This window comes from Notechis scutatus, chromosome 3, assembly GCF_049901735.1.
Source record: "Notechis scutatus isolate UNSWTSFEM ecotype Mainland chromosome 3, rNotScu1.2, whole genome shotgun sequence".
Taxonomy (NCBI): Eukaryota; Metazoa; Chordata; class Lepidosauria; order Squamata; family Elapidae; genus Notechis; species Notechis scutatus.
In genome coordinates, this window is record NC_142011.1 from 19,606,963 (window position 1) to 19,679,051 (window position 72,089).

The following is a 72,089-nucleotide window of genomic DNA, read 5'->3' on the forward strand; positions in this document are numbered from 1 at the left end:
CTATGTTGAAAATAAAACCATATTAAAATCACATCAAACAATTGTGAGAAGTGGCAGCGAATGTGTCCATTTTAATTTTTGATATGCTAATTATCGATGAATATAAACAAAAGCTCTTTGCGGTCCTCCATAATTTGTAAAAATGGGGAGGATCCCTAGAGCAAAATCTTCAAGAAACCCTGGAACAGAATATCTCAGGCTGACTAAAACTGTAAACATGAAAATTTCTTACTGTAATCATTAATTGCAAGTTCCCATGAGAAAGAATCATTTTGAGTGATCTTCTGCATTTATTGCACAATTTTAAAGTAAATAAATCATTCTGTATGGGGGATTAATTAATTACATTCAGATATTTTGTATTATTGTATTAAATGGGGCTTATTTGCATTTCAAATAAAAATATTTTTTGAAGGAGGGTATTAGTTGCTAAAACTTTGAAATACCAGCTGTTATGCTTGGAAATTCTCTGGAATTAACTGTTTATGTGCTATTATGTAATCACTATCTTTTTCATATTACCAGTTCTTTACTTTAAATTCTAGGCTCCAGCATTAGGCACTCTTCCATAATAAATAAAATAAGTTTTTGCATGAAGCCATCAGTTATCAAAATTTTCTTTTGTTGTCTCTCTTTCTAATGCAAAATGTTCTTCCATGACTATTTCTAGGTAAACATGAAGCTATTTCCTGCTTCATTAGAACACAATGGAGGAATAAAAAAAGAATAAAACATTGTTACCACACATTTTATTTTGTAAAATGAAACATGTGGGAAGTTTTTAATCACTCTAAGGATTGGTGGTTCACATATAAATTTCAAAATTATGGACTGAATCTAGACTTAGTCACACTTCAAGTAAATGATTTTAAATTAGTATGACTAGAGTTTGTGACTCATGTAAATCCCTATAATTTCAGTGGGTTTACTCTAAGGACTAATCTTGAATTCAAGTGTAATTCAGAATCATTTTTAAAAGACTTTCACTTGCCTCTTTCAACTATTTATAACAATGCATTATTGTCCTATCCAGAAGCTTTGCTTCAGTTCTGATGTAGATTCAGACCAGGTTTAAACATTTCTTAAACAATGGTTTCTTTAACTGATTTATTAAATAAAAGACAACTGATCGATACATTAAACCATAAAACATAGTTTACAGATCACAAAGTTTGGATTCATGCATTGTGTGGATTCAACAAGCAAATAATTCTCTTTTTGGCTTAATGTTAATTTATACATGCAATCAGTTATGTCAGCCTATCCTAATCACTGCCAGTACAAGGATATTGGCATATAATCTCTGGCCTGGCCTCTTGGGCATATAGTAGATAAATTGGAAGGGTGACTGTTCACCTTGATTGGCTATTATGAAATTAATAATTTTACTGTAGAAAATAGTGCATCTTCTAACAAAACCATTTTGCCCAATAGCAATTTTAAAAGATTCAATCTTTTAACTTTCCATGGACTTCCCCATAAATCAACTGGAGGACTGGTTTAAATCAGTGTTTGTCAACCTTAGTAACTTTAAATTGTATGGACTTTAACTCCCAGAATTCCACAGCCACCACTGTAGAGTGCTTAATTATGGGAAAATAAGTATTTTAAATGCTTGGAGGAATAATGGAGGTTACAACTATGAGGCGTGTACTCTTGTTTTTTTTTTTTTCCTTGATCAAAGACAGTGACAAAATACATATCATGGTACTTCCTTTTTAAAAATCTACTAAGCAAGTGTATTGTCATTTCAGCAAAATAAATACTTGGAACAACATTTTCATTAAATTCATAGCCTACACAGGCAACATTTTTGACAATGTATATAAAAAATATACTTCTTAAAGAAATGAACTTCTGAAATGAACTTCCCTGATGCTATTGTCTTTTAAAATAATATTGCAACTGAAAAATATACAAAAATACTTTTGCTGAGGCTGGCATAGTCAACAAAGTTTTGAACTTTGGGGGCAATGAAAGGGCAGGATATTTTCAAAAGCCTTCCTTTTTCAGTCGCTGCCTGGCAGGAAAATGTCTTTATCACCACCTTTGCATTTAGCCTTTTGTGATAAGCAAACAGCCTTTAGTCAGCTACAAAAAGGAATCATATCACGTGACAATAATTCAGTTTGGAGTAAAGCATTAGGCTGCAGGCATACAGAAACCATTTGCCCACATTAAAGCAGTCTACACATTTTGTAAAATATCGTAAACAATGAGCAGAAAAGTTAAACTAGTCCTCTTCCTGCCACAGGAGGCAAAGAAGAAGCTAAATGTGTTTGTTCATTATACAACTGTTAGATTCTCTAGGACTTTAAGGTAGCATAAATACTCCAAATTTCTTTCGGAACAACCCTGTTGGGTAGGTACAGCCTAAATAGACTGGCTGGTCATAAAGTCCAACTGAAATTTACCTGAAGCAGAGATACTTAGTTTGGAATATTCCAGAAGGGTTGAATCCCTTATTCATCCCAGCCAACATGACCAGTGATGTGGGATTATGAGAGTTTTAGTCTAAATATTTGGAAGTTACCAAACTGTCGACCCATGATTTTGCAGTGGGCAAATAGTCCAACAATCTGCATCTGAAATGCTAATGAAGACAGTCCTTTACTTCCTAGTGTCTTCTCATTTAAAAGGCTGTACAAGGGTAAGTAGACAGACAGACAGGATACAATTACATGAGAACGGAGAATAAGAGTGTTAACAAGGCTGATATTTTATAATAGTGTATTTTTAAATAAGCAAATTACAGCTACTTCCAAATCTGTACCTAAATATTTGAATTTAATTGGAACCAGTTTTATCTAGTGGTTAAAGCACCAGGCTGGAAATTGGGAGAGTATGAGTTCAAATCCTGCCTTAGCCATGAAAGCCAGCTGGGTAACTTTGGACTAGTCATTCTCTCTTAGCCCTACCCACAGGGTTGTTGTGGGGAAAATAGGAGGAGAAAGGAGTATTAGGTATGTTCGTCGTCTTGAGTTATTTATAAACAATATTTATTTGTATTCCATCTTTTATTATTATAAGCATCCCTTTTATCAGTGCATTTTCCTTTGTTTGCTGCCTGCAATTTCCTTCACAAGTCTAAAACCCAAGATCTGTGAAACTTTCTGAATAATGAGTTTAAAGCTGTTGTTTTTTTTTTAAAAAAAGTATATGTTTATCCATTTGTCTTTTACAAAATATTTGTTCAAATCGAAGTGGCAAACATATCTAAACTGCTAGCTCCTAGTTTTTCCCAGGCGTGGAGAGTGGATAGAGAAATAAAAAAAAATACAGTCAATTTTATAGAGAGTGAATGTTTATATACAGTTATATAAATGTACTAGTTACTGAACTGAAAAAGTAGAGGAGAAAGTAACATGCAATTATATACTTTGGTGGTTAAAGAAGATAGTTAAACGAGGACCCTAGAATTCACAACTTTCGCACTTGCAATTTTGCAAATATAATCATGTGAACCTATTACTCAAATCAACTACTCCATCCAGAATAGCAAACTGTCTGCCTAGCAAGCACTTCCTGTAAACACGTACTGAGTAAGTTCTTCAGGCTAAAGTCAGACAAATGAAAAAAAAAAAAACACAGAGAGAAAGAGAGAGAGAGGAAGGACTTGTTAAATTTCCTAATGCTATTTGTTGTCAAACCTACATAGAAGCTATCTTAAATAAAATAGCTCACTTTTTTTCTGTAAAGGAAGGGCCTTTTTGGGTAGAAGTAATTAAAACGTAAGGCAAGTCTCTATCTGAAGGAAGATCACCAGTTGTTCGTGTGTCATCTGCTGTTACCGATAGGCATGCAAGATTAACTGAATTCAAGGCATTGCAGATTCTGCTTCGGGAACTTACATAATTTTCTTCGTTCAAAAAATGGGTTCCAGTGAACATGCTTGATAGAGCTTGCAGAAGAAGAGATGGATTTTCTTAATTATGAACTAAATGTAGAGTTTATAGGCAGTTTATATACTATGGCTCTGAGAATTGTAGTTAGTTTAGCAGAAAAGTACACCGCACTGGGGGAGGGGACAGTTTACTGAGGACTCGCAATTTGCAACAGCACAAATTGCCTGTAGTTCTCCTAACCCTCTCTTCCCATGAATTAGCTAAATGTGATGCACGTTAGGAAGGCAATGATATCATTGATTTAGCTTAATAACATAGAAGTGGAGTAAGTGTTGCGTTACAGTGATGATGGATCTTCAAATCAAATCCAAAGGACAATTGGTATGTTCACCACTAGCCTTCCATTCCCCTCTGCTTTCTAAAATAGGTCTGGAAAATTCAGACATAATGCTCAGATTTATATTGCCAATTTATTTTACACACACACACACATGAAAAATAAACTTTGTGTGTGTATGTGTATGTCTGCCTGCCTGTCCTGAAGCCTGTATTTTGCAGGACGTACTTTCAAGGACTTACATATAGTTTCTTAGTATCAAATCCTGTCATTTTCAATAGGATATGCCATATTTTTTCTTGGAAGCAAGTCCCATTGCACTCAGGGGAATGCTTAACTTCATTTAATTATATATACATTTATTCTATTTTGGCATTCTCTGGTATTCTCCAACAACTAAAATACAGTGTTAGATTATACGTAAACAGATATTTAAGAATACATATATTGGTACCAGTATCTAAATGAACTTTGGGGACAGAAATTAATACACATAACGTGGGTACATCATAAAATGCTCTTTAAAAATTGTAAACAACTTTTTTCTCTTTTTTTCCTAGAAACAATAAATTTTAATTCAGTTTTACACACGCGCACGGGAGAGAGAGAGAGAGAGAGAGAGAGAGAGCGAGAGAGATGGTATTTTTAATTATCCACTGCTGGATAGAGAAGATTATAGGTAGTCTTTGAGTTAACAACCATTTGTTTAGCAACTTTTTGAAGATGCATTGGCATTCAAAAAATTAACTTCAGACTGGTCTTTGCAGCCTCTTGTAACCATCACAGAAGTCCCATGGTCACATGATCAAACTTTGCGCATTTTGCAACCAGCATGTATTTATGGGAACTGCAGCATCCAGGGGTCACGTCATCACCATTTGTGACTTTCCCAGCTGGTTTTGTCATTGGGGGAAGCTGAATTCATTTAATAAATGCAGTGATTCATTGAAAAGCGGTTGTAAAAAAGGTAAAATCAGACATGATTTACTTAACAACCACTTTGGTTTAGCAACAGAAAACTGTGATCTCAAATGTGTTCATAAATTGAGGACTACCTGTACCTTAGCCCTTCAATTGGAAGTGTCTTTATATAATACATAACAGAATTGGAAGGGACTTTGAAGGTCTTCTAGTCCAGCCTTCTGCTCAAGCAGAAAACCCTACACCATTCCAGACAAATGGCTGTCCAATCTCTTCTTAAAAACCTTCAGTGATAGAGTACCACACTTCTGGAGGCAAGCCATAGCCATTCCACTGATTAATTGTTCTGTCAGGAAATTTCTGCTTAGTTCTTTATTAAGCTTCCATCTCTTATTTCTTGTCATGTCCTTCCTTCTGGTGCTTTGGAATATACAGCTGTGTGAAAAAGCCCTGCACGCTTTACGTTTTACTGTTTATGACATTTTTTGGATAGGCCATTGATTTTATTATATTTTATGCTAACTGCTATGCAAATATTGCTATATTTAAATAAATACTGGTGGTTTTTAAGTGAAATATGATTAAAATATCATAAAATCAATAGCTTATCCAAAAAATGTCATAAACTGTAAACCATGCAGGACTTTTTCACACAGCTGTAGCTTGACCCCCCTCTCTATGACAGCTCCTCAGATATTGGAAAATTGCTATAATGTCACCTCTAGTCCTTCTCTTTGTTAGACTAGACTTACCGTGTTTCTCATATAATAAGGCCGGGTCTTATTTTTTTTTTGAGCCCTGAAAAAATGGCTAGGTCGTCTTTTCGGGGGTGACTTAATTCCCCCCCCTTGCATCTTCAGGCAGGCGGGCGGCAACAGCTTGGATGTTGACCTTGGCATTTGGTGGGGCACTTCGTATTGGGGTCAACGCAGGCAGCACCATATCCGGGTGTGCAACAAAAGTACTTCCTAATGGCAATCCCCCCCACCATTCCCCCCCATTTCGCATGTTTTAATATAGGCCTTAATTTGGGGGGAGGGGCTTAATTTCATTTCATGCCTATAAAACATGCTGGGACTTCCTATTGGGGGAGGCCGTATTGTTGGAGAAACAGGGTAGACATAGCCAGTTCGTGCAAATGTTCATCATATGACCCCTAATCATCTTTGTTTCTCTTCTCTGTACCATTTCTAGAGTCTCAACATCTTTTTTTTGTATTATAGTGACCAAAACTGGACACAGTTTTATGGTCTTACTAAGATAGTATAAAGCATACTTACATTTTACACGATGTTGATACTATCCTGTTGATGCAGCCTAGGACTACATAAGAAAAAAAAAATTCCTAAATTTGTTACCACTTTTTGAAAAAGTGAGTTAAATTGGGAATAGAGTCTAATCTGACAACAGATATGAACTTTTGTGTAGGGTTTAATTTCTATAAGGTACCTTGTGAAAGTCAGAGTTCTTTGGCCAAAGGGAAGGGATTCTAACAGATAGAACAAATTCTGTAGACGTAGAAACTGCAAATTTCTATCCTTGGTTAAGGATACTGTCACTGTCATCAATTTTTCACTTAGTGCTACACATCTAGAAATCTGTTGCAGAAATCCAATGGTTGTGCAGATTCTTGTAGCTCATTTAATAGCCCTAATTAGGTTAGATCATGCAATTCGCTGTGTCATGTTGCTATCATGTGACATATCACATTTTTTTCTTTCGCAGAACTGGGGCGAGTGTGGCCTGTGCATGATGTATCCGGCCCGCGGGCTGCCAGTTTGACATCCCTGGGTTAGATGGACTAATACTGGGCTAGAGTGACTCAATATAAGGCCCTTTCCAGTATTCTAATTCAGGGGTCGCCAACCTTTTGGACCTCAGGGATCACCAAACTCATAATTTTAAATCCCACAGACCACTAATATGAATTTTGACTGACGGTGGCTTGCTGACGTTGGTGGGAAAGTTGGTCCCACATTCCAGAGCTGCAGTAGTCACAGGACTCGCCCTTTTGTCATCCCGGAGCAGCTGCTCCTCCACTGGGTGCACCGGCCTGCCATGGACTGGACGAGCTGCTCCGGGATGACCAAAGGGCCAGTCTTGTGACTACTACAGCTCTGGGATATGGGGTCGACTTTCCTCCCAACGTCAGCAAGCCACCCCGGGACGGATTTCCCTCCCCCGCCATTGGTCTTACCTTCCAGTTCCAGCTCATATGGCTCTACTCAAGGTAAGGTTTGCGCTCGGCCGAAGGGTGGGTGCCAGCGGGTGGGTGGGCCATGTGGGTGGCACAGTCTTGTGTTCCTGCACAGCCTGGATTGCTTTTGGGGGGGTGCTTTTGGGGGGACGACATTTCTCTGTGGACCACCAAAATTTTCTTGTGGACCTCCAGTGGTCCCCGGCCCACCAGTTGTGGACCACTGTTCTAAATAACAAAAAAATATGTTGGTTTATCAGATCTAATCCTTTACAGGCTCTGTAAAGGCTCCATGCCAAGTCCTGCTAATAAAGAGACTTATTATAATCAATGACAGAATAATGTAGCACAGATTGCTGCAATCCTATTTCATCCTTAGTTCTTTTTCAATCCTATTTAAATCAAAGTAGTATAACTGAGTTCCAGCACAAGAAATTGCTTTATGCCAGTTGAAACCCTTTCTTTCATCAAAGTAGTTTACTTTGGCCTCAATAAAAGGATCTTCCTCATCACTTGCTCCCAAATCCTTTTATCTGGAGTCACTCTTGAGACAATTGGGATCTGTACATGAAAGCCCACCTTTGTGGATGTTTTGCTACAACTTTTGGGAGTAATGATTTTCAAATTATTTTCTAAGTATTGGAAAGTATTTATTAAGTTAGTTTCTATTTTGTACCCAAATAACTACCACCACCAAACCACAAAGCAATATGTTTTCTGCTCAGAACTTGAAAAACAAAATAGAAAGCCATGCAGGAAAAAAAAAAGATTTTATTCAGACTTAAAATATATTTCAATCAGGCATCCAGTTTTACACTTATCATTTATTTTTTGTTTAGTTTTTCTTTTCAAGCTAAGCTTTTGTTAAAGTGAAGGAACTCATGAACTCTTGAGGGAGGAAAAAGTTTCAAGTGGAGAATGTGTGAATAAAAAATATGTAATAGAACCTCATCAGTAGTATCAATAAGAACACACTAAATGTTAACTTAAATATTCTTTCTGGATGAAAGCCTTGTGCAGAATGTCTAATAGTTTTTTACTGTCTACAGTATATTTTTTATTACTGATGTATGGTGTTATTTAATCATTACTGTTATTATTGTGTTATTTAATCACCATTGTTATATAATTTTAAGATATTTTTGAAAACTTGTTTTGAATTAAAAAGTGTGTAACTAATTTTTTTTTTTTTTATAAAATGGTGAGGGTTGTTTGAAAGCTGTATTTCCCACTGATCCTTTTGCAAGTGCAGTTTCAGAACTAATTATGGTTTTCCAAGAACTGGTAAGTCAGGTTTAACCTGCAGCGAACAAAATACCGCACAGTACTAGCAAAAGCAACATTCATTTACACTAGGCTGCTCAAGTGGGCAAAATTATGCACATCTGTAAGTTTGAAATCTATATAGAAATAACAAGTATAAACAAGGTTTCCATGATGCAATTTGTAGAGAACCTAAGCCATAACACCTTGTAACAAAGAATCACCCTGTAACTTCTAAAGTTTGTCTTAAATCATGTTTGTTGTCAAACTTGAGTCGCTAAAGGAAACCAAGAAATGTTTTGTACTATTTAGCTGTAACTACGTATTGCTGATGCTTTAATAAAGTATTTTTTTGCAGGAAGAGGATAAGGATCCTATCAAAATACTGTAGAGGGATCAAAACAAGTGTTCCTGTGCTGATCTCAAAACTTGGGATATAAAATAATTCTCTTTGTATCAAGTCACAGATGCTACTCGTTTCGGCCTTTGTGGTACAATATTCAGAAGCAAATCAGCCCAAATATTGCTTGCTCTACATATCTATCATTATCAGTATCCACCATTCTCTTTTGAATGATAGGTAACCCTTGATTTACCACCATTTATTTAGCAACTATTTGAAGTTAACTATTTGAACTTACTACCAGTATTCATACTTATGACCATTGCAGCACCCCCAGTTAAAATTTGGGTGCTTGGCAACCAGAATGTACTGTATTTACAATGATTGTAGTATCCTGGAATTAAGTGATTGTCATTTGCGGCCTTCCCAGACAGTTTCCAATAAAATGAAGTCAATGGGGGAAGCCGGATTTGCTTAATGACTGTATGATTAACTTAAGCGCAGTGCTTCACTTAACAACCCATGGCCAAAAAGGTCACAAAACCAGGCACAGTTCACTCAACTGTTTAACAGTGGAGATTCTGGTCCTAATTTTAGCCTTAAAGTCGAAGACTACCGTACAAAATTCTGTTTCAATATTACAGAAAGGGCAATTCTATATCAAGATTTTAAACCAGGTGAAAAGCAGGGTTCCCTACTGGCTGAGTTTGAGATCTAAACAATTAACATCTAAGCAATTGTGGCCCCACTAAAATAATCAGAATGAAATTTTCCTCTCTGAATTTTCTTTCTGCAATGACAAAAAACCTGCAGCTTGCGGACAGTTTGAATCTTTGTTGGAGGAACTATTGTCTTGTTGTTTTTCCTTGTAGTTGACCTTCTAGGTCTTTTAAGAAAAATGCTGACTTGACTTAGGGTAAAAATTCTTCACAGTTCCATTTCTTCCTTTTCTTTGGTATAGGAGGAGTAAACATGTAAAGCAGAGGTCTCCAAACTTGGCAACTCTAAGACTGGTGAACTTCAACTCCCAGAATTCTGGGAATTGAAGTCCACAAGTCTTAAAGTTACCAAGTTTGTTTAGTCCTTTGTGTAGAGCAGGAGGATAAAGTGATTTTAATGATGCCAGTGAAACAGAAACTCTGGCGATGTGGAAGTGATGCTAAGAAATTTTTGCTTAGGATAATTTCCCCTTTCTTCTACTTCAGAGGGAGCAGAGGCTAACAGTATAAGTGCTATACAGCTTGAGCTTATAATAAACCAGGGTTGGGTAGGTTGAGAAAAAACACTTGGTTGCAAAATTGAGGCTCACAGCTTGACATGGAGATTGCAGGAAGAATGATGGGACAGTAACCAGGCAATTCCACTAATGATTAATGATCAGGATTTGAGTGGGCAAATCACCAAACAGACACGTTCTTAAAAGATGAATGTGGCATGGCAGTAAAATTTTTGTTCCTACTTTTTGCTTTGGAATGGAGGATAGGGGATGTTTTGCTTTGTTGTTCCTGGACCAACAATATCTTAGATTGGGCCCTGTTTATTTTTTTATTGTTCAACAGGAAAGAGAGCAGAGCATTTATTTATTTATTTGATTGATTTGTCAATTGCTTACAAGATAATAGGTATAAGTATAAACATAGTTATGAATACATAAAATGGATACGTATAAGAAAAATAAAAAGAAACAATAGGACAGGGACGGTAGGCACGATTGGTGCGCTTATACACGCATGCTTCATAATCTGAGCATCCCCAAACTGACAGGAAAGAAAACACACAGTACAGGTAATCCTTGACTTACAATAGTTTGTTTAGTGACCATTTGATGTTACAATGGAACTGAAAGTGACTTATGACCGTTTTTCACAATTATGACCATTGTAGCATCCCCATGGTCATGCTATTTATATTCAGAGGCTTGACAAGTGGCTCATACTTACGACGGTTGCAGAATTCCAGGGTCATGTGATCCTCATTTGTGACCTTCTGACAAGCTAAGTCAATGGGGAAACCAGGTTCACTTAATTGTGCTATTAATTTAAAAAATGATTCATTTAACAAACTTGGCAAGAAAAGTCATAAAATGGGCCAAAACTCACTTAACAAATTTCTCACTTAGCAACATAAATTGTGGGCTCAATTGTGGTCATAAGTCAAGGAACTATCTGTAATTATACTTCTAACCAGTTTGAATGAACTGCAAAGTGGAAATTATGTTTAGAATAGTTCTTCATCCCAAAGCCCATATATTCTCTCTTTCATTTAAGACAGTTTTTCTCAGCCTCAACAACTTTAAGATGTGTGAACTTCAAAACCCAGAATTCCATAGGCAGCATTGACAAAGATTTCTGTAAGTTGAAGTCCACACATCTTAAGAGTCATCAAGATTGAGAAATCCCAATTTAGAACACAGTATAGGGAAGATGCTGTTCAATCTTAGTTTCTTATTGTAACTTCTCACTTTTATATGCACGATAGTAAGATGCTTTTGGCATAAAACTTGATTTATAAGTGTATGTAGGAACTTCCGCTTCGCAACAATTGTGCTGTTTTTCACATAGTTTGCAAAGAAAAAAAAAAGTTAAACCTTTTAAAATTCTCCATTCCATTCCATTTTTATTCTCTATTCCTTCCATAGTATTGCCCAGTCATTATGAAATAAGTGTGTGTTGAATAGTAACTTCACAATTACATCAAGCACTCCCTTCTAGAAATGACAAATATATGTGTTCTGTTTTTGAAGGAAACAGAATATAATTTTTTCAAATACATACTAAAGATCTTTGGAAAACACAGATTATAGTATTTAGCTTGTGATTTGATTTAAAGCAAATTATTTTTTAATGTAATAGTTTTGGAAAACTGTCTACGATTAGAAGATTGTCCATCATTTTGAATTTTTTTTTAATCAGCTTAAAATAACCCAAACATAAATTGTTGCACTGATCACAATCATTTTTCTGAGCACACTGTTCTACCTTCACTGGGCACAATGGCAGTTGCTCTGCCAATGTATTAGTAAAAAGAATAAATTCTTCATTTGTCTATGAAAATATAAGGGTTTTTCTATCTTATCTAGCTGGTTTTCAATACGAACAAAAAAGGACATGTACCTAGAAGAAACCCTGCTGAGAAGCAAAATGCAGAACAAAAATAGGAAAATGAAAGAGCGAGGCTACAATTTAGTGCTTGTGGTATCCTGTGGGCCATATTAAATGAGTAAAGAAAACCTTTTCTTTGGTCCCACAGAAATTAATGGCTGAAATTATTTTTTTATGGGGAAATCATTAAGTGCTAAAGTTGAGCACAACTTTTCACTATTCAAGCAAAGGAACTAAAGAATGCATGAACCAAGAACAGTGAGGACACCCAATGACAGTAATGTATCTTTGAATGGAAGACACCTGTCATCTAAAGTCTTTGTGGATTTTTAAAAAATTTTTTGCAAGATCAGTATCCTTACCCTCATTTTTCAGAACAGAACATGTGCAATATTAAAATAGATTTCCTACAGCTACTGAAAAGGTAAAAAGTAAGAGAATCCAACTTACAGATAATGCATTTAGCCTGTCCTTGGTGAATCAGTTTTTCCATAGGAGTTTGATGACAATTTAATCTCTCCGTTTTGTCTCTCTGAAAATTCCTAGAAACCATATCAGTAAATGTTTCACTTACAATTGCATTTTGAGAAATTAAAATACATTGTTTTTGGAGATTTAATTTAGATACATTAATCTGCAGAATTCACCAAGTTGAGCTCCAAAGGTTGCTGAACAAATGTTTAAGACCTATTTAAGACAAACTCTTAAAGTTCCGCAGTTTCTATGGAGATTATAAACCATGAATTGATAGCTTCTCTTATTACAAATCCAAGGCTCAAATTATAGCTGATGATACCATAGAAATACCTGTATGTACAAAAGATGCACTGTTATCTCTTACCTGTGCATGATTTATAATTATTTTTTCTCTCAGTTGGCTTCTAATAAAAAGAAATGATTTTTAAAATGTACATAAGGCATTACTGAAGGAAAAGGGGACAGCTTAGAATAAATGCCCACCAGGTTATTATACTATCACCAGATAATTATACTATCACTTTATTGCATTACCCAACTACCTATACAAAACATCTCCCATCTCATGTAGTTTTAGTGCCCAGGCTACCCAGTTATCAAGAAAATTCTGGCTTAACCCCCCTCCCCCCCATAACATATGAGAAAGTGTTCATATGTTCTAAATACATATTATTATACTCTTACAAGCATGACAAAAATGAGAAATAATTATGTACTAGGTCTTCCATCATATAATTGTTTTCTTAGAAATCTTTTGCCTAGTTCTTACTAACTAAAATGACTATTCAAAACAGATCAGTTCCCTTTTTTCAGATTTAAAGGACCACATGGTGTTATTTTGTGCAATTATCTGCTTGAAATACGCCAAAATCAAATAGAAGAAACAGGATTCATTATTGCCACCTTTGTATTGAAAGAAAAGATTTAACCATACATGCATAAGAACATTTTAAAAGAGTTCTCCAAGAACATATTTGTGGTTCAAGTGTTGCTTATTGGCCCTATTTCAAGCAACATTTGGATAATAATTTGGATTCCCAGAGATATTGCCTCCCTTTTCATATACTAAGTACAGTGGCTAGGGCTAGCAGATCTGGGTTGCAAAAATGAGGATGGCTAATTGATGGTAGAATAATTTATCTGTTGCTATCTGAATCCTGGTTTATCATCATTACCTACCATAACTGTGTAATACATTGGAAATCTCCACCCTCACCTATAGTTTCTTTCTCTTTTGTTGTCCATTGCTATTATGGGGTACAAAATGATGGTTTTATTGACTAAGTTCTCCATTATTCCATTCCCCTTCCTCTCAATACTGTAGTATCTTTGTATTCAGCATAGGCTTTTGTGTTATATTCTGTTATAACCCAGCAAGAGATACTTCTGAGCCATGGTGGCGCAATGGTTAGAATACAGTACTGCAGGCTATCTCTGCTATTAGCTGCCTGCAATTTGGCAGTTTGAATCTCATTAGACTCAAGGTTGACTCAGCCTTCTGAGGTCGGTAAAATGAAGACCCAGTGTTCTGACCCACACCCTTTTCCGACAAATCAAACACAATCCAAAAGGAACAAAAACCTTGTAATACTTTTACAAAATAATTAGCTGTAATAAGCACAAGCCTTGCCAAACTGTGCGAGGCTTGCCAAAAGATAACAGACAAGAAATAATTTGCAAGACAAAAATGTTCAAATACAAACTCATACTGGATACTGGAATGTCCACAAGGCTGTGGTTTCAAAACGTCTTTGCCTTCTGCAAAGGTTAGTTTCACAGCTGACTTTTATCTTCTTGAAGGAGGAGCCATTACCTTGCAGCCTTACTCCCGAGTTGCCCATGTAACTGCTCTTTCCTATGAGCAATCCTGCACGCATGCAGACTTGGCACAGGCTCCTTGGGAACCTCGTCATCACTGTTGCCAGCCCCCACAATCTCTAAAGGCAGCAGTCCACTCCCTAATGGTCCTGGCCCCTAATCTGAGTCCTCGCTCTCCTCAGCCGTCCGCACCTGCTGCCTGCTAACCACAACACCCACAGCGTTGGGGGCAATATGCTGATTCTGTAAACTGCTTAAGAGAGGGTTGTAAAACACTATGAAGTAGTATAAGTCTAAGTGCTATTGCTATTCTAAGAGGAGCACCTCATTCTGCTCAAGTCTATCTGAGTGGAAACCCAAGTCTTCATTTTCTGTTTGCTATTTTTTTTCTTTATAACCAAACTCTGCTATCTATGTAAAAGAAGAGTACACTTTATTATTAGAGGGAGGGTATGAGTGGCTGAGTTTGTGTAATACATTTGATATCAAAGTAGAAATCACATTTTAGTCTTGTGTATGATGCAGGCCATTTATGCAATGTCTGATGCATAGTTGACTCAATCAAATTATGTAAACACAGACATTCTATATACAGAGGTGGTATTACTCATTCTCAAAATCTAACACACTCCCCATTTTAGTATTAATACAGGTTTCAATTTACAACCATTTACTTGTTAATTACAACTGGTCATCACATTTATAACTTTGTGGTCACATGATAAAAATTCAGGCACCTGACATCCGGCATGTATAGTCCTCGACGTATGACTACAATTGAACCCAAAATTTCTGTTATTGAGTTTGCTCCACAGTTAAGTGAATCACTGCAGTGGATAAGTAAATCTGGTTTCCCCATTGACTTTGCTTATTCAGGTTATAAAAGGTGATCGATCACATGACCTTGGGACACAGGAGCGGTCATAAGAATGAACCAGTTGCCAAGAATTTTGATCACATGATCATGAGGATGCTGCAAAGGTCGTGTGAAAAATGGTTGTAAGTCACTTTTTTCAGTGTCGTCGTAACTTTGAACTATCACTAAAAGAACTGTTGTAAGTCAAATGTATTTAAAATAGTTGCAGTGTCCTGAGGTCACATGATTGCCTTTTCCCAACCATCCCTGAGCTTTTATGACAATGCCAATGGGGAGAGACAAATTTACATGATTCACTTAGCAACCAGTGGCTTGCTTAAAACCTTAGCAAAAAAAGGGGGGGTCATTAAACCAGACGCAGCTCACTTAAACCGTGAGCAGTGGAAAGTCCCAGGTGTTGTTGTAAGTCAAGGACTAATTATAAGCATGGAGTTAGGCTGTTGAATTAGAACTGAAAACCCTGGTTTAAAATGCCACTGCTTCAATAAATATATATTCATGATTGGGCCAGTCAGTTTCTCTCAATCCACTTCACAGGGTTATTGTGGAAGGGAAACCAGGAGGAGGAAAGTGTATTGGATATGTTCATTGCCTTGTTTTACCTGTAAAACACTAAAAGTGGGATAGAAATAATTAACTAAATTGAAGAGGCCAGTTTAATCTAGTGATTACGGCACCAGGAAAGTGAGATCCAGTCCCACTTTAGGAATAAAAGCCAAATGGGTGATTTTGGGCCAGTCATTCTCTCAGCTCAACCTTCCTCACAGGGCTGTTGGAGAAAGAATATTGAACAGGTTCATTTTCTTATTTGTAAAAATAAGAATAAAGGCAGGATAAAAAATATATAAAATTGCTAATAGGACTCCAGTTACTCAGGGTTGACGATCTGATGCTATTTACATTTATGAACAAATTGCTCCTATTTGTAGATTAAGTATGAATGCTTTCAGTGTTACATAGTTATCCTTTATTGAAATTGTTTTTCTCATCCTTCTTTTTCTAAAATAAAGGCAAAATAAAAGTAAAATTACAGTAAAGTAAAAGAAAAGGAAGTTATGTGGTTAGGGGTAAAAACAGCTTGATGGTACATAATCAAAATAAAAGTATATTCATTAAAACAATTCTATATTTACATTAATCAAAAGCAGGGCCTACTGATTTTATCCTTGGAAAATGTGTAAAAGATTAATGCCTCAGAGATCTATAAAAGTCATGGTTTTTTTTGTATAAGCTATCTTAGTGTTCAGCATATGAAAAAAGACTAGAGAACAGCCTTTCATGTAAGGCTGATAGGAAAAGTCAAATCAATTACAGATTAATCTTGTCTACAGTTAATCTTACATAAAGTTTTGCCTTATTCTAATTGTTCACAGTTCAGTATCTCCATACAGAATTAGAGGTTAAGTGGATTTAAATTCCACCTCAGTCTTTTCAGATACCAGTTGCCAGTATAACTTTATTTATTCTGCAATTTCACAGGATTGTTGCAAGGCCGATCTGCATAATGCAACCTATTTGAACCAGTTTAGCACTGGCGTTCAGTCTTCTTAACACCTAAGAATGCCCAAAAGCCGTCTCTAGCAGATTTCCTATCCATTGTTAAGGATGCCCTTAGGTAAGTTTACCATCATTTCTTCCAGCCTCTACATAAAACAATCCCACGGACACCACGGGGAGCAATGCTGGCGACAAGGCAGATGTGTACGTGGGGAAAAGCCCCATCCATATGCATAACTAGACACCCCCACCCCCGTATCTCCCCAGCCTAAGTCTTTCCTCAAGCTGAAAGCCCGGGCTTTTTTATTTTTGTTTTGCTGAAACGCTCCCGCTTTCCTGTCCCTCCTTCTCCCTTTTCCACGTCTCCCTTCTCCACGTGGTGCAGCAAACAAGAGGGCGAAGCAACCCTGGCAGAGTCCTGACCCAGGAACGGTCCCCCCCCCCTTCTAAACTTCCTCCTCCCGCAAAATGCATCTCTTGAGTGCTGCAATCCCCACGGCAAACTTCGGCACTCTTGGCGCCAACCCCTTCCCACCCCACGGGACTGAGCCACTACCACGCGCGCCCAAGAAGGATGGGCCAATATCTTCAGCGCCGCGGGGCTCGTTCCGTTTCCCGCCTTCTGACCATGGCTGGGGCGCGGGGAGGAGCCCGGCTGGGCAGGGAGGACGCGAGGGTAGAGGAGGACAGACCGGCCAAGCTAAACCCGGTTTCTTCTTGATGGGAAGTCCGCGCCCAGGAGACTCCCAGAGAGCCTCCCTTCGCCCTAACGACAGGTTACCCTCTCCAATGGCACAGGGCTTCCTGGGTGCCCCTAAAGCAAGGGGGGGGGGAGTGGAAGACCCCCAACCTGAAAAGAGGGCTATGCTGAGATCGGGTGGGGGGGGGACCCTTTCCCCCCCCCCCATCCCCCGTTGCAGGGTGACTCTCTACGGAGGTTCAGCCCTTCCCCTTATAAAACAAAGGACGGGGACGCAGCAGCCTGAGCAATTCGTGGGGAGGGGGGGGGTCCAGGACGGGGCGCGCGGCGGGTGATAATCCCCCTACTCAGGAGTGGGTGAAACTGCCGAAGAGGAACGGCTCCACGAAAGATGCAAGCCCGCGTGGGGAATAAGTCCTGTGCATTGTAGCGGGGCTTCCTCCTGAAGAGTCCCTGAGGAGGAGGAATTTCCAAGGCGGCTTAAAAGGCCGTGAATACCATGCCAAGATAAACATGACATGTATATAATTCACTTATAAATATATACATTATTATGAGTAACTAATAGAACTTTACATATTATATGTGTGGTGTGCGTGTATAAAAAAATAGGTCCCCGCCCCAAGGCGTTTACAGAGTATGCGTTTTATATGTTCCTGTGTATTCGCAGATTACTTTTATAAACCACCTTGAGCAATTGCTTCACAGACCGTTTTATACCTACAGGATCTGTCCATTTATGTAAAACAAATGCAAGAAACACAGTCTCCCCCCCCCCCAATAAAGAGGGGGGGGGCAGGGATGGGTACAAACATAGCCAAATGTTGCTTTCTAATTTTGCCAAGGATGCTGCCCAGCTGGATTATAATCATGGTGTGATAGAGCAGCTCAGATTCTCTGCATTGTCTTCCTTTTTCCCTTTCCTGCTAAGCCCCTTTTCCTCGCCCCCCCATGGCATCTGGAGAATGAAACCAAAAGGATCAGGTGTGTATCCCGTTTGTGTGTGTGTGTGTGTGTGTGTGTGTGTCTTTGCTTGTCTCACGAACCAGCCTCAAAAACTCCCAATAGCCGCCTCCCTCTTTCCCTCCCTCCTTCTGAATCCCTCCTTCCTCTCTTCTTTCTCATTCAAACGTAGCAACTCCTGTTGTGTCAGTTTTATCTTCCACTACTACCAGCCACTACCACAGCCACTTGGCAGCGGAGAATCATAAAGGTAAAGGCATTTAATATTCTAAAATAACTACCCTTTAAAAAGCTCTCCTTATGACCCTGCATTTATTCTTCTTTTTTTCCACCTTCCTGCAAAGCAAGGCAGGGAAGGGAGGTAGAAAGATATATGAGGAAGACAAACATTTAGCTCCTCTGCTTCCTCTAAACTTCTTAGTGTTTCGTGATTTAAAACAAAACAAAACAAACGATTTTGCCTCGCTTACTCCTCTCAATTCTCTCTCTCCCTTCCCTGCCTTCTCCCAGTCGATGTTGGTGAAACTTCTATTACATTTCTATATAGGTATTTTGTTTTCAATATTCAATATGTTTAATCTCGAATGGGGGAGGGGAGGGAAGAAGGGAAAGGGAGGACCTCTTTGTGACTCAGAGATGTTCCTGGAAGCAAGATTTGTAGTGTGTTTGGCACAGATGGGGGGGCGGTCGGGGGGGGCAGATTTGCTAATGAGAAGTTTATTGATCCATTTTGTCAGTTTCGTTTTCAGGGTTTCCTGGGCGGAATTGAATCTGCTCCCGTGGTGTGTTTTTTTTTTATTGACGATTATAGAGATCATTGTAAAAAAACAACACCTTCCTCCTCTCCTTGCACTTTTAAAAATAAAATAAACTAGTTGGCTCCTTTAACAATAGCTCTGCTGGGAGAGGAGGAAAATAACAATTCACAAAGCCTGACGGAGTGATTTCACTTCCATATGTTGATACCTTTCCCTACAGGGAGGGTTGCATTAATTTCTTAATTGATTGCGTCTTCACTTGGGGTGCGCTTGCTTTTTGTTTATTTGACTTGCAGAAATTGGTCGCCAAAAGCAGCCTTTCGATATGCAATCCCATAAGTCCCTGCTCCCTATTACCCCCCCCCCCCCATGTGAATCCCCTTGTGAGTATAGTATCTGGATTGAAGTTTAAGAGTTTTTGAAGTAAGAGCTATAGGAAAATTGTCGGTCTAACTTGTTTCCATCTAAATTTGCAGATAATTTGGGGTTTTTTCTTTGCTAGAAGCTCTGTTGTCAAAAGGAGGAGGGGGAGGAAATTAGTTTCCTATCCCTTTTTAAAAATGCCCTTTCTGAATTGACCTTGGAACCTTTACAATTTACAGCATTTCTAATAGGGAAGGTGTTATTTGAGCAGGAGGAATATAGTACAGAGTGAAAAGCAAAAAAAAAAAAAAAAAAAATAGGAACTTAAGCCTGTAGACAGGCTTCTTTTTACAGAAGAATGTGAAAAGGGAAGTTTCTATAATGTGAAGGAGCAGAAGGAAATAACACACTTTCGAAAATGTGAAGGGGGGTGGTGGGAGGACTCATATCATTCTTCACAGTATTAGGCCTTGAAAAGCTGACTTGATACAATCAGGGAGGCTACGAAATAAAAGGCCTTCCAGCCAACTAACATATCAAGCATTAACTTGCTGACCACTGTTTACATTCTGTTGGCAGGTGAGAGCTTGATTTTGGTATCTGCAAAGGTACCTTGAGCATCCTGCTTACAAGAGCTTGAAAATATTTTTTTGCCTAAATTCTGGGGTCTTCTTGTCGCTTGGATGTTTCAAAACCCATTTTAAATAAGGGAGGATTGCTCATAATTAGATGTTTTCTTGGGCAAGAAGAAATGGCTCAGATAAGTAGGTTAAACTGCTTTCTTTAAAGGTGGGGGAGGGAAAGTGGGTGGAGTTTGATTTCCCTCTTCTATTTTTATGTGAATTGATGAGTCAGTATTTAAGATCTGCAGTTGGAATGCCAGCTTGTAATAGGTCATCTGTAACTTCTTAAATGTGAACTTCATTCAACTCCAGATAATTCAATATGACTCCTATTAATTACTAATAATACTTAGCTGCTTGTGAATGGGAAGTGAGAATTATCCTGGTTTTCTTGAAATTGGATTGGGCTCCTGAAGCTTTATTTCAAGTTATGTTATTGCATTACAAAAACTGCTGTTAAGGATCTATTCCTATAGCCTTTTGATTGAGCTGACTATTTAGTGTCTTTGCCAAATCTGAGAGTTGTTTTCAGTTTCATTGTCTGTACATGCATGTATTTATACAAGGGCGTTTTGTGTATGTGTATGTGTGTTTTGATGGGAGATGGAGGAAGAAAAATACTGTTGTTGGCTTGTATAGAATAATTAATGTCTCCATATTGCTATTTAAGAACAGTTTTTTTTTGTATGAGGTTGATTCAATTATGTCTTCATCTCTTTGGAACTGGTTGAATGACTTGACATGAGATTAGGTGCAACAAAAGAGAAGGCCGAGGGAACAACAGCTGCCTTCCAGTTCTGAGGCACTATTGCGCTTAGCAGGAAGGCATTTTATCTTTTAGTGTTGTGTTGTCAGGTTTAAATGTTAAATATTTATATTCCTGTGAAAGGTTGTTTGACTCCACTTATGTTTTTTAAAAAGGCAAAACAAAACATTTGTATTTAGAGCCTTTTAAAAATTTGATGGCATGCATTTCATCCTTTTAATTAAAAAAAAAACTCATGTTCAAATATCAAATCTGGCTAACTCTTTAAGTTTACTGCTATTTTATTTGAAAAGAGCCACCACTAGTTTGTACTTGCTTCTCTGCTGTATGGTAGGAACTTTTTAAGGTGTGGTTTTAATGGCAGCTGATGATTCTTGCTTAGAAACAAATCTTATTTTGGGTATATGTTTCTTTGAAAATTCTCTTAGAGCTAAATAGCTATATAGAATAGTCCCTTTGAAAAAAGATTCTTAATTTGAGTTACTTTTTTTAAAAAAACATGTCATTTTAAAGGAATTAAAGACATTAAATATCCCCACCCCCTAAATTCAGTCTCTGGTATATATAATGTAAGAATTCCTTCAAAGGTTTGATGTAAACAGTTTTGTAATAACCCATAAATGCTGGAGATTGTAATTTTTTGTGGATATATGCACGTCTTTTAAACAGTTAATTCTTTATGCTAATCCATGTTAAAGTGGATGAAGTGTTATCTCTGGGGGGGGGGTCTATTTTAATTAAATATTATTTACAAAGTTGTGATCTAAAAGGTGAAATTTCAAAGAAAGGCTAGTATTCAGGGGGATTTTAAGGAAATGGCTACTAGCTTCTTTAATGGAAATTACATTAGATTCCAGATGGAGAGCTATGGATGGGTTGAAATATCTCCTTTGTTTTGGTGACGAATGGAAAGGGATGGGGGGTGGGGATATATGGGCTTGAAAAAGGAGGTATACTTCATTACTTCTCTTACACTGGTTTGTTTCATCTTGGGTTCTTTATCAAACTTTTCCAAACCATTTTATGCATTACTTGTTGTTAGATCCTGTATCCATCTGTAGAATGGCATTGTTTCAGGATTAATCTCTTTCTTACAAGTATAAGATCAAAGTGAGAAGCATACTTTATTTCTTTATCCCACAGTAATAATGTTACTTGAAAGTAAGTGCTTTTTCTTTTGGTGTGGCATACTCTCAAATGTTCAGGAATAATGAAAATTCAAATTATTAATTTCCTGCCCAAGGGGAAGGGGGGAGGAATAGAAAAGAGGATTGCAGACCTTATTTGGCTTTCAATATTACGATAACTATGTAAAACAGTCAGTGTCAGTAAGCTCTATTAGTTGAGGAAGTAGTAACATGACTTTATTTTTAAAAAATCTGGAAGAAAAGAACTTGCTTTTATATACTTATAATATAGAAGAATATAATGCATGCCACAAAATCAAAACCCATATTGCTAATTCTTGTAGGAGGGAATGACTTCTCCCTCCTTCCTTCCCTTTTTAATCTAGAGTTGAAAATGACCAGTTTTGCTATCTTTAGGTAAGTTTGAAAAAGAAGCTTGACCTTTGAATTTAGTTGCTTCCACGGAGATTCAGGAAGATTAAATAACTGTAGCTGATGACCAGTTATTTATCTCATGTCATCCTTTGCAGTTTGAGCACAGTTTTTCCCACAGCAGGGCTGTCATTATGGGCTTCAGACCTTCCTTTATTCTCTTTTTGCCTGATTAGAACATCAGGAGTCCAATACAGTTGGTCCTTCTTGTCTTTTGCTTCACATAATTACATTTGCTACGCCTTTGGCACCAAAGATAATTATTCATAATGAATACTTTTTAGCATTTTTAATGACACTTGAATCTTGTGCAAGCCTCCAGCAATTGAGAATCAAGAATAAAATAATATTTGGGGGGGGGGGGGCGTGGATGATGTTTCAGAGATTTATGAATGCTGATTTGAATTGGGAAAGTAAAGCATGTCATTATTGCTTTATTTTTGTTACTATGTACTTAATAGAAGTTTTGGATTTTAAAAATGGGATGTGCAGTCTGTAGAACTATGTGTAAAAGTGGCATAACTATTGTAAATTGAGGTTTTCTTGTTCAAAGTTAGTGAGCTAGCAACACTTCTATTTTTATCTTCTTTCTAATATAAGGCCACATGTGGTTGTCCTCCAAGTTAGTATTACAGTTGATAAGCAGTTAGAGAATTCTTGCTTTATGCTTTGTTTTCAGTAAAGTTAAAGGATCTCATTTTGTCCAACAATTAAGATTTCCAAGAACAGAAACTTTTTGTTGTTTAGCTGGTGAAGGGTTCACATCAACCATATTAATAGTTATCAGTTAGCATCATTAGATGAAGCCAAGAATATTCTTGTTTGGGTTGAGGTAGATTGTAAGTGGAATTAATTATTTTCCACTATATAAATACACATGCTCATAGTGTTATTCAGCTCCTTAAGAAGCAATTACAGTGTATTAGATAAATCATCTGCTCCTTCACTTTAACCCAGATAATTTTATAGCCTATTTGACTAGTCACAATATTTTAAAAATTGTCAATAGTCAAAGTAAGAAGCCAAATGTAAAAATAATTTAATTTGTAATCAAGGCCTGTTAATGCAGCACTATTCTATAGCAATTAACACAACTGAATATATTGAGGGTTTAGAATAATTGTCTTGAATTTATACATGAGATGAATAACCTATTTTTTGTTTAGGAGCACAAAATGATGTATATAATCTTCATAACAACAGTGTTGTGAAGTGGACTCAGCTGAAAAAGAGTGACTAGCCCAAAATCAGTCTATGATCTTATATGGTTGAGGTTGGAATATAACTTGAGTCTTCTATGCCACAACTTTATCTAAAACACTATATAGTGCTATTAAAGAATGCATTTTCTAGTTTGATTTTAAATAAATTGTTGTAGTTAGTGAATGAGGAGTAGGCATAAAAAGCGGCACTAAAAATCAAGCATGGGATTGGTATCATTTAAAAAAATGGAATGTTGTTCCAGAGATTATACTTACTTAATCTGGGAGAGGAGTTGGATAACAGCTAACAACTGCTTTATTGCTTCTCCCTAACTCTAGATATGTGGGATTCATCAACTGTTATGTTATGCTGAACTATCTACTTTCAAATGCAGATGAGTCCTTTTATGACTTTGCTTGTTTGTTGAATATGTTATGTAGGTGTCATGAAGGAAGCTAGAAAAGATTTGGAACAGAACCAAAGTGGTTGCAATATATTTTCACGTGATCCTCAAATGCAGCCTTAATCTCACTTAAGGATTATGGGAGATGAAGTCCATACCTTGGAGAACACTATTTGGAAAGAACTGTTTAAATATATTTGGACATACAGCAGCTATAAAAGTGAAGGAAAACAGGGGAAATTGCCTTTTAACCTTGTTATCAAGGATAATGGGAAATATTGTGTTCTTGATTGTTCAATGAAGTATGCTTTATATGCTACTTAAACCCAGATGACTGTAATTACATGGTCTAAAAATATTTGGTATTCAAAGGGGGCATATAAGTATTCTGCAAGATAGAGAAAGAAGAAAATTAAAATAGATTATTTGGTCAAAAATATGTACTATTGCTCTGTTGTATGCTTGGGTAACTGGAGTCACCTACATGAAATTTTAGCTATAGCCTTAGTATTTATTTAGATAATGGATGACAATTTCTTGAAACTCTTTTAATTCAAGCTGTACCAGCAGATATCAAGACAAGCTATGTTTTCATTCAGAGGAAAATTCTGTTGGGAAGCACTTTTTATTTGTGAACCTACAAGTTTCTTCACTTTAAAAGTTGGACTACATAGTCATATTTCTATGCATTAATTTTGAATTCACTTATTGTAGAAATTCCTACCAGCTTTTCAGATAATTTTTCACTTGAGTAGAGGATCCTGGATGAGCATATAATAATTATGATTAGGTGTGGTTTTTGGCTTGACCAGTTTTTAAGTAAATCTTTGAGTAGATTTTTTTTTAAATAAAAGATTTACTAAGTTTAAAAATATCAGCTAATATATTCAGGCAACTTTGAAAACACATAAAACAGGTGATGCATTTCCTGAATTTGATACCCTATATATTCCAGCAACAAATTCCCTTTTTGGCTTTTAGTAAAACTATTCTGTTGTCTGCCAGACCAAGTTTAAAACAGAGAGAGAACTGCATGATATATCTAAATGGATTAATTGATAATTGAATTTGGGGGATGTATCATGCAAAGAAATACACTGTTTAGGGAAATTCTAATCTAACAGTGCGCCTTTTAGGTCTTCACGGACAGCACATTTTATGTTATCCTGTTCTGTGGCAAACATTGGAAAGCTAATCTATATATCCCCAAAAAGGAAAATATAAAAAAAATGGCAGAAAGGAAGTTGTTTCTGCCTCAGGACAGGATCACTGGGTATATTCTGGAATTTCCATCTTGAAGAACTTCCAATGCTTATGTCCTTCCAACTTTGGGATACATTTTATTGTAATGTTTGTTGGGGCCATAAAAATATTCCAACTATTCAGTGGCAGGTATTTGTATATGAAAGATGTAGAAAGTAAAAGCAATAATATCCAGTAAAAGCAATAATATCCAGGAATAGCTCAGATTTAGTGGGATTTGGGCATTCTCTTCCCAGTTGCAGGTCCCTGAACACTTACTTCAAGCTAGTTTTGCAACAGTCATCCATTACAAAAATACTCCACCATGCAATGAGAAGGCTGTTCTATAAGAAATATTTCTTCCTCTTTCCCCAAACTCTGAATATGGCAAATACTTACCTTACTTCAGATCTTAGTAGAATATTAAAAACATGATCAGGCAAGGCCAGTCCATAGTATTGTTTCGGTTGAATTAATTTAAATGGAGGTAATATTTCTCGTGGAAGAAATTAATTTATTTGTCGTTTAGGCAAATATACATTTGATATTGAAAGACATTATGCATGTGATTGCATTCATATGTATGAATCTTGTATTTAGTATGTGACTCATTTGTGACACCTCTACAAAATTAGTATATTTGTGTTATAAACTTTCATGAACTTGAGCACACATTGTCTGAGGCATCCGTTGGCAGAGACAAGATTATATCCTTTGAGGGTAGGGAAGGGAGGATATTGTAAACCATGGGACCAAAAATGTATATATATCATAGATTCCAAGAACAACAATACAGTTACAACACTTAAATATATCTAATTTGAGAACAAAAGGTGACCAATTCATAGTTAAGCCTGAATGGAAATTTTCTGATTATTCAAAGAAAACTCCTGTTTAAAAATAGTTTTTGGAAAAATTTATCAACTGTAATTTGAACTTGATTGAAACCAAGAGGACTGGTTCCTTATTAGAAGAATCAAATTGGTAAAAGTACAAGGACAGAGTTAATTAAGAATGACAGTTGTTTCACATCCGTTTGAGAACTTGGTACAGATATTATAGACTTTTATAGTCATTTTTGACACTGGCTCCAAAGCATGGCTTCTAGAATAATGTGAAAGAAAATAAAGATGAATTCTTGAGCATTTAGATATTTCCTTTCTTGGTATTTAAAAATTGCCAATAGAGGAGTACATTGAGTGAATATTGATTACTGTGATTGAATTTTAGGCTAATACAATCTGTTTAATAATATCACTACTATTCTGAAACTTATGAGTGGAAATGTCCATGCAATCTCAAAATATTATGTGCAAAAGAAAAAATCTGACCAGGTTCTTTAGGTTTAGATCTAGATTTTTCTATTCTCCATGGCTTTTATCCTTTTCTTAGACAGCTGGGATATGTACATTCAGACTAAATATAAAAGTTTTCTCAGTAGTATGTGGCTCACGTTGATTTTAAATATTGTGCTTATAATGATAAATTTATATTGTAGCTTAGTGGTAAGACTAGTTTTTCTGCAAATCGTTCTGAAGCTAGAATATAGAGTCTATTACAATTATTTTAACTTTATTTTGTATTCATATATATTTAATATTTGTATTATATAGACATGAACATATATGCTATCTGACATTAGATTATGAAAACAATATATACCTTATTAAAGGAAATAATTGTTTCTTTAGTAACAGCTACATAAGAAACAAATTGTTCTAAATGTTACTAAAATAATTATTCAAAATAAAAATGCAACTAAAACAGCTTGAAAGTTAGCATGTTCTTTAAAGATTTTTTCTTTGCAAATATTTTTAGGTATTGTTACTCATATACAGAAATCTAATGGGAGTAAAATTCCAAGTATACCTTTTTAGGAGGTGCCTAATTTGATAGAATTTCAATTTTGAATATGGACAGAAAATCTGGTATGGTTTCTTAGTGGCATGGTACCAGCTTTTGTAATGAACTGAAGGAAAAGATTGGCTTGTTTTATGTGTAAATGATAAACTGGGTGTTTTAAACATGGTTTGCTAAACAGGTCATAGTGGCTTAGTCACATACCATAAACCATAATGAGTGGGACACTAGGATATAAACAAGGAACCACATTATAATAATACATTTAGGTTAGATTTTTATAAATAATACCTAGTTGCTGTTAGAACTGTGTTTTAGTAACTAAACTCTGCAGTACAGCAAATCTATGTTATCTGTACAGTATATACATGGACATCAATATCAATGTTGTATGTTGTTTTCCTTTTTAGAAAAATGGAAGCTTAAAAGATTCACATTCCTGTGATATCACTGGTTGTTTTTTTCTGGAGAAAAGAGAGAGTTAGATGTAAAATAGGTGTTTTATAAGCTGAACAAATCATACTATTGAGAATTGGCATATTTGCAAATGTTCTGTAGTACATTCTGGGATCAAAATATAAGTGTAATGGTACTTCATTGTGAGCTGAAGATTAGCCATTAATGAGGTGTAGATGCTGTTCACACTTGGTTCTTCAAAAGGCCACATTGATTGCAGAAAGGGTGTATGGCTGCTGTGTAAAACTCCACTCTACTTCTAAGCCTCCTTTCTAGAAGAGACAAGGGTGTTATTTTTGAGGAATTATTCTCTAACATGAGTAGTGTTGGTTGTTGGTATGGTGAAAAGCAAGGGAAAGCTGCTAATAAATGCTAGGACAAAAGGAAGAAAGAAAAGAAATTTCTTTGAACAAAGAAGTTAGTTTCTATGAGAATGCCTGTATCTCTTCATCTTTACAGGAAGGTTGGATATCTAGTCAGGCCCTTTAGAATGACTCTGAATTAGCATCCAGAATGAGTTCTGGAGATTTTTCAGCATTGCTTAAAAAGATATGAAGAGCAAAGCAGGCCTTGCTAGGTCAGTTGCCTGTCTGCCCCATAGATATTGCTGAATATGCACATCAGTCACAACTAGCATGATCATAACTGAGGAATCCTGGGAATTGTAGTTCAGCAATAACTAGAGTGCCATAGGTTCGCCATCTCCCATTTCATATTGTTTGCAGCCTAAAGCAAATATTTCAAGTCTCAAGTTTCAGTTGGGAAGTTTGAGATATTGCAGTGCCAGGTCAAATCTTAGAAAGGGATGTAAGGTCAAAATTAAGCAATGGAAATGCAGTTTTTTCTGTATAGAAGGCTGTAACGTTCCTTTTAAAACAATGTGCACGTCTAGCAGCTCTGAAAAGAGATTACATTAAATGAAATTGTGAAGTAGGTAGCTTTCCAATGTTTTTGTGGTTGAAATTTCCAGGCTCTTCAATTTTTCAAAATGTGTAAAGTAGCTTTTTGTATCAGAACAATTCTCATTTATAGAACTGAAGAATAAATCTAATTATTTTCAATCTTCAATATCCAACAGGATTCAGTTTCACAAAACTGAATTTTATAAGGCATTCTGTTTACACACACACACACACACACCATTTCTTCTTTCTTCCTCCAAAATTTTACCAAATAGATAGCAGATGAAAATATATAATAGAAATGCAAGAACAGTTTTGAGGGCCTGATGTGAACAGCTTCTAGGATGACCTCTGAGTATATAATTATATTGTAGCATAAAACTTCCTTCTATGTAGGGAAGTAAGAGTAATAAATCTCTATTTCAAAAGATTCAATGTTGTATTTGCAAATATCAGGAATTGAGATTAACTTGAAAGGAACTTGACTTTAGGCTAGATTAGGAAACTGAAAAGAAATGGCAAAATCTTGCTGTACTTTGGCCTGCCATTTACCTAAACTTTGAAACACAAAAAACAGAAATGACTATTGCCTTCCTTGTTAGACTGATATTTTTCAATAGTATCTTATAAAATACCTTTTATCATAGTTGATTGTTTTATTTGAAGTTATGCAGGATAAACATAAAAGTCCAAAAACAAGCCAAATTGGTAATATATAAAGCAGAGGGAACAGTTCTTTAATGAAAACTACATAAAGAAGAATCTTCAGCATATGTAAGTTTGTAAAGAATGTTAAAAAAAACCACCAACTGCTCACAAATTTGTTTTTGGTTGTTCACCAATAAACAAAAACAAAAATAATTAAACTTAAGTTTTTATCCCAGCTCCATATTTATGTGATGTCCCACTCGTCTATTGAAATGCAGTCCACAGCCACACAATTTAAAAGGATCAGTATAATTTTGGGTTTCAGAAACATTGGCTTTCTCAGCCTGGCCTCTTCTTATTTGGATGAATTGCTCCATATTCTCCAATGCTTAGTAAGCAAAATACCTAAAAATAGAATGTATATCTAAAATCTAAACTGATAGGTTTGTATAGCATATGACTTTTTTTTGGAAGCATCTAGAATTGTGATCCCCAGCTTCCCAAAACTCAGCAGCAGTGAATCAACTTTAAAATATTAAAAAGAGAAGGAGGTAGACGGCTATACACAAATTTAGTGTCATTCAGGATGAAGCCCTATCCTTTACCCTCAAAATGGGGGGTAGAAAGTAGAATTGTATGATTTGGGGGAGGCAGGAGTGGTTTGTATCAACTTCTAACAATTCTTCAATGACAAATGGTCAATATGATGAGAAAGGAAAATAACTATTAATCAGGATTAAGCAATCCATTCCCCTGCATATATTTTTTTCAGTATCACTTCCACAATTGCCTGTCATTATCTCTCTTGCTGGAGGCTGATAGGGGTTGAAGTCCAAAACTTTTTCAGAGGATTAGATTGCCTATCTCTGTGATTAAGGCTGATGCTTACCAAAATGCATGAACACAGCAGGAACTGAATACTGAAGAATTACTGATATTAAGCGCTATTTTGAAAAACAAGAGACTCTAAGTCTGAGTAAAATAAAATGTTATGTTTGAAATGTTATTTAACATAGAATGAATATTATTTTCTTTGTTATCAGCATAGTTTTTTTTAAAAAAGAGCACATAATATGATAATTTTAAAGCCATGCCATTAAAAAAAAATCATAGCTGCACAATTTCACATTGTCTAAAAGTCTAGCTCAGAAAAAAAAGTTTTTCACCATTGTTTTCCCTGCTATCTGTTGCCGATGTCCTTTACAAGTTTCATATTGGAATTAAATTCCCCCAGTAAGTTTGTCATTTTAAGGAGATACACGTGGATATCTGCCATAGTTCTGAAAAGCATTGAACATATAATTAAGCTTCTTGAAAATCTCAGCTTTTAAAAAAAAAAAAAAAGCCTGCCAAAATTATTATGACGATGTATTTTTTAAAAGACATGTAATTTGCTTGTCCTTTTGGAAGAGAGATTGATGGCGGCTGCAAGAGAGTCCGCGGTATCTTTATTTCTCTGAGTACTAAAGTATATTACACATATTTTTAAAATCTGAATTCATGCAGATCATAGAATATAAATGTTGTAAATACAAAGTTCACTCCTGAAAGTGCAAAAATAAGTTGAATTACAGCATAGTCTCAGTTGTCAATAGTCTGTGATAAAGGTTGCCTTCAGAAGTTGAGGGTGCTTGATCACTTGAGATTTTAAAGAAGAGACTGGGCAGTCATTTGTCTGAAATGGTATAGGATTTCCTGCTTGAGCAGGAAGATTGCTTCCAGCTCTATTCTGATTTGATATACTGAAGTTTTACCTCTACATAAAAAGTTTAGCTCCTGCCTCTAAAGGATTTATGAGAAATGTGTGAGAAAGGCATTAAGGCTACTTCATTTTTGGACTTTACACATACACCCTTTTAATATAATTGTCATCTCCCCTTGTAAAAATGTTTGAGATATTATTTTGAAAGCAGTGATTTGATTTTAAGGGGCTTAACTTTACATTGATTTGAAGAGAGAGAGAAAAACCCCACACACAACAGATATGTCCTAAACTTCTTGAAATTCTCTTGCACTGCATTTGGGAAATCTGGGCAGTTTATTTGTAAATGGCCTTAGTGAAATTGTATATTAGAATGAAATTCACATTGAGTACTTTGGCTGCTAATTCAGTAGTAATTAGAAGCTTTGGATTTCAATCCACTCAAAATTTGTGGTGTGCTTATACATTTAGTAGGATTATCTTGGATTGCAGAGGAGTAACTTTAAACCATCACAATACCCATTGATCTGTCTGTCACAAAAATTTTAATTGCATAACACACACACACATACAGAGAGAGAGACAGGAGAGACTAAAAACTTAGAAAATAGTAGACCTCAAAAGATAATAGATTTCTAATATTTAACAGACAATGCTGTTGATAATGGAGATTGTTTGTTCAAGAATTAGTCTAGTCTAATTATCAAAGGATCAGGCCTGTTTTATGTACTGTATTTACACAATTGCTTTTACCATGATGTTATTGAATAAACCATAGTTGGTTAATAGATTGTATTGCAGCACACAATAAATTGGTTTACAAATGATAAAAGACTGGGTTCATGCACTGCTCTAATTGAATATAAATGTAAATGAATAAAATATTATGGCTTACTGCACTATATACTATATATCTCTAAGGATCAGGTATAGAGAGACCAAACTTATCTTAAATCAGCTTTAAGGTTTACTGACCAATTTCATATCAGTCTGTTAGCACAAACGTTCTCAATGTTTACTACTTTAAAGTAAAATGATGGCTTAGGGTGGGAATATTAAATAAATCTATTCTACTTTGAGGCCCTTGGAATAAAGGCGTGTCAGAATCACAAGGTTTGGAAATAATAAAGGGTAAAATAGTTATATCTGATGAGAATGGTTTATGGAGTTTCTCAGTCATTCAGGTCATGGTTGTGCCAAAGATGCTTTGTCAAGGGCAACTGGACTTTCTGGTTTTTATTTGAAGATGTTTCACTTCTCATCCAAAAAGCTTCTTCAGCTCTGGCTGGATGACGGGAAATGAAATAGGAGAACAAACCCATCAGGACAAGATTCAGCAGTCCATCTGCATTTAAAAGACAAAGGCCACTCTTTTGAAGACAGCAAAGTCCACATTTTGGACTAAGAGTTTGGCTGCTTTGAAAGTGGGTCAAAATTGAAGGACCCCCTCTCAACAGAGAGGGGAGGGAAAAGACATGATCTATCTTCAGTCTACAACACAGTCCTTTCAACAGTTTCAAAAAGGCTCCACATCCATTTGCACTACTCAGGTGACCCTGATAACACAGGTGACTTTAAAGTCACTTTTCAGGTGACTTTAACAACCCGCTAAAAAAATGCAAATGACTAACTGCCTACAAGGAGTATAAATCCTTCCATTCCCCACCATCCAGCCAGAGCTGAAGAAGCTTCTTGGATGAGAAGTGAAACGCCTTCAAAGAAAAACCAGAAAGTTGCCTCTCGAAAAAGCACCAGAAAAAAAACAACAGTTGCCTCTTGAAAAAGCACCTTTGGGACCTCTGATGAGAAGGAAATATCTGCAGAAGGTATTTGTACTATAGAAAAGGAGGGGAATAAATTTATTTGGGGATCTTCCAGATCTTACATTTCAGCTTCTAGAATTCCAAGCCAATATCAGGCTTACTGAAATTGTTTGGAGTTGAAGTTTACCTATTGGGAAGATGCTAAGATCTGAGAAGGCAGACCAGCCTGGATCAAGATATTGACAGCAGGAATTTTTGTTTTTCTGACACATGAGCTTGGTACTGGTAATTTACTTCAGTAAATTACTGTATCTTCTCAGGATGGACTTTTGAAACTAAATAGTGGTTCCTATCGGAAAATTGCCCAAATATTGCAACTCACTTGTTAAATCATCTTTTATAATAGTACCTTGTAATTCGCAATGTTGCAAAAGAGGATTATGATTAGAAGCAAGTAATACATAATCAGTGTAATCTTTCTTTCTTCCAGAGATAATAAGATGACACACGTGGCATTCTGGCCTCCAATTTTTCTACAAAAGCTACTTCAAATTGTTTAGGACAGTGTTTCTTAGAGTGTGGGTCTAGGACCCCTGGGAATACCCCAAGACCCTCTCAGGGATCCTTGAAATCAAAATTATTTGCTAGACATTTAAGATATTTGCAAAAAAGAGTGTCACTGTTTTCCTTAAAAAAAAAAAAATCTGATGAAAATACCAGTTTTTTCCGTGAAAATAATGAATTTAATGTTATTTTTATAGGATCCAATAAGTATTCTATAAGCGCATCCATTTTAATTTTAATATGGTAAAAAACAAAAGCCACACAAGCAGAAGTTCTGTATTTTTAAATGTGGGAAGGGGTCATCCATAACTGGTAAAAGTAGGAAGGTATCCTAAGACCAACAGATTTAAGAAACGTGTATTGAATGGATGTCTGTAGGTCAATATCTCTTATCTACATCTCTATTGATTGTACCAAATAAACAGGTAAAATCAAATGGTATTTAATATGTTTCAGATTCAATAATACTTTTCACTTGGTTGATATTGTGAAATATGTGTGCAAATTAATACATTGATGTGAATATCTGCATCTGTCTTTATACTCCTGTCTTGACTATGCCAAATGACATGTAGATTAAAATAAAAGGAAAGATGCATGTAATACTTGTAATGGGATCATATTTATTAACCTTTAGGAAAACATTATTTTTCCCAAAATAAATCTCTTTTTACTTAGGCGTCTGGATAATAGGCACTAAAAAAGATGCAAAAGTAACTTTTGAAAATTTGAAGTTATATGTTGGTGATTTTAATTATACTAAATTATTATTTAGCATTATGCTAAATATTGTTACGCTAATTTAGAATATTTATGCATTGCGTATTGTTTAGCTCTTAACCATCCTTCCTCAAGTAAATGTGTGTTTCAGTAGTTGATCTATTTATTGAGAGACAATAAATATCAAATATTTTAGCTGTGCTTGTTTATCTCCCTCATAAGTTTCATATTGAAATTATTATTTTTAATGGACATCCATATTCATATTTAGTTGTTATATAAAACCAATTGTTTTAAACCTAAAGATTAGTTTTAAAGTATTCAAAGGGACATAAACAAGCTTTCCAAATGGCTGGCACTTGGAGTGGCCCCATGATTTCAAAATAGCTGCATATTAGCTGTTAACTGACAGCAGATTCTGTCATGAGGAAATGCTTTTTTCTTTTCTTTTTAAAATAATGCTATTAGATTTATTTTAAACTTGCCATTTTATTTTATAAATAAACATCTAAGCCCTTACAAAATGCTTTGGGACATAAGGGCTTGCAAAAAAAACAACTTTCTTAAATGGTTTTGTAATAAGACAATATTATTCCTTAAAAATGGGATTTCCTAGATTTTTTTAGGATAATAATGTGGACTTCTAGGATTCTGCAAGTGTAATGGCTGAATAATTGTCCTGTTTCTTTCACTGAGGCAGTTTCTTCTTTATGACTGAGTGCTGAAGATAATGTTCTACAGTAACTCCCTAAGGCAGTTTCCTTGCAGAGATTAGCAACTTCCTTTGATAATTGCATCATTTTAAAGATAAATATTTAGTAAAATCTGAATGTGTAGCTGGATTGCAGATCTTTAAACTTAGATTACATTGGAGCACTTGTTGTATATTTGTGTCAAAAGAACACAGAAATTTCCTTCTGACTTCATTGCACTGTATAAAGCATTGTGTTGAAGAAAGAATACTTGGTATCATAAAAGTATATTAGTCCTTTTGTTTTCAAACTATTTTATTGATTCATTTTTATTCCTAAATTAACATTAATTTGTTTTCAAATTCTCTTCACATAGGTGGTGATGTTCTCGGTGATTCTGAGCTACAACAATTTTCTTCAAGCTTAAGAAGAAGCTCTTCAGTATTAAACTCGGAGACGTGAACAGACCGGTTTTGCTAAAAGCAAGTTACATAAACTGCAGAACAACATAAGCAATTCCACCTCTTTCATAAAAGAAAGAGATAGTACATTTTTTATGAAATCATTTCTTTCTGGCAGAGGTTAGCTACATCTACAGATGAGCGGAATACCCAACAACCCTCCTTGGAAGGAGTCATCAGGACTCAAACATCTGCTACCAATCAACTGGGAAAATTTCTGAAGTGGTCCTATTTCTTACCTAAAAACAACTTGACACTTCTTGTTAAAACATCCAAAGGAAATATGCCAACTCAGCCTCTTTTGGTGTACATGGATGGACCAGAAAGTATAGCCAGTACTGTTGGTTCACAAATGGATAGTAATGATGCCACTATGCCAGTAAAAGGAGCCAACACAATTTCCTATAAGAACTTACAAGACAAGTTCTTAATGCAAGGTGAGGGATGCCTATCTTTAGACTGCATGTTTTGCGAACAGACTTTCAAGCATCCAGAAGATCTTGGTAAGCATGTCTTAACCCAGCATAGGCCGACACTTTGTGAACCGGCAGTTTTGCGTGTGGAAGCGGAGTATGTAAGCCATCTTGATAAAGGACAAGGGGGAATTGATTTGCCACCCCTGGATGTAAATGAAAAGGACAGCCAAGACTTCAGCTGTGTGGTTTGCGGGCAAACATTTGATGAGGCTTTTGATGTTGAGGCCCACATGAGGAAGCACAAGGATTCTTTCACTTATTGGTGCAGTGTATGTGGAAGGAGATTTAAGGAACCCTGGTTCCTCAAAAATCACATGAGGACTCACACTGGAAAACCTGGCTCTCGCAGCAAGGCCCTGCCCGGATCCGAGAGTCCCGTAACGATAAATGAGGTGGTTCAGGACCAAGTGGCAGAAAGCATAACATCCCCTTATAAAATCTGCATGGTGTGTGGCTTTCTATTTCAAAATAAAGAAAGTTTAATTGAGCACAGCAAAGTGCATACCAAAGATTCTCTAGCCAGCAGCAATGGCTGTCCCTCGGAAGGGGACGGTAAAGAAAATAGGGAAGAATTTCTGCAATTTTTAAACCTAAAGCCACTTGCACCTTCTAATAACAGCAAACAGAAAAAGCCCGTGAAATGGATTGCCGAGTTGGATCCGTTCAGTACCTATCAGGCATGGCAGCTGGCTACTAAAGGTAAAGTTGCTATTGGTCACGGACAAACGAAAGACGCAGGTCATGAGGGAAGCACGGACAATGATGACTCTTCTTCGGACAAAGAAGAACTTGGAGAGATTTGGAACGCGAGCAAAGCAAACCAGACTGAAAGCGCAGGAAAGACCAAGGGAAGCAGAGGTGGAAGTTACACAGGGATTGGTAACATGCCACGGGACAAATTTAATAAATACCCTTGCCGCGAAGTGCCTTCATTGCATATGGATTCTAAACTGTCCCAGAACAAAGACAAACCTACCCATTGTTCAGAGTGTGGCAAAGCCTTTCGAACTTACCACCAACTCGTCCTTCACTCGAGGGTCCATAAGAAAGAGCGGAAGAATGATCTAGAAAGCGGGTGTGGGGAAGGGAAGCAGCTGAGAACATGCCTTCGTGACCTTGCAACCCTGGATGAGAATGGAGCCGAACGACTGGAGGGAGGATCTGAAGACAGCTCTGAGGATGGGATAATAGAGACTTCAGGTGAGACAATTTAAGAACTGCTCATGGTAAAATTGTATTTTGTTCATTTAGGCATAAGAGGGTGTCCGTATTAAAGATAATGTGGAGGGATAATATGTTTCGCTAACTGCTTTCCAAGGAATATTGTCACACCATCATCTTACACTAGTTTTAAGTCATGGCATAATTTGCATCTACACCAAATGGAAAGAGGCTTGCATAATCTTAAAACGCATTGCATATTTCATATACATACGACACTGTTGTGTAGAGTTGTATAAAAAGATAGTGTAATCGAGGATTAGACAGATGGATATTTTCATTCCTTTAATGCTAGACATGCTAGGGTTTCTTTCCCACCACAGCTGAGATACTGGTAAATCCTTTTGTTATGCAATACAGGTAATCCTCAACTTATGATCATAATTGAGCCAGAAATTTTCTTTTGCTAATTGAGACATTTTTTAAAGTAGATTTTTGCTCCATTTTACAATCTTGCCACATTTGTTAAGTTGGTTAAATGAATCTGGCTTCCCCATTGAATGTTCTTGTCAGGAAGTTGCAAACAGTGATAACGTGACCCCAGGACAGTGCAATCGTTTTAAATCCATGCCAGTTGTCCAGATTTTGATCACATAACCATGGAACGCTGCAGAGTGTGAAAAAATGGTCATAAGTTCCTTTTTCCAATGCCACTGTAACTTCAAATGGTCACTAAATGAATGGATGTAAGTCGAGAACTATCTGTTCTCTGGTTTGTACTTTGGAGAGATTGGCAGAAATTTTGAGATAGCCACATAGGTCCTATTTATAAAACAACCAGAATATTTATTGCCTCATTTTTGAACTCACTTCTACTATATAGTTACTACTGTTACAGCTTGAAACAAGCTCAAATGAGCATAATGCGGTGCTTGCTGCCCTCTAGTGATAAACCTTGAGCTCTGCATGCTAATTAATTTGACTTTTATAAATTTGATGATTTGGTGGTTCTGTATTGAGATTTGGGCAGCTCACAATATAAAAAACAAAGCACAAATACCATAAGATAAATAAAAATGTAGTAAGGGTAACTGAAGAAATAAATACTTGCCTCCAGGGTTCAATTTTGGAAATCATGGATCTGATAGGATTCTAATTTAGCAGGATTCTTCCCTAAAATTAAGTAGAATGAATTCTCTTTTAAATCATGCAGGATTCACATAAGGCAGTGAGATGTGAGGTTGCTATTTACAAAAATTAAACAAGATATTTAAGATGTTTTCTAATGAACGAAAACATGTGACTGCAGGATGATTTTAGAAATGCCTTTATCGTTGTGTTTGCTTCAGCTTTGAACAATGGCTCTCGGAAGCTTCATTTCCCCACTTGTTAATTACAACTAAGCTACAACTCTATCCATGTATCCCATCTCACTTAAAATTCTTCCTAGTACATATGTTACCTGTTGTTATCCTGATATCTGCTTTTCAGATTAAATCCTGCAGAGTGTAAACTCCCAAATTGTGTTCCCTGGCTGCTATGCAACCTGAAAAAATTATCCAACCAATACCTAATAGTTGTATTGAAAGGCTGTATTTTTGTGAGTTGTTCCTGAAGTAGTCTGCCTGCCAAATGCCACTGCATATTTTTGAAGGTGTTGCGTGTGTGTGCGTCCATGTGAAAAAAAGAATTTGCAAAAAAATATTTGTCTCTTGTGCCCAGATGTCATTTTTTTTATGTCCCAACTGTTTTAGATACAAATGGTACTGTATGTAGGGGTGAAAATCTCTCCTCCCACCAGTGTCTTTTGCTGCCTAGAGGGCATTTATAATCTGAAATGATTGTTTTACTACCTAAATATCCAGGACTATTAAAATAGTTTAGATGGAAATATTTTTTTAAACAGAAAAATATATAATTGAATGGTAAAATTTAAAATTTACTTTGCAATCTTTAGTTTTCTGCTTTTAACATAGGAAAAGCAATTGATGTATTGAGGAAAATTAATAAATGTTTAATCAATATAAAAGAAAAATAACTCATTGAAGGCATGGGGATTGTCTTTCTGCTTGCTGTTGCAGTCTGTAAACTCAAAACTGCTTCACAAGACCGCAGATTTGGATGTAACAGAACAGGTAGTCCTCAACCTAGGACCACAGATGAGCCCAAAATTTCTGTTGCTAAGCAAAAAATTTGTTAAGTGAATTTTGACTCATTTTGCAACCACAGTTGTTAAGTGAATCACCACAGTTGTTAAATTAATAACACCATTGTTAAGTGAATCTGGCTCCCCCATTGACTTGTCAGAAGGTCACAAAAGGAGATCACATGACCCCCACAACCATCATAAATATGAGTCAGTTGCAAAGAGTCTGAATTTTGATCACATGACCATGGGGATGCAGCAATGGTCATAAATGTGAAAAACGATCATAGTCAGTGCCATTGAACGGTCACTAAACATAAGTCGAGGATTACCTGTACTGTGGACTTTTGTATCATTATCTTTAAGATTCAGTGTATGCAAAAGAGACCTAAGAATATTTTTGAACCTTGCAAGGAAGAGCGGGGAAAACATCCAAAAAGAGAGAGAGAAAGATTCTTAGTTGGCCAGAGAAAAGATTTGGAAGCTGCAATTTCTAGCAAAAGATGGGTTATAAAGTATTGACAGGGAGTCTCCAAACTTTTGGATTTGGCATATTCATAATTTTTAAAAAATTATAAACAATTTTTTATATACAACTCTATATAATTGGCATATGTGTTTGAAGAAAGATGTCGTGTTTAATAATCTGCCTTCTGCAATCATTTGAAACAGTTTTTGACCATAGGGTAGCTAAACTTTTGCACGCCACTGTATCCCACTGTCATAGTTAAAATCTGCTCTGTGGTGGAATATTTTTGTGTAATAGCATGAATTGTGTAGTTCTAAAGGGTTGCAGGAAGATGGTGAATTAGATAATACAAGATATACTGAGCAAGTGTGACTGATGTGAATAAGATAATGATAAAAATATGTATGTTGAGAGAAAAAGAACCTCCCTCCCTCCTTCCCTTCCCCCCCTCCCTCCCAGAAATATCAATTCCAAATTCAATAGACCCCAAAAAGATTAGAGTAAAATCTCTCCAGAGAGTCAGGAGCAGTATATATTCTTGGCAGATATCTTTGCAAAACAAAACAAATTCTGTTTTCTTCTCTTTTTTTTCCTCTCCCTTTTTTATTTAACAATTTTGCAGCATACAGTTATACAGATATAAATAAAGATACATGTTCATTTTCTCCTTTTAGGAAGTACATTAACATAACAGTAATCTGTTCACTTACTATTTTTGTCTTATTATGATCCTTTCATTTAAAACAAAAGTTTATTTTCAGAAAAGATATCTATGGATGAACAAATAATTACAGAGGTTGCCCAATTATTGCACAATGTGTCTTTTTTTTTTTACAATGTCCAGAACTGTGTTCCTTACTTTTCTTTATTTTTATTCCCCCCACCCCACCCCCAATCTAAAGATAAAAATGAAGACGGGTTGGAAAGATCAAAAGTAAAAAATCTTGGAGCTTCCAGAGAATGCAGCTACTGTGGAAAGTTTTTTCGTTCAAACTATTACCTCAATATTCATCTCAGAACTCATACAGGTAAAGAAAGCTTGAGATTATGCCTTTGGTGAAGAATCAAAAGGAGAAAGTTTTCAATAAGTTAAAAATACAAATATGATTCAATTTTGACACTTGTTGGAAAAAATAGTTTGTTGCATGCTGAGAAACAGTGGAGACCACCAAACCAAAGGAGTGGATAAAAAAAAGCTAGATAAAACCTCCCTAGAGTTATTGAGGAGATCAGACTGCTGTCCGTGTAGGCTTCTGGATAATGTGACAAAAATGATTGGCTGTTGTCTCCTTTCTATCCTATCCTGCTATAAATCCCAAAATTGTGAGACTTTAAAAATCTGGAAAGGCTCTTGACTATCAAAGGATTTTTTATTTATTTTTTGGTTTTGAATACAAGAGTTAGCTTTTTAGCAGAGATTTTAAAACAGCAATATTAAGGTTCCTGTTATTTGCTAATCTCACTTTATAGCCTGCAGTTGTTAGGATTTTAATCAGTGTTGGGAGCAAAGACTTCCATTACTTCTGATATTAAGAATGTTGGCATGTTTCTTAACTTTCCCCACCTCACCTCTTTTACACACACACACACACACACACACACACACACACACACACACACACACCAGTCAGTATTTGTGTTTGTTTCAACCAAACCTGTCTTACTGGTTGGGTGATATGGGGGGAAGTAAAGGAAAGAGTGAGTACTGTTCACGCCAACTTTAGCTTCTGGAGTAAAATAAGGCTATGAATTCGACAAATAAACGAATTACTCTGCAAATTGCTGTGATTAGCAATTGGGAGGCCTGAAGGTCTTGAAACATGCCTTGTATCTCCAGGAGACTGAACAAGGTAAATATTAAGGATTTGCAGTTCAATGCTGGAAAAAGCCGCAGGCAGGCTAACAATGAGTCCTACATGAGTATAAAGACAGAAGAAGAATTAAAGGCTTTTGGCATCACATGCAATATAACTTGTCCTTACTTTTTCTCTGTCTGCGCTAAGCAAACCATCCCTTTTAATTTCTAAAAATGAAATCAAAGCCAAATACCAGTTAGTGCAATTAATGAAACCATTATTCTGACAAAAATATTTGTTGTTCTAAGATGTTTAGTAGCAGCAAAGAAAATGCACAGTACTCGTTTTTGTTTTCTGGTGAATTAAAAGAAGGAAGTGGGAGTTTTCTGACTTTTGGCTCATTATTTTTGCAGGTGAAAAACCATACAAATGTGAATTTTGTGAGTATGCGGCAGCGCAGAAAACCTCTCTGCGCTACCATTTAGAGAGACATCACAAGGACAAGCATACAGAAGCTTCACCAGATCTGAAAAATGACAGTAAAGGGTTATTGCCTTTCCAGGAGACAGGCTTCTTGTCAGTAAGCGGTCATGCTCCAGAAACCAAAAACCTGAAAAGGCTCCTTGAAGACGCCAAAGATGCCAAAGGAGTAGCCCCACCTGTAAAACAGCAGAAAGAAGAGTTTTACCCTTTTCACAGTGCGCCAAAAAGTATAACTCAGGACAGGAGCAAAGACTCTGACTGTGATGGCTTGAAAGAGGGCGCGTTAAAACGTGAAAAAAACACAGTGGAACATCAGGCAAACATTCTTGTTAATAGAACTGAAAAAAAGAACTCTGAGTTAACAAAAAATGTGTTTTATGCTGGAAGAACGAAGGCAGACTTGAGCGACATTACAGAAAACTCAAAATGCAGATTAACAGTTCAAGAAAAGCCCTTAAATTTATCTACCGCCTCTTCTCAGGATGCTCCAGTAATTCTTCATCCTCGGTGTTCCTTAGCAACCAGCACCTGTCCCTTTTGTACTTTCCGGACGTTATATCCAGAAGTTCTCATCATGCATCAACGGTTGATGCATAAGTCCACTAATAACCTCAATGCAGCGACAAAAAATAGCATTAGAAATAAGGCCGCTCATAAAGCCAGACGTACAGGCTGCCCACCCTGTCTTTTGGGCAAGGATGTGCCACCACTGCCTCTTAATTCTGGGAAAATCAAACCTTCCTTGCTCGCTCAGTCAAAATCTCTGCCTGTGGAGAAGGCGAGGCCATGTCCCACCCCAAAGGGCAAAGAACCCATTCTCTCAGGACAAAACTCCAGCGGCTGGGCCCTAAGCAACTTGAAATCGTGCAAACCTCAAATGATCGGCGTTCCGATTAATAACTGTAGACAGGAAATGCACCAGAGCCCTGGTCGCTCTTCAGGGCAAGATAAAGGGAAATCAAGACTTTTGGCTTCTCAGTTAGGGACAGGCAATAGCAACATCAATAGCTCTATGGAGAACAAAGCTAGTCGAGAAGTAGAGTTTTTCAATAACAAATCCGCCGGGAATAGATATGTGGGATTTGAAGGACTGCCTTCTAAAAGACTTAGGCCTAATCTCTTTGCTCTGGAACAGATCGACTCTGCTCGACATCGGACAGAGAGTGAAACTGCTAGATTACCTCTTTCAGGCAAATATTCAGGTCTTCTCCCTCAGGAATGTTCACACACCAAGCATGCCTCTCTCCTGCTTTTCAAACAAGGGCTCATGAGCTCCGACAGAGATGCTGTAAATCCAATGACTGTTCTAAAACCATATGAAACATACAGCCCAGGAGCATTTGCCAGTTCCCGTGGATCGAGTAGCAGCCATGTTCCCAGCTCTTCAAAAGAAGGTATGTACATCCTTAGTTTTCAGCAATAAATGATGGAAAAATAAGACATTCTTTAAAACAGAGAACACTTGCCAAATGAAATCATAATCTTTTACGGCCATTGCAGTAGCCATGGGACATACCGTATTTTTCAGAGTACAAGGTGCTCCGAAGTATAAGACACACCTAGCTTTTGGGGAGGAAAACAAGAAAAAAAATCTGCCTCTGCCTCCTTGCACCAAACAGCCTGTTTTCAATTTCAGTTTCAGCGCAGCCTGATTAGCACAAGCGGCTGATTGTCGGTAGGATCTGCCTTCCAACGATCCGCTGATTCAGGCTGCAGGGATTGCCATAGCCTATTGCCACCTCTGCACACCCCATTTTTGGCCTCCACATCCCGTTTTGGCCTCTGTGTGCCCCATTCTCCACCCGTTGCGGGCGGCGGAGACCGGAATGGGCAGAAAATGGGGCTTGTGGAGGCCGAAAATGAGGCATACAGAGGCAAATAACGGGATGCAGAGGCCAAAAATGGGACACACGGAGGCAGCAATAGGCAATGGCAATCCCTGCAGCCTGAAACAGCTGATTGTCGGGAGACAGATCTTACCGACAATCAGCCACTTGTGCTAATCAGGCTCTGCTGAAACTGAAACTGGCTGTTTGCTGCAAGGAGGCAAATCGCTGGGAGGCAGAGGCCAAAGGGTGGGGGTAGTTGGGGCTTCGGCAACATTCGCCATATAAGATGCACAGACATTTCCACCCGCTTTTGGGGGTGGAAAAAGTGTGTTTTATACTTGTTAGGGATATACCCTAGCAGAATGTGCACAGCAGTCAGGCATTCAGGCGAATATGAGAGAAAGCGTTTTTTAGTTTACATACTCAGTAAAAACGGATACACTGTCTTAGTTGAATAGTTTATTCCATTAAGAGTTTAGCAGGGTCAAACAGTCCAAATATCATTCACTAATGTTCAGTCAGTTCAGTCCGGAGATTGTTCAATTGCAAAAATCCAGTGTCGAAAAAAAAAGGTCAGTTAACTTAACAATGTCAATCCATAAATCAGTCCAGTAAATATCTTCTCGCAGTAGATTAGATATGCAGCATTCAAAACTCTTTCCTCCTTCGACGTCAGCAACAGGGAACACACAGAACAATCAACCATCAATCCAGTAGCAATCCAGGTTCTCTAGCTCCCTCTTATGGCAGTTTCTCAACCGCACCCAAATTATATCATTTAGAGCAGGGGTCCCCAACCACCGGGCCGCGGAACAACTCCTACCGGGCCGCTGGCTTGCTGGGCGCCGCCATCTTTTTTTGATGAAAAAGTGCTTCCGGTGAGCTTTTCCGGGTAGAAAGCTCACCGGAAGCACGTTTTCATCAAAAAAAGATGGCGGTGCCCAGCTGATGCCGGTACCGGGCCGCGGCGTCAAAAAGGTTGGGGATCACTGATTTAGAGTTTAAAGTGAAAAACACATTTAAACTTTGCTATCATGGTTTATATATTATTTACCCAAACAACGTTAGGTAACTATGGTTATTCCTAACAATACTCCAAAAAATATGGTAGGTTTTGTGCACTGAATAGTCCTGTCTTAATTTGTAATCCTTTGTTCGTGTGTTGTAATGTTTGTTACTAGGGAAAAAACAAGTGTCATATCAACACCTATCTAATACCTTGCTGCAAAAGCGAAGTTACGAGAGCTTTATTGGCAATACCCACAGCCGCCTGAATGATAAGAAAACATGATTTAGCTGCAACAGATGGTAAGGCGCATGTCATACACAAATACACATATTTTACGTTTTTGTTGCTATCAGATGAAAAACCTATAAGTCACTATGTCTTGCTGAATTGTAGCACCCATCATTTTTTTACTATAGTCATGCTGACTGGGTTCTCTGGGAGCTATAGTTCAGGAGCACTTGGAAAGTGTCACGCTTCTCCTCTTTACTGTAGAAGAATTTTCTTTAACTCTATGGTCTCTGGATGTGTCAAGACATCCAATTCTCTGAACAATCGTGTCCCCAAACATCTGGAAAATTAAAGGTTTTGGTAAATTGTCCAGTTTAAAGTGAGTGTAATTTTGCGGAATCATTAAATTACCCTAGATTATTCCAAGTAGTGTTCTAAAACCATATTCCAAAGTACGGGTGAGCAAAGACAAAAGTAAATGTGATTTTACTTAAAGTTAATGAAATAATAAATTAATGCAGTTAATAAGATCATACATTTTAACACATTTCCTGTATTGGCATTTTAAAAATCAGATTTTGGCAGTAACCTTTGAAATATCTCAAAAATAGCCATTCTCCAGCATGCCAATTGGAGAATCCACGCTCGGCTCAGTTTCTGAGGAGAAAGGAATTGCGATCTGAGAAGAAAGAGGCTGTACAAATTTCTTCAGTGGACGAACCATTGGCAGCCCTTACATCTGCCGCCACCGTGTCTGGAGACGTAGCAGAGACCCTGAAGGCTGAGGACAGGAGGGCAGAACTGAACTTCCGCAGAACACATCAGGCCAATGCTTGGGCCATCAAACAGGAGATGGCCGCTTCCTTTTTTACTAGGACTTCCTTGTTCTGGCTTCATCAGTTGCAAACAATGCCACCTGAGGAAATCCGGCTTCATCAAGACATCAATAAACTGGTGGCTGCGGCTGAATTTATGGCTGATGCCACCTTGCATGAGGCTCGGTTTTCCTCTAGGGCTCTCGCTTCCACCATTACATCATGCCAACTGCTTTGGCTTCGCCAATGGCAAGCAGATGTAGAGCCTCTTCTCAGATCACAATTCCTTTCTCCTCAGAAACTGAACCGAGTGTGGATTCTCCATCGACATGCTGAGAAAGTGCATATTAGATAAGCCAATGCCCCTTTTCAAGATTGAATTGGGGGATACAGAATTTCTATGCCTTCAGTTTGGAAAATGTTAGAGGAATAAGTACAATATGTGTTAAAAAGTGCTCAAATTATTAAAAAAGCATTACATGCAAGTAAAAATAACCTTTCCAGAAAATTACTGTGCTTTCACTTTATATTAGGTAGGAAAATATTGCTGAATTACAATTCCAAGTATCCATCACTATCTAATGCTTGTTCTACTGAGAAGCTGGTTCATCAGTATATCTTACTGGGAGAGAAAGGCAGAATCTAAATTCGACTTCTGCTCAGATCAAATTGGCTTCACTGAAGGAGCAGCCTTAAAGAGCATTGAGCTAAAATCTTTTCTCCCAAGGTTGTTGTTCTGCTGCCAGATAGCCAAAATAGATAAGAGGTGCTCAAGAAGTCAAAGTGTAATTCTGGGCTAATCGGATTGCTATCTTTAAGAATAAGCAAATTTTCATGAAAGAGAACACAGTTTAACACACCATACTGTTCTGGAGTATAGAGGGCTGGACTCTTTGAAACAGATTAGTTTCAGGATGTTGGCTTAGATTTTCCAGTGATGAGATCTGTCATTTGGCCCTGCCTTCACTGGTTTGCTTTTTCCAAACTACAGGACACACTTTGATAAATCCTGGCAAAGATTATTTTAAAGTATCAAACAGCATTTGATTTGCAGTATATGACTATAGCAAAAGAAAGAGCAACGATGCTGATTTATTTATTTAAAACATTTATATGGCTGCCCATCTGATATCAAACTCTGGGGAGCTGCCAACCAACAGTTAAAACAACACTTGGAATAAAACAACATACAGTAGAACCTCTGGTCACGACCATAATTCGTTCCGTAACTTCGGTTGCAACCCAATTTGGTCATGACTGGAAGCGAGACTGACTGAGCATGCACCTACAAAAAAGAAAAAAAATTGGCGCAGAAAGGGAAATGGGCTGTGGCCGTGTTTGATCACCACCCGTGTATGTGTTCGAGACCAGATTCAAAAATGTTGTGAATTTTTTGGTCGGAACCCGATTTAGTCATGGTCAGAAGTGTTCGTGGCCAGAGGTTCTACATATATATCTATTAAAACCATAAACATTACAAGCCTGGCACCACAGCTAAGTCCAACATTAAATCTTTGTCCACTTCACCCTATCCTAGTACTTGGAGAAAAAGCCAGGTCTTTAGTGTTAGTAGAAGTCTGCCTAACTTCAAGAGGAAGATCCTAATGGACGGTAGTATTTAAGGGGGATGCCCATGTTACCTGTTCTGAGGCGATAAATGTCTTTAGAGGGACCTTTCTACACATACACCCTATAGCAGTGATGGCTAACCTTTTCGTTGTCGTGTGCCGAAAGTACATGCACGCATACGTGCCTCCTCCCATAATGCAAAGCGTGCGTGGCATCCCCCACCCCCGCGCATGCACAGCAGATATCCGACAATCAGCCAGCTGGTGGGAGGCAGACCCACATGCACAGTGGATTTGTTCCGGGCGACAGTTTGCTTGGCGGCAGAAATGGCTCTGCATGCCACTTCTGGCACGTGTGTTTACATTTCGGCCCTATGAAGGTGGTGATGTGATAATATCTGAAAATTTGGGGGGGTTGCTTACCAGAAATGTTATGCATTCTAAGTTTTCAGACTATGTATGATTCATGTCTTTGGTTTCACCATAAAGTAATCATATTTTTTCCTAAGATGGCTCTGAAGTTTTGTAACTAGAACTCAGACTTGATTTCAGGGCTCCACCAGGTCCTGTTGGAAAATATTGTTACTTTACAACCGACACATCATAGTTTCCAAAGGCCATCTTCCATTGCAACCTTAAATTACGTAAAATGAAATCTGACCCCAGTCATGTTTTTACCTAAACTTCAATACCATATTTCCTGCTTTTTGTAGTCAATCTTTAGAAAGATCAATCCCTTTACAATATCTAGAAACAATGCTAAAAATACTGTTTATGCATCTGTTGTGAGTCAATTGAAAACACTTTTTCCCCTCTGTATTCCAGGTATGAAGACACAGGCTTTGAATCCCCTTACAGTTCATCTCTTGAGAATGATAGAATGACGAAAGCTAACAAACTAAGCTGTGATTTTACTGTGCACAGAGGAAAAACACTACAGTTGTGTAACGGAAGATTTGATCCTGTTTGGATGAAGCAATGTAAACGCTGTTGTCCAAGACAGTGTTGTCTAAGTGTGTGTATCGTTTCCCAATCTTGAATATTATTATTTTTTTCTTAGAATTACCTTGACCAAATATTCAACTTAAATATATTTTTGCATATGTGAGTGCTGCTGATATTGTGTGCAGTCCTTGCATCTCAGGTAAAGCTGTACATTGAAATACAGAGATGATTTTTTTGCCTAAATATTTTCAGGTTTTGTTTTTTTTCTTTAAAAATAATTTTCAAAATGAACCCCCCATGTACTACTTACATTCATTTTAAGCACAATTATTGCCCGTCAGATTATATCAGGAACATTTAGCACCAAGCAAGACCCTACTGTCTTTGAAGACATCATATTTTCTCAAATTGAATCTTGTTTTGTTTTTCTTTTAACATCACTTCCATAAGGGAATGGAATTGATTGATTGCACTCTTGGATAGTGTAGGGTCTCCAACTAGGCAACTTTAAGACTTGTGGACTTCAAGTCCCAGAATTCTGAAGTTGAAGTCCACAATTTACCAAGGTTGGAGACCCCTAGTATAGAGATTAAAGTTAGTCAGACCTTTGACATAAAGACATAATTCCTCTCTTACAATGAACACAGAATGTTTCTAACTATTCCTTCTGGGTACTTCAGTTCACCCCTTTTTCTTTTCTTAAAATACCATTTTCACCTCTACATATGAATCATTTTGCAAAAAAATGTATAGATGTAAATAGATTGTGTACATATGCCTAAGAGGGAAGGTAACATTCCTCTCAAATACCAATGCCAATTATACTAATTCATATATATATATATATATTTATGGATATAGCAACTCTTTCATATTTACTTGACAAACTGAAGGTTCAATCTGCCTCCTTCACGTGGCTTCATAGATGGAAGATTCTCACAGGTTGCCATGCTTTTCTTCACTCCTTGTCCCCATCTCAAAGATTGTTTGCTTTGGGTCAGGATAAAATTTTAGATACATTGTGATGCACGCAGGAGTTCCCTTGAATTGGAGACTTGTGGTCCCTTAAAGAGATTCTGCAGCCATACTTCTCCATATAAGCTACATGTACTGCTTGGGTCTCATTTGAAAAATCGGGGCATATGCCTAGCATTGTTTGCCAAAATCAAAGTTGTGTGTATAAGGGGTCTTGTGAGGTAATTTTCGTCTGTCCACACTTTGTAAGTAGTTCAGCCCAAAGTTGAATTATAAATTTAATGGAGAAAGATGGTTTGTTTTGTTTTTATTTTGTTTTTAAACCCTAGAGGTTTCTTTTTTGTTTCCAACTGCACAGGACTGAAAATTGAATAGGAAAATGGTTTGCTGGCTGAAAAAAATGAATTGTACATGTTGAAGCTGGCTGTTCCAAGCATTTTGTAAAAGCCTTTATAACAACAGCTTAAATGTTTATTTTCTGTTTGACATACCCAAGTTTCCAGAACAAAAATGGTTTCAAAAATACTTTTTGCACTGTTGAATGTGTTTCCTATCAGATGTAAATATGCAGAAGCTAGGTAGACATTCTTGGAAGTTTTCTTCACACCCAGCAAGCAACTTTGGAAGCGTTTTAATTTTCTGACTTCCTGTGTGTGAAAAAAAAAAAAAAAAGCATCTCTGTAAAACTGGCAATGGAATGAAGTGCTGTGTATCAGGAAATTGTACAAAATTTACCCTTTTCCTGTTCATAAGCTGAGCCATGTGTACATAAAATCTAGATTTATTTTCCTAGTTTTGCACTTTCATAGCCTATTTTTGAAGATGAATACATTTGGAAGATGGCTAATCTATTTTTGCCTGAACCTTCAATGAGTCTTTTTTTTTTTTCTTCTCTCTATTTTTAAGTAATGGAGCTTAATGAAATAATTTTAAAAAAGACCAGGACTGTATTTAATTACAGGTTTTAGAAGCATATCTTGCTTTTTGCTGGTGCAGCCCTTGAGAAGCTTATAGGCACCCTTCAAAACTGGGGAAAAATTATGAACAGAGGCCTTAGTCCCCAGTCCCATTTCCCTTTTAAGCACGGGAATTACTGGAGCACAAGCTTTTTCCTGTCCTACTGTAAGTCTCTATGACAGGCCCTGGCTGGCTATTGTTCTAGTCTATATCAGAGTTGGATTGGGTTGCAGGAGGGAGTAATACTACTTTCCTTCACACTCTGATGTTATATTTGCAGCAACTTCTGCATTTTGTGTGGACTTCAACTCTTCATATACGCAGCAGGGTCTGATCATTCTTTGAGCTGTTCTATACATCTGGAGCTAATGGGATATTGCAAAAGAGTCCTTAAGCATAGTCCATATGGACCTTTCTGGGCAGAGATGTGGTACCAACCAGGTCAAAAGAAAAAAGATGCTGCTTATTTGTAGTTATTTGTAAAGTCTCCAAAATAGGTTTTGCCCATCAGTATTAACTATGGGATACTACTGTGTGTTTCTTTTCTTTTCTTTTTGGTAATAGTGATGAGAATGCTGGTACAATTTGTTATATTTATTTCTTTCTACCATGATTTATAATGGTTAAATCCTTACATTGTTGAACTGTAGACACCATAAAAATCATTTAATTTATGCTGCGTTTTCAATGTAGTGCAATTTGTTATATGTGGTGTAAATACAAACACGAGGGGTTTGATTTTTGTTTTTGTTTTGAAAATACTTTTGTGGTCCTTTATTTTTTTGGTCTTCTGAATATATTTGAAAAGAGCCAAATAGGGGAAATGTTGGTTCATAGTTTGTAGTGGGAGTGGGGGGGAATCAAGAGTGGCCCATGTGGTGGAGGGCAAAGGGAGTCACATTGATGAAGGAAGCTTTAGAGCATTGCAAGATGCCAGTTATGTCCAGAAGAGGCAGAGTTTACACCAGGGGTGAGCAATTAATTTTTCCAAGGGACCACATGAGAAATTGGGACTGTTGTGGAGTGCCGAAGCAATAAACTGAACTTAACACCCACATGTTGAGGGAAGAGGGAGTGCAGAGCCACCACTTTTCTGTCATAGATGCCGAAAAGTTATCTTGCTAACTGACTAAATAGCAATGGCACTTATATACGACTTCACAGTGCTTTAGAGCCCTCTCTAAGTGGTTTACAGAGTCAGCCTATTGCCCCCAACAATCTGGCTCCTCATTTTACCAGTCTGAGAAGAATGGAAGGCTGAGTCAACCTTGAGCTGGTGAGAATGGAACTGCTGGCAGTCAGCAGAATTAGCCTGCAAAATGCTTCACTCTAACCACTGAGCTACTACTGTTCTAAAAGAGTGTGTTCTTTTCCTGCCTCCTGTGGTGTGCTTATTTACATTTTATTTTCTACCTTCCAATTGACCTCAGGTGGGCCAGACAGGGCCACAACATGCCCAGGTCTGGTTTATGCTGTGATGCTGCATTCATTTAACAAAGGCAACAAGATCCTACGGACACCACCAGAAATGAATTTTTTCCCTTTGGTCTACTAGGAACAATGTGTGCTTTGCCAAGAAGCAATAATGTCAAAAGAACGTTTAGATTTTGCCTTCGTTCAGCCAGATCACTAAAAGAAACAAAGCATGCTGCATTTTGGCTTGCATGTTAGCTCTCCCATGTGGCCATGTTTCAACTATTCTTTGGTTTAATATAATGTTTTTCAAACTTGTCCATTTTCAAGTTGAGTGGATTTCAACTCCCCAAACTCCCTAGCCCTACTACCCAAGTTGGAAAAACACGGGTCATTAAATAAATTACGTGCAAATCATACGTGCTTTGGTAAATTAGATTTGATGCTGGCTTGGAGGGAGTAGAGTCTATACTGCAGGAGCAGAACATGGAGTGGTTACAGGAGAACTTTTTGTACCTCTAAGATCTTGTTTTCAGTAATGTTCAAGATTTTTGAAGCATAACCTTCCATTGCATTTTTGCAGTGATCCAGTTTTGCTAGATTCAGATTTAAATGAAAGCAGTGGATGGCCACCTTGAAATAAGAATTGATAGAGTAGAGTCAGTTTGGTGTAGCCGGCCTAGAATGCAGGAGACTGCAAATTCTAGCCTTGCCTTAGGCATGAAAGCCCAGCTTAGCTGGGTGACTTTGGGCCAGTCACTGTCTCAGCCCAACCCACCACCTCACAGGGTAGTTGCAGGGAAAATAAGACGAAGGAGTATTTGATACGTCCATCACCTAAGTTATAAAAACAATAAAAATGAAATAAAGATAAATAACAATAAGTGTAATTGAAGGGGTTTATTCCTTCAGGTGTTTTCATGGCAGAAACTTTTAGTCCTGTGATTTATATCCAATTCTTTGGATAGTTAAGTTATAAGGTCTCCTTATTTTTTAAAAAAACAGTTCAATATAAGAAGGGCAGCAAATAAATTTTCTTAATAAGAAAAACTAGTAACACAGTTTCCACATTGTATGTTCATAAAACTTTCAAATCCATTTAATATAATAATCTTATTAGCCAGATAGCCTAAACCTGAGAATTTTAAGAGAAATGGATTTTGCACAATAGGTAGTGAGCCCATCAAGCTTTTGTAAAATTATTTTCCCATGCAGCAGTGCTTAGTAGGAAGCTAATGAAAAGCTTCCTTTACTTTTCTGCTAAGGAAAAAGTGCTGCTTTGGAAAAAGTAATTTCTTTTTGAGTAAAGATTTTGTTCCTGGGACGCTTTGCTTTTCAGAGTCACTTCCATCTTAGACATTTCTGTCTGTCTCATACAGCCCACAAGGGGGCACCCCAAGGCTAGTTGACATTAATTTCCCAATAGCTTTAAATCCTTTTTGTACAAATGCTAGTGAACACTGAAAATAAGCAATTTAATTTTATTCTTACAAATGCCAGCTCTAGTATATTTGCAACGGAATTCCATTTTAAATCATTTTTCCATTTAGATACATAAAAAATGGTTGGAATTTGGAGTCCAATAATATCTGGACATTTAAAAGTTGCCCATCCCGTGTTCCACTCAAGTCTGTGCAACACACTGTTGCACCAACCCATCAACCGAATAAGGCTGTTACATCAGTGTTGATTCTGTATAATAAAGGTGTGTGTATGTGTGTGTGTGTAATAAATATTTAATCATATTAGATAATTACGCCAGCAGAAAAAAAAAGGGCTTTGCTGCTACTGTGAATTGGAGGACAGCACCGTGGAAGTGCCTTTCAAGGCATCTTGACATACTGAAATAATACTATTCAACAAATACTTAATTCTCTTTCTATAAATAATACTTCTAAAACAACTTTGCAATTGCACTTGACTCCAAACTGAATATAGGTCAGCTGTGTGACATGGTAAAAAAAGCACAGGGATAAATTGAGACTGCATCAATAGGAATATTTTCTGAATTGCTTTCTAAATTGTAGGAAGTAAAAGTTGTCTGTCTTCTTGCATTGGTCAGTCTCCACATAAGTACTGGGTCTAGTCTTAAACTGTGCACTTTAAAAGATTGTGACTAAGTGAAACAGATTCCAAGAAGGAAAATTAAGATGGTCAGGGAAATGGGGATTATGTTATAAGCCTTATAAAGGGAAACTAAGGTGGGAGCTGGTTGTTTTTGTTATGGAAGGAAGTCCCAGAAGATAGCACGATCTTATTCTCTGTTGTTTCTGGGTTGAGATCACAAAAACAATGTTTTTAACTCACAGGGAAACATACTAGATAAATTACCTAAGGGTAAGATTAGTTTGGGGAGGTGTTGGATGTTCCTTCATGGGATGTCTATGGAGATTCTCAGTCATCTAGGTCATGGTTGTCCCAAATGTGCTTTTCCAAGAGGCAATTGGACTTTCTGGTTTTTCTTTGAAGTTGTTTTGCTTCTCATCCAAGAAGCTTCTTCAATTCTGGTTGGTGAGGAATGGAAGGATTTATATTCTTATTGTATTCCTTCCATTTGAGATGCAGGCATTATTCAGGTGGACCCTGAGGACACGCATGGCCTCAATGACTCTAAAAGAATGCAAATGACCAGCTGTCTGCAAGGAATATAAATCTTTCCGTTCCCCATCATCCAGTCAGAGCTGAAGAAGCTTCTTGGATGAGAAGCGAAACTCCTTCAAAGAAAACAAAGTATAGTTCCTTCCTGAAAAAGCATCTTGGGACATATTTCATGGGATGTCTTTCAATACAATTGTTAACAGGTTGCTAAGTTGTGTCCGTCTCTTTGCAGCCCTATGGGCCACAACATCCAGCCCCCCTGTCCTCCACTGTCTTCTGAGTCTGACCAAACTCATGTTCATTGCATCATTGACACTAACCATCATCCTCAGCTGTCCCTGTTTTGCCTTCAATCTATTCCAACATAGGGGTCTCTTCCAATGCAACACAATAGGAGACTTGTTAGCAGAATGCTCTTTGGATTTCTGGCTGAAGAGACGATGAACTTACATGCCTTATCAAACTACAGCTTCTTCAAAATAGCTAAATGGAATTAAATGGCTTATAATTGCATTAGTTCAGTTTTCCTGTATCCCATGCCATCTAGATGTAATGGAATTGCAATTCCCAATCCACCCACTTCAGCTAATTGCCGTGTTAGGCTGATTAGATATTCCTAAAATCAGCAACATTTAGGAAAACCTACTTTAGAATAATTTGTAAGACTTGTGACCACAGGGGGACAGTATGAACTCATAGACGGGACCTAGAATATTCCTACATGATCCACAAATTTGGAAAGGAAAGTTAAAGGTGTTTTACACAGAAGATACTTTGTAGTTGCTCTCTGCAATCACAAATAATAGCTTCTGCCTCTCAATATTACATAACATTGAATAACAATAGCACTTAGACTTATATGCCGCTTCACATTGCTTTACAGCCCTCTCTAAGCGGTTTACAGAGTCAGCACATTGCCCCTGACAATCTGGGTCTTCATTTTACTGACCTTAGAAGGATTGAAGGCTGAATCAACCTTGAATCGATGAGGATCGAACTGGCAGTGGGCTGAATTAGCCTGCAATACTGCATTCTAAGTTTATGAAGATAAATGAATAAATCTGTATTATATAATCTAAGTTTTAATAACAGCGTTATGGGGCAATAGACTTTATTTAAAAAAATTAGACATCATTAAAATTAAAGTAATATATGCCAAATAAAAACAAAGATGATAGAATCAAAGTGCAACAATCTTGTTGTGAACTCTTGAATGCTGAGATGGATATAAATATGATTTCAATGTGTCTTAAGTTATAGCATAGTTAGTATATTGATGGGTTTATATTGATAGGAGGTAAGGTGGAGTAAGGTTAGAAAGGATTATGAATATATACAGATCATTATGAATGGCACAAAAGAAGAATATCCTGCCTATTTTACTATTCCACCACCTAATCTTTAGTTTAGTCCTGCTCACCACTGACGTTTAGTCATAGGCAGGCTATCCACTGAAGACCATAAATCTTTATTCTGAAAAAAGATGAAGATGAACTCATTAAATGGCTGGTACCTTCAAAAATCATCTTTGTCTGATACCACTGGGGGAAATAAAAAGATCAGGGATGGACTAGTTGATGTAGCTTGGTTCAGTCTAAAGGAATTTCACATTTGTGTAGGTTCATTAGTCAAGAAAATAAGGGATGCTTGCGTATTAATCATCATTGGTTGTATCAATGGTTTTTGCAATCAGTATTGACTGATCTCTACTGCTTCTAAATATATAGACCATATCTGTGCTTATCGTGCAAAAAACATGATAGGCAACAAGAATATCTTTGTAAAGATTTATAAACCAGCCTTCTACTGAACTTCAACTGCAATCCTAACCTGCATAAGATTGTAACAATCCAGGCATGTCATCATATATGTAGGATTCCATTTATTCAGAGTCTCCCTCCCTCCCTCTCTCTCTCAATATGTGTGTGTGTGTGTGTGTACGCACATGCATGGACTTACTTAAATATAGGGTGAGGGTGAGCATTTATATCATTATGAAATTCAATATGAATTTCAATATGAAATTCTTAGTCTACAGATAACACTTTCAGAATACAAAGTCTGCTTTCTTTGCAAATCTTTCAACAGGTGGGAAGAAGTATCCTATTTTCTGTTTTGTAAGATTTTAAGACGAGACCCACACAGAAATTCTAAAGTAGAATTTTTACATTCTTGTTCCAAAGCTTTGACTTCCTCTTTGGTATTTGAATGCTGTGCATACTCCTCCAGTTCTAACAGTTACGACTAATTGAAAAGGATGTTTCTATTCTTAATGAGTCTTATAAAATTGCTGTTTTACCAATCATAATTTAAGCCCTGCTAATTTTAAGAGATACATAGAAAACAGTTTTTCAGAGTTTTTGTGCTTACCTTATTGGAATCTTGGGGAACAAAAATATAGTATGCCTGGCAATTTTTTGTGAAGTTATCCAGAAAGCATACTCTTGCCATTACAAATTTCTAATGTTCAATATTCACATGACAAAAGGTATATTCACATAAGTCCAGGGGTGGGCTTCAAAAATTTTAACAACGGGTTCTTTGCCCAGTTGCTGGGTGGGCGTGGTGATGGTGGGCGTGGCCTAGCCAGCCTCCTGCACCACGGTGGGGTTTGTTTTTGCCCTCCCTGGGCTCCGGAGGCCTTCCTTGAACCTCCAGGAGGGCGAAAATGGCCTCCCTGGGCTCTGGAGGCTCTCTGGAAGGTGGAAATAGGCCCATTTCCCGCCTTCCTGAACTTTTGAGAGGCCCGTTTTTCACCCTTCCCGAGCCTCCATGCGCGCCTGCACTTCAATGATGGGATTCAATTTTTTTTACTCCCTTTTCTGTGGGCGTGTCTTGGTGGATGTGTCAGGGGAAGGAGACTGTAAAATCTCCAGTTAGAAGTGGTATTTGTCGGTTCTCCGAACTACTCAAAATTTCCGCTACTGGTTCTCAAAACAGGTCAGAACCTGCTGAATGCCACCTCTGCTGCACTTACCTGCATCCAAAACAGGCAGTGTGGGGAATCCTGAGAGGGGAGGGGTGGCCAGGGCCAGCCAGGAGTGGGATTTGGGGGTTCTCTGAACTGTACAGAATCTTCTCCCGAACCCCTGAGTACCCCTAGCAGCCCACCTCCGCATAAGTCCCCATATATTTTCATCTTTAATATACCATGTGTCCCATTACAATTTTTGCATAACTCCTCTTTAGAGCAATGGATGCAAGTTAGATTTTTCCAAATGCATTGGTCTAAATTTAATACCATGGACATTGTTGCCCGTCACTTTTGAGGAAAGCACTTGGGCACAGTTGCTTTTAGGGCAAGGATCGGATTAGGATTTGGGAACCTTTGTGGCCTACCAGATGTTGCTGGACCAACACTCAGGAACATAACTGCTAGTCACTGCTGGGATATTGTTTTTTTCTTTTGCTAGAAGCATATTTTTCCTGGTTCAAGCATTCCTAGATGGCAAGTTCCCACATTCACAAGCCCTAATTTTAAATATTGTGAACTTGCTTAACTCACTTAAAAGGGGTTTCTGCCAAAGAGGAATACAGGGCAGAGCTGGGCTTCGAAAATTTTGGGAGGGCGAAAATAGCCTCCTCAGGCTCCGGAGGCTCTCTGGAAACCGGAAATGGGCCCATTTCCGGCCTTTCTGAACTTCTGGGAGGCGCGTTTTATGCCGTCCCTGAGCCTCTGTGCGTGCCCTGCACTTACCTGCATCCAAAACAGGCCGCGTGGGGACTCCTAGGAGGGGAGGGGAGGGGTGGACAGGGCCAACCAGAAGTGGGATTTGGGGATTCTCTGAACTTCACAGAATCTTAGCTAGGGGGTCCCCTGAACTCCTGCGAACCCCCAGCAGCCCACTTCCTGATACAGGAAGCTCCCACTTTATTGCAGCTATCCAAAGATTGCAACATTTCAAAATGTAGGCTTGGTTTCATATGTGAAATATTTGCTCACCTTCCTTGCAGAATGAAGAACTGGGGCAGGGGACAGAAAGCTGGTAAAAGCAGGGGGCGGGGGGAATAGGTTTGTATTAAAATCTCCTCTGCACTTAAGGCAGTAAATTACCAATGGATTCAAAATGGCCCATAAATTGAATATTTTAGTGTAAGTGAAGTGAGTTCCAGTACTCTAAAGTGTCTTTATAGCTTATTTCCTCTTTTGTTCCTCTTTTGTTCCTCTTAATCATCCAGCTCTTCCTAAAAGCATTTCATCTGCCCGGTAACATAATGGTGTTAGGAAGTAAAAGTTGCTCATTTGTGTTTTTAAAAAAGGAGAATGAGAGTGATCTTAGCAGTAATGGTGTCCTCTGATGACGAAATGCTTATGCGCAACTGTTTTCAAATGTGTTTATAGAATGGCAAACTCAAAAGGTACTATGTCTATGGAGATTCTCAGTCATCCAGATCATGGTTGTCCCAAAGGTGCTTTTTTCCAAGTGGAAAAAGGAAAAACAAAGGAAGTCCAGGTCCTCATAAAAGAGGACCTGACCTGAGGTGCTCACATTGCAGCACTGGTCAAAAGGGCCCAGCAGAGATTATACTACCTGAGACTTCTCAGAAAACAACAACTGAATGAAAAACTGCTGGTGACCTTCTACCGTTGCACCATAGAGAATATTTTAACATACTGCACCTCTGTATGGTTTGCCAATTGCACAGTGGCAGATAGGAAAGCACTCCAGAGGGTTAATGTCATTGCCCAGAGGATCATTGGTTGCCCTCTCCCCTCTTCGGAAGAGCTTTATAGCTCCCACTGCCTTAAGAAAGTTAAAAACATTCCCAAAGATCCATCTCATTCTGGGCACCCTTTTTTTTTTTTGAACTAATACCATCTGGCAGACGGTACAGGATGATAAAAAGGACAAATAGCTGAAAAACAGCTTGTATCCCAGAGCAATAACTATATTGAATTCTACTGTATAGAGCAATATTAATGCAATATCAGAGGTTTTCAATTCAATTGTATAGAATGCGAAGAATGCTGAATCCTACCCCTGTATGTATTCTAGAAGTGGCCCAAGACAATTCCTCTTCACTCAATGTGACCCACATAAGCAGAAAGGATGAGCACACCTGCATTTAGTGGTTAACTCTTTGTCAGCAATGGGTGGAGTTTTTTTTTGCTGGGAACCAGAAGTAAAGACCAGTTTCCAGCAAAATATGTCATAAGTCCTGGTCACATGATTGCAAGATGCTGAAAATAGTCATAAGTGCAGGCCAGTTGCCAAGCACCTAAAGTGGGATCCTGTGACCATGTGGCGGGGGGGTGGGGGGTGGCAGTGGAACTTTGAATACAGGTTGCAAGTATTTTTTTGCAGGCTGTCATAACTTGACTAGTCACTAAGCGATTGATTGTTAGTTGAGGACTACCTATAATTGTAATATCTCAGTAATTGCAAGTACCATGTTTGCAGCTGCTTTAGCTGAACTGATCAGCATGATTCTATTCAAAACTGCAAGAAATAGATTTGGACTCGCAAAAAAATTAATTCCTGTTTAGATCTTTCAACAAATGCTTCATAAATCAATACTACAGAACTGAAACAATGCTAAGGTCTTGGGATTTAAGAGCCGACCACCAGTGAAGCTGATGAAATATAAGCTGATGCAATAAGAATGACTCAGCATAGCATGGGTATTTCCCTTTAAGACTGGGGATGGGTTCTATCCCTTTAAGAGGTGTTTATATAAGAGGTAGCCATTAGAGGTTCTCTCTCCTTGTGTCCAATATTCATTTGCAGAAGTTCTTGGAGCAGAGTTAAGAAGAAAGATTGCTTGTAAAGGTATTTTGCCTACCACATATATTTTTGTCTATAACTGTTGTGTATAAACTACTGTTAAATGTATAAGTCTCTGTGTGCTGTGTTTTGCTCCTGGGTTATCTCATTATAGCAGTCACACTGCAAACACTCTGACAAACATTAAATACCCAAATTCAACATTATGCCTATTCTATTGGGAAATAGTTCCTGCAGAATACAAAAGAACTTTTGGTGAATTAGCCAAGTTATATATTATAGAAAGCATACAAAACATGGGACTGCATCCAACTTCTGTATAACAAAATTACAACATGGTTTTATGTATATAATTCCAACCTATTGGCTGGAAATAGTGTTTGCTCTCTTTCCCTCTCTTTTTTTAATTCCACTCAGACTGGTCTGCACTGCAGCATGTAATTTTCATCCAGTTTTTTTTGGAGAGGGCATACACATTTGGAAAAGGAATGTTAAAAAAAAACAATTAAAAGCAGCAACTGGCAGCATGAAGTTGGGTTGGGTTGGGTTTGGTGGTTTTTTTGCACCTTGGTAATTTAAGGGTCTTCTAGAGGGAAGTGCAGAGCCAGTTCTCTGTTGATCATAATCAGGGTCTTGCAACTGTGAGCAATTTCTGTATACCCCTGTGCCTTTTTATTCATAGGCAGTGTGAAAGAAGCAATGCATTGCTGGCTTCTGCTTCAAAAAATGATCTGTCTACTCTGGAAAGATATACTTGGCTTCCCCTAGCTTCCACCTTCTAAGTTGCATGATTAGGTACAGGAGCCAAAATGCAGAATTGCTAAACCAGGAGTGTTAGAATTGTTAAAGTACTTTTGATTTTCTACACAGAAACGTATTCATTTGTTTTTATGAAGAAGGAATGGAGGGGAAAATGCTCCATCAATGGAGGTTTTTAAGAAGAGGTTAGACAGCCACTTGTCTGACACAATATAAGGTTTTCTGCTAGGGCAGGGCATTGGGCTAGAGGACCTCCAAGGTCTCTTCTAATTCTGCTATTCTGTTTTGGTGCTTAGGAACACATTTCTCCATTTCTGCCTGGGAAGTGAGTCCCAGTTACTGACAGTTCTCTGTGTTTAGCTACTGGCCAGAAAAAAAAATTATTTCAATGTGGTATTCCCTGCAAACTCAGAACAGGTGAACATGCTCTTGTCTGGAGGGTCGTGATGTCCAAATCAATTTGAATTTATTTCAGAACGGCTCTGAGCAGTCTCTGGTGTATTATAACTAAATTCAGAATGATGGAGGGATGTCCAGAAGAAGTCTCTAGTGCAGTGGTGGCTAACCTTTTTGGACTCCTATGCAGAGGTGGGATTCAAATTTTTTAACAACCGGTTCTGTCGGTGTGGCTTAGTTGGTGGGCGTGGCTTGGTGGTCATGTGACTGGGTGGACATGGCTTGGTGGTCATGTTATTGGCTGGGTGTGGCCTACTCAACATCACTCACATCGAGGCATGCATCTCCTCACCTGGCTTCTCATGACTGTGGGGATGCTGCAACAGTCGTAAGTGTGAAAAATGGTCATACGTCACTTTTTTCAGTGCCATTGTAACTTTAAATGGTCACTCCACACAAGCAAAGTACCAGCAAAAGAGGGGGAAAAACTCCAGAGAGGTTCCTGAGACAGGAAGTCTAATCCTGCCAAGAATGTAATAAGGGTTAACAGAGAGGCAGTTTCTGTAAGCAACACCAGAATGTTTCCTTCCTGCCTTCCTTACAGGATGAGGCCAGTAATTTCTTCTAACAATCGGTTCTCTGAACTGCTTAGAATGTTAACAACTGGGTCTAGCGAATAGGTGTGAACTGGTAGAATCCCACCCCTGCTCCTGTGCCCAAAATTGTGCATGTGCTGGCACCCACCTGCTCGCATGCCAGCACCCAGCAGGCAATGTGTGCATGCCCCCTGCACATGCACGTGCAATACCCCACGACACCCCCTCTTACCTGCACTGCACCTCACAGCTGGTTTGAGGCCTTTTTTGGCCTCCCAGAGGCTTGAAAAAAAAACACCTGCAGGCCGAATAATAGGACTATCTCATCACTTCCGGTATTACAGGAAGTGATGAAACGGGCCTATTCATCCTGCAGAGGCTTTTTTCAAGCCTCTGGGAAGCTGAAAAAGGCCTCAAACCAGCCAAAAATTAGCTGTGAGATGCATGCATGCGTGCCACACGTGCCATAGGTTCGCCATCACGGCTCTAGTGCAACCCTGCTTTTTCTTTAGTGCTGAAATGCCCTATTTGTGAATAATGCACCAAGAGAAATTAAATGTGCCTAAGTTTTTCAATCTCTCCAGGTTGCCAGAAGAGTCCTGTTGGTTTACTATGTTGGTTTTTGCATTTATTTGTATGGTTCTCCAGCTTTGATTATTTCCTCTGGACAATCAACAGATTCTGATTCCTAAAGTTAATTCAAGTGAACTTAGCAATGCTTCAGGATACATTTTTTAAAGGAACCATACTGCTGCAGAGTTGAACTGTGTGTTCAATTTCTTTTCTCCCAAGCTTTCCAATGATTCATTGGCTGTTCTTAGCCATCTCTCCATATCCAAATGTTTTATTTTGCCCAGGAGGGACCTTGTGAAATACACATTGTCAAAGTCCTCTAAAAATGATCACTTCAAAACTCAAGTGTCATATAAATACAAGGACCTTTCAAATGACAGGATACTAATCTACCGATGCCTAATAGAATATTGTAGATATCTTTCTAGCCAGATTTGTTTTATTCATGTTAATGTTGAAGACAGCATCTTGATAAAAAAAAAAAGGGGGGGGGGGTATTGGTTTTGGATGAGAGTTGGTTTTCTGGGGTGGAACATATGCTTTGTATATAGAACATAGAAAAACTAAGTTGGAAGGGACCTTGGAGGTCTTCTAGTCAAACCCCCTCCTCCAGCAGGAGATCTTATACCATTCCAGACTATCCAGTCTCTATCCAGTCTCTTTTTAAAAACCTCCAGTGATGGGGCACCCACAATTTCTGGAGGCAAGTTGTTCCACTGATTAATTGTTAGGAAATGTCTCCTTAGATCTAGGTGGCTTCTCTCCTTAGTTTCCATCCATTGTTTCTTGTCTTGCCTTCTGTTGCTTTGGAAAATAGTGGCAGCCCCTCAAATATATATATTTTTAAATTTGTCAATTGCTTACAAGATAATAGGTATAAGTAAAAACATAGTTATGAATACATGGATACATATAAGAAAAATAAAAGAAACAATAGGACAGGGACAGTAGGCACGTTGGTGCGCTTATGCACGCTCCCTACAGACCTCTTAGGAAAGGGGTGAGGTTAATAGTAGACAGTCTAAGGCAGGGGTCCCCAACCACCGGGCCCCGGACCGGTACCGGTCCGTGGAACATTTTCTACCGGGCCACCAGTTTGCTGGGCGCTGCCATCTTGTTTCGATGATAAAGTGCTTCCGGGTGAGCTTTTCCAGTTGGAAAGCGGCGTTTGGGTCCTGAAGGAATCCTCACGCCTTAGTTTCATCGAAGGGGGGGGGGCGGCTTTGAACGAAACTAAGGCGCGAGGATTCTTTCAGCACCCAAGGCAAGGCGAGCCGAGCAGCCGTCCTGAAGCCGTCCCGAAGCCCATCAACAAAGGTACAAAGGAGGAGTTGAAGGTGGCGGGGAGAAGTGGGGAATGGATGGATGGATGGTCACTCGGCTCGCCTTGCCTTGTCATGCGTGCTGATGCTGGTACCGGGCCGTGGATCATTTTGTGATGCCGGTACCGGGCCGTGGCACAAAAGAGGTTGGGGGCCACTGGTCTAAGGTTAAAGTTTTTGGGGTTTGGGGAAGAAACCACAGAGTCAGGTAGAGTATTCCAGACATTGACCACTCTGTTGCTGAAGTTGTATTTCCTGCAATCAAGTTTGGTGCGATTAACCTTGAGTTTGTATCTATTGTTTGCTCTTGTATTGTTATGGTTGAAGCTGAAGTATTCATTAACAGGTAAGACATTGCAATGTATGATTTTATATACTATACTTAGATCGGACCAAAGGCAGCGTAGTTCTAGGTTTTCTAGGTCTAGAATTTCAAGTCTGGTGGCATAAGATATTCTGCAACGAGTAGAGGAGTAGAGAACTCTTCTTGTGAAATATTTCTGGACTTTCTCAACTGTGTAAATATCAGATACATAATGTGGTTTCCAAACTGATGAGCTGTATTCAAGTATTGGTCTAGCAAATGTTTTGTATACTCTAGTTATTAGTGTAATATTACCAGAGAAAAAGCTACTTAAGATTAGGTTAACAACTCTTAACGCCTTTTTGGCTATGTAGTTACAGTGGGCTCTAGCACTTAGATCATTAGAGATGAGTACTCCAAGATCCTTGACAGAGTCTGGATCATCAACAAGGTCTTGACTATTCAGCTTGTATTTTATTTACTGATTTTTTTTGCCAATATGTAGGACAGAGCATTTATTTGTTGAGATTTGAAGTTGCCATTTGTTTGACCATTCTGATACATAGTCGAGGTCTTTTTGAAGGGTAGCATTATTGTCTGTGGTGTTGAATAGCTTTACATCATCAGCGAAGAGAACGCAGTTGCTCTTGATATGATCACAGAGGTCATTTATGTAGAGTATGAAGAGAGTTGGTCCTAGAACACTGCCTTGGGGGACACCACAGTTGACAGGTACAGAATTTGATAGGACGCTCCCAATTTTGACCATTTGTTGTCTGTTTGACAGGAATGCTTCTATCCAGTTATGCAGGTGTCCAGAGATACCATAGGATTTTAGTTTTAGGAGTAGTTTGTCGTGATCCACTGAATCAAAGGCTTTACAGAAGTCTATGTAGATTGCGTCTATTGCTTTGCTCTGATCGAGTTGTGTAGTCTGGAACACTGCTTTCCTGTCTCCCCTAGTCCTTATTCTCACTACACTAAACATACTCAGCTCCTGTAGACGTTCTTCATATGTTTTAGCTTCCAGGCCCCTAATCATCCTTATTGGTCTTCTCTGCATTCTTTCTATGACATAAATTAGGAATATATATTAGCCCACCTCAATCTGCCAATGCAGTATCAGGGGTTTTCATTTCAGTTGTATAGCATGTACATAATAATGAGCCATGGTGATGCAGTGGTTAGAGTGCAGTACTGCAAGCTACTTCTGCTGACTGCCGGCTGCTTGCAATTTGACAGTTTGAGTCTCACCAGGCTCAAGGTTGACTCAGCCTTACATCCTTCTGAGGTTGGTAAAATGAGGACCCAGATTGTTGGGAGCAATATGCTGACTCTGTAAACCACTTAGAGAGGGCTGTAAAGCACTGTAAAATGGTATATAAGTCTAAGTGCTATTGCTATGTGAAGGATGTGTGTTTTTGTTTTATTTTTTTATGTGTAATGTACACTGAGGATGGCATTTAAGTTTATTGTACGAGGTGCAATGACAATAAAGTAAACTAACTAACATTGGATTTTAATTCCCATTAGTTTAACATTATCTAGTACTGAGATAATACAAAATGTTTCATTAGTGTTTTTATAAGAATGGTTGGATTATAGCAGATGGGACAGCACCAATGACTTAAAAGTGTTCTGTATTCTATGCTCAACCCAGACCTGCATTAAAAACAAGTGTATGTGAAAAAGTTATTTACAAGAACTGTCATGGAATCTGAATAAGTAACTGAAACCTGAAAGACATGTATTAAGGAGGCTTGATCCCAGAGAATTTCACCATCAAGGACTTTGAGTGTGAACATTCCTGTAGTAGATTGTTTTGCTGGTGGAGCATACAGTAACCCTGTAGATAAATTTGGCTGATTCCATGCTGCAGCTTGGAAATCAATTAAGATCAGCTTTTCTAAAAGGCCTTTGTAGATGGGTGAGCTATGAATAGATTTTAGTAGAAATAGCACCATCTGACTGGATTATCAAGAATGTCATTATTTTGTTAGTTTTGATAATGTGGATTATGTGAGAAATGTAAGCTTCTCTGAGTCATTGTTGAATGCAATAGCAGAGCACAGAGAGAGAGAGGGAGAGGGAGGGAGGGAGGGAGGGAGAAGCATGGGTATTAGAATAAAGATAAGATGGTTTTTTAAAAGGAGGTGCCTTGGAGATGCATCAATCAGCTAGTAAAGTCCTCTAATGAAATATATGCTGAGGGTTGGGGTGTTGTTGTTGTTTTTTGTTTAATATCTGAATTTTCCTTGGCTGCCTTCCTCCAGTAGAAGGAATTTCCTTCCTCCAGTAGAAGGAGATTTATAAAGACTCCACCTCTTCCAAGACCAAGGATTTGTAGGGGAGAGAAAATAGACCACTTTCGTAAATTTCCAAGGGCTGAAATATACTGGCCTGAGCTGCAACTCTTGAGGGAAACATGGAAGTGTAGATCAGATTAATTAGTGTAGATCATGGTTCAGAATATTTAAAACAAACCCTCCTCCAGTCAAGAGTGGTTGCAACTGGTCTTCAAGATATGAGGACCAGATGCAATCACCTTATAAACCCAGGGCTGATACCAATGACTGGCCTGCATGAGAACTGAACTGCAAGTGGTCCGTAGAAATGGGCAGAAAAAACGATCAGGATGTAAACTTGTGTCATTGTGCATTCAAGCAGATGCTTAGCCTCAGTAGAAGCTGCCCTTCATCATAACAAAGGTTGCTTGTATGTGCAATAAAGTATCCTATCTACTCAAGCCAAGCTCTTGATTTCCCATGAGAGCACTGAATTCCAGAGAAAGAATTATTGCAGGGGTCTGGGGGCCACCTCTGACAATGCATGAATCGATACATGAGTGGTTGAAGTGCACACCAACGTTTCCCACCTCAATCATCCATGTTTACAGCCAAAATGTCTCCAGCAGGGAAGCCTGTGTACATGACAATGGCTTCAATGTTGGAGATGGATGAGACGGATGGAGCAAGCTTGTATTCACCATGACAGATCATCACCGCATCCCCTCTCCATGTTAATTCAGTGAATGATCATTTCTTCTGAAGAAGGCTAAAGTTGTGTCCTACATTGTAAGATCGGCTCTCTTAAAGAGCTGCAAATCTCAGACTCACTTGCTGGTGATATTGTCTATGTGTAAGGGTGAAAAAGTTAGATGATTGGAGAGCTACAGTTGTGGAATTCATAGCTGATGATACATATGCTTTAGCAGCAGCAGAAGTCAAAATCTCAATCTACTGGTAGGCTTTCAGTACTTATTTCAAATACAACCACACAGATAACATGCCTTCCCATCTGGAAAACTGCTGTGAAGAGAAGAATGCTTGTCCAGCCTTGAGTATAGCTTTTGTGAAGAAGAATTGGGAACTACACCATTTTCACAGTTAAAACAAACTCAGAATTCTTAGCATTCTTTAACTTCACTGTTTGCTTTTTGCCCCTGGCTTCATTTGCTGGATCTCTACTTTTCTAGTAAGAAATAAAATGGCCTTTTCAGGCCTCCTGTTAGCATACAGGCCAACCACTGGTGGGATTCAGATTTTTTTTACTACCGGTTCTGTGGACATGGCTTGGTGGGCATGGCAGGGAAAGGCTACTGTAAAATCTCCAGTCAGAGGTGGTATTTGCCAGTTCTCCGAACTACTCAAAATTTCTGCTACCGGTTCTTCAGAACTGGTCAGAACCTGTTGAATACCACCTCTGAGGCCAACCCCAGGGAGGTATGAGTAAATGAATTAAGCCTCTGGTCTCTTGTCTGCATAGAAAAAATTGGGTTTAGATTCCAGGGCCTGGAAGTGATGTATGAAAACCACTTGTCACTTGTGTGTAATTAATGTAATAGATGCCATACTTCAGTGTCTTGCTGTAATTACAAATCAGGCAGACAGAACAGTATGGAGATTAAATAAAGTGAAGACAAGATGCTGAAGATACATATCAATCATCTAGTGCAAAGAATTGAAAGAAAGAAAAGATAGAATAGAATAACAGAGTTGGACCTTGGAGGTCTTCTAGTCCAACCCCCTGCTTAGGCAGGTAATCCTATACCATTTCAGACAAATAGTTATCCAATCTCTTCTTAAAAATTTCCAGTGTTGGAGCATTTACAACTTCTGGAGGCAATTTGTTCCACTGATTAATTGTTCTAACGATCAGGAAATTTCTCCTTAGTTCTAGGTTGCTTCTCTCCTTGATTAGTTCTCACCCATTGCTTCTTGTCCTGCCCTGAGGTGCTTTGGAGAATAGCTTGACTCCCTCTTCTTTGTGGCAACACCTGAGATATTGGAACACTGCTATCATGCCACCCCTCGTCCTTCCTTTCATCGAACTAGACATACCAATTCCATATTCCATAGGTCTGCACAGCCATAAAGAAGGGATGCTGGCATGGCCTCCCCATTCTGTATTTCTGGACTTATTCTCAGATTTTATCACCAGCCAACTGATCTTGGTCTGTGAGTAGAACCATTCTCTCTCTCAACCTAATAAATTTGGAAAGATACCCTAATGGGCACAGGGAGATAAGCATGCCTGCAGATTCTCATCCTGAGGGAGATGATGTGGGTGAGTAGAGCCCCATAAAGCACAGCTTGCTCCATAAAATCAGAATGCCCTACTTCTCACTAATATTCCAGAAGGTCATGAAAGTACTTCTTTTTCCATAGGATAAAGTTCATCCCATCATGCTACAATGGTAAGAACTTCAGGTATTTATGGGGGAACTTGATGACTGCATTGGCGTTACTGTAGTCTGGATTGCTTGGTTTTGATTTTATAACTGATTTGGTAGACTAAGGTTGAGCTAGTTGTTTAGACCCCAAACAGGGAGGTATTTGGTTGTAATAAAGCAATAAACAGGACCGATACATGTTATTATTTAGAGCAAAAATCAAATGTCCAGACACAGGTACCACCATCACAGTAGCATGTCATCACAGTAGCATGTGTAAGTTAAATCATGTTTGGATGAGGAAGGCAGCTTCTCAGGACTTTGCATTTTGTTGTACTTTATTCACTATGGTCATTCTACAGAGAGATTCCAAAGAAGATTTTCAGATGTCAAAAAAGCAACACTCTTAAAGATATATTTTTCACTTGTTTGTCCAATGCAGTTAGCCTTGATATAAAGGATTCATTTACTCTGAGACTGTTAGTGATGGTTTTTCCACAAAACCAGTTCAGCTGATTAGCAACCTAATGAAGATAGAAGAAAAGATAGAAAAGAAGATAATCACTAGACCTATTTGATCCCTAATGGTGCAGCGCAGGCTGATCCTTTTTGTCATAATCCTTTATACTTTACAATAGGCTTTTCTGGTGCCTTCCTAGTAGATCAGGCTCTAGGTTCTATGCTGGAGATGGTGGGGGATGAAATATGATATCTCTAGCACAGGGCTGTCAAACTCCTGGCCCACGAGCCAGAAGCATCACCCGCTGGCCATGCCCATGCCTGGTTTAACAAAGCAGGGGGGAGAAATCCCAATATATCATGTGATGCCGCCATGACGATTTGAGTTTGACACCCCTGATATAGTGGAATCAGATTGAATAACAAAATAACTGAGTTGGAAGGAACCTTGGAGATCTTCTAATCCAACACCCTGCTCAAGCAGGAAACCAGGGGTGGGATTCAAATCTGTTAATAACTGGTTGTGTGGGTGTGGTTAGGTGGGCATGGCTAGGTAGGTGTGGCTAGGTGGGCATGGCCATGTGACTGTGTGGGCGTGGCTTTTTTTTTTTTTTTGGTAGCAACCTCCCTCTATTTTTTGAGCCTTCTGGGCCTCAGGGAAGGCTCCTGGGGGGGCATTTTTGCTCCCAGAAGCCTTCCCTGGGGCTCAGGAAGAACAAAAATGGAGCCTGGAGGGAGCGTGCAGCACACACACACCCCATGCTCCGTTTTGGGGCCTTCTTGGCCTCAGGGAAACCTTCTGGGTGAAGCAGTAAGACAGCAAGTGGAATCCCGGCACAGCTGATCATAAGAACAGCTGATCATTGGGAGGGAAAAAATAGAAATACCTTAAGGAATGACTGGGCAGGGAAGAATGCAGTCAGCAATGTTGCGCATGCGCGATAAGGACTGACTGGGTGGGGAGGGGAGGGACAGGCGGAGAGGGGTGGGGCCAGCCAGGGGCATGATTTGCCAGTTCTCCGAACTACACAGAATCATAACAACCGGTTCTATAGAACCGGTCCGAACCAATAGAATCCCACCCCTGCAGAAAACCCTATACCATTTCAGACAAAAGGGTGGCCAATCTCTTCTTAAAAACCTCAGGGATGGAGGTTTTGGAAGCAAGTCCTTCAACAGATTGATCGTTCTCGCTGTCAGGAAATGTCTCCTTAACAGAATAACAAAGTTGGAAGGGACCTTGTAAGTCAATCTAGTCCAACCCACACCCAAGCAGGAGACCCTACACCATTTCTGACAGATGGCAATCCAGCTTCTTCTTGAAAGCTTCCAATGATGTAGCTCCCACAACTTCTGAAGGAAAGCTGTTCCATAGATGGATTATTCTCCCTGTCAGAAAATTTCTCCTTATTTCTAGGTTGAATCTCTCGATCAGTTTCCATCCGTTATTCCTTCTCTGGCCTTCAGGTGCTTTGGGGAATAGGTTGACCCCCTCCTCTCTGTGACAGCACCTCAAATATTAGAACACTGCTATCATTTCTTTTTGGTTGGAGAAAGCTGGGTTATCTATCAGGGCATTTTTAGAGATGTCAAGCAGCAGGATGATGTAAGAGTTTTGTTTGCGTTAGATAGATGGCTAGATAGATAACTAGCTAGCTAGACAGACAGACAGACATGATAGATTTTGCTGTAAAATTATTATAAGATTGGATCTAACCACAGTGACTTACAATGGAAATTTCAATCCCAATTATGGTACTAAGCGGAGGGCTACCTTCAACAGAGGCCTTTGTCCTAAAAGAAAAAACAAGGTTGGATCTCAGGAAAGCTGTATCTTTTCCATTTCTCCCATTTATCTGCAGTGAGCAAAAAAGGGGAGGAAAGAAAGAACAGAGCCCTGTATTATTATTATCCTGTTCTGACTATTGGTTTTGCTTCTGAATTCTGTAATGTGAAGCATTGCCCAATTCACTGAGAACATTAAGGGGAACAAGGAAATGATTAGGGAAACGAAGTATTAAACAGAGCCATTCATCTGAAATAGAGGAAGAGATGGGAGAAGACTTGGTGTCTCAATCACACCTGGTTTATGGCCAGCAAGCTTTGAATTTGTGTGACAGCATCGAGGGCCTGACACAGATTGCATCATAAATAACCCGAGTTCACAATGGTCCGGGAGAATTTAAATGAAAGAGAGGAAAGAAATGAGGAAACAAAGGAGTAAGGCAGGGCTAATGCTTTGAAATTTGAATACCACAAAATAAAATAGGCAAAGGCTAGCAAAGCCAATTCTTTATTACATATCAGCAACCCAGACTGGATGAAATTTCTTAAAACATACAAAAGAATTACTTAAACACAGCTGAGTTTTGGAAATTATTACTCATAATGTCTCAACAGTTTCTAATTATATGTAATATGTCATTTACGTTATTGGGAATTGTTGCCCATTTGATAATGCGACAAATAATTAAAAATACTTTTCTGGGTTTTGCCCCAAATAAACCACAATTTTCACAGTATTGTAAAATTGAAAGCTTGCTTGAATAGAAGGGGTTTAATTAGAATGATACCCACTATCCTAACTGGCTTATTTATCACAAAGCTGTCAGATCCTATTTTTATTAGTGCGTAACTGTCTACAAAGACACTGGATACTTTTTGAACTGCTATGAAATAGGTGAAAGAGTTTGTGAAATCAAGGATGAGTTGCTTTCTCCAACAACTATGTCCCAAATGAGTAATGTAATCTAGGGCAGGGGTTGCCAACCTTTTGGACCTCAGGGACCACCAAACTCATAATTTTAGATCCCAGGGACCACTAAACTGGTTCTGTGGGCATGGCCTAATTTGTGGGTGTGGCTTGGTGGTCATGTGACTGACTGGGCATGGCTTGTATGTAAATGTTATAAATATTTAGATAAATATTGATTTTTTTTTTATAAAAAAAGAGCAACTTTTACCCAAAATCAGGCAAAGCAGGCAGGCAGATTGAGTTGCTCACAGAATCACAGATTCATTCAGAAATCTATCTATCTGCCATTGGCTACTCAGTCTGTCACATAAAATTTGCTTACAAGCAAACTCACAAAATTAACTCACAACACACCATGCATGTAAATATTGAATTTTTTATTTAAAAAAAGAGCAACTTTTACCCAAAATCAGGCAAAGCAGGCAGGCAGGAAGATTGAGTTGCTCACAGAATCACAGATTCATTCAGAAATCTATCTGCCATCGGCTAGCTCAGTCTCTCAAATTTGCTTGCCGTGAGTCTGCACTGAATTTGCTTGCAAGCAAACCTTCAGGCCTAAGGGAGATTTGGCTGTGCTTAGCTAGAAAGCAAGAAATCCAACGATTTCCTGCTTCCTAGCTATTCTAAATCTCCTG

The 72,089-nt window shown here is 38.2% G+C and overlaps 1 protein-coding gene and 1 long non-coding RNA gene across 2 annotated transcripts in view; both read left to right on the forward strand.

The window, feature by feature from the left end:
- Positions 1 to 18,458: 18,458 nt before the first annotated feature.
- ZNF217 (zinc finger protein 217) lies at positions 18,459 to 49,208 on the forward strand. Its single transcript, XM_026664961.2, has 6 exons — positions 18,459 to 18,589; positions 34,940 to 36,700; positions 40,179 to 40,304; positions 41,486 to 42,949; positions 44,566 to 44,692; positions 47,830 to 49,208. Exons 2-5 carry the CDS (start codon positions 35,308 to 35,310, stop codon positions 44,673 to 44,675), a joined length of 3,093 nt encoding a protein of 1,030 aa, XP_026520746.1. The 5' UTR covers positions 18,459 to 18,589; positions 34,940 to 35,307; the 3' UTR covers positions 44,676 to 44,692; positions 47,830 to 49,208.
- A 10,386-nt stretch (positions 49,209 to 59,594) lies between these two features.
- LOC148131091 (uncharacterized) overlaps positions 59,595 to 72,089 on the forward strand; it is a 40,170-nt gene continuing 27,675 nt past the window's right edge. The window contains exons 1-2 of the long non-coding RNA XR_015748438.1: positions 59,595 to 59,663; positions 60,674 to 60,965. This is a non-coding gene — a long non-coding RNA (uncharacterized LOC148131091). The remainder of the gene's footprint in view (positions 59,664 to 60,673; positions 60,966 to 72,089) is intronic.

Coding starts and splice junctions, on each gene's coding strand:
- ZNF217 (XM_026664961.2), top strand. CDS start 35,308: ATGCCAACTCAGCCTCTTTTGGTGTACATGGATGGACCAGAAAGTATA. Junction 36,701..40,178: donor TGGGATAATAGAGACTTCAG/GTGAGACAATTT, acceptor CCCAATCTAAAG/ATAAAAATGAAGACGGGTTG. Junction 40,305..41,485: donor TCATCTCAGAACTCATACAG/GTAAAGAAAGCT, acceptor TTATTTTTGCAG/GTGAAAAACCATACAAATGT.